This window comes from Protopterus annectens, chromosome 7.part0 (genome assembly GCF_019279795.1).
Source record: "Protopterus annectens isolate FY-2018-M chromosome 7.part0, PAN1.0, whole genome shotgun sequence".
Taxonomy (NCBI): domain Eukaryota; kingdom Metazoa; phylum Chordata; order Ceratodontiformes; family Protopteridae; genus Protopterus; species Protopterus annectens.
In genome coordinates, this window is record NC_056739.1 from 59835283 (window position 1) to 59907371 (window position 72089).

A 72089-nucleotide genomic window follows, 5' to 3' on the forward strand; every position below is an offset into this window, starting at 1 on the left:
AACAAATATATAAAATGGGTCACTGATTTGGGCATTTGCCCTTGCCCCATTATTTTCAGCTTTGTCCGGAACCCTTGAACTAAGACATTTAGAGGGATGGGACTACACAACGTTCTTATGAATTCCGCCCAGTGCATTTTCTCAGTCTTTTTTTCCCTTTTTTTTTTTCCCCTCTCCAGAGCAGCATTTTTCTTTATTTCAGTTTTTTCCTCTGTCCTTAAACCACTGAAGCTACTAAAACAATAATTTCTTCCATCTGGATGTCAGTATACTGCTGTTTGTAGCATAAGAGTCTATGAACAAGAAAACACTAGGTTCTACTACTCTTATGCTGGAACATAGGGTGCACCTGAAACACTAGCATCTGACAACAGAATGAATGAACCACTGCACAGTTAGAATGTGCAATTCATTAAAATGAGGTATTAGAATGAAAGCCTTTGTGGTTTGGACCAGTCTTAGTGAGTTCATAGGTTGAAATAAAAAAAAATCGAAAGCAGTATTCTCAAAAATAAGATGAAATCAATTCTTTATAGTATTCCCTTTCCACAAAACTGGTACATGCAGTAACCAGGTAAGAGTGTACATACTGGCTGTCACTAGACAGTTATTTAGCAACCAGTCTAATTAATATGCATGAAAAAGTAGAATGCCCTTTATAAATCAAGATTATTCTTTTCTATATTTATTATAGTTCAAGAGCTATTCTAACATTTTTACCCCTTTGCTGCATTGCAGCATTTGCTGGAGAGCGTTTTGGAATTCCATTGACCATAACTGGAATTCTTGGAATAACGGAACTGAAACTATGAACATACAGGAACACACAATAACTCAGATTGTGGAATCTTTGTGGTGTTCTCCATCCTCTTGAGGAATGGTAATCTCTGAATTCTTAAGTGGTTAGCAATGTTGTCAGAGGCACAGCCCCCAAGGCTAGGGTGCAGGGAAGTGAAGCTCCCTGCAAAAAAGTGCTTTAAAAGTGTAAAAGTGAATTTGGAAATTCATTGCATTATGAATTTTAGCTAAAGGGTTAAGACTTCCTGGATCTGGTCTCACACTTTTAACAGGGAGCTAAGCTGTGCAACTATTGACATGATAAATTCTTCCCCTTCTATTCTTAGGCTAGAACATCATTGACTTGAATGCATTTTCTCTGCTGCCCTTACCTAAGGATAGCTTTTGTTAAGCCCTTTGACACTGACAACTGATTTAGTCACCCCGCTGCCTCTCCGCAATCTGTCCCCACCAACTATACACATTATTAATGTAATTAACTTTATAATTTGGTCCTTAGTGTAGCTATTCCTATGATGCATTTCCTGTCTCTTTCCAAATCAAATACAACCGCTAACCCAGTTCATCTCTCCCAGTGCATGCAAGAGTGCACTTCACAACCCAGGTTTCCTTTTCCTCTCGTTTTCCTTGTGAAGTTATTGTCAAGAGAATTTGAATGTCTTCTCTCTGACTTTACCTCCGAGTAAAGTCAAAGAGAACACCACAATATATTTTCTGTTTTGCCACACCCTTACTTCACTGAAAGTGGCTCCATGGTCCCTTTCCTTTCTCTGCCCTTGCATCAGCACAGACATTATCAGATGTTCCGGTTCCTTCTGCCTTTATTGTGGTGCAGCTGTTACCTTACTACTTCCGTCATTCTGTCTTTAAGCCCAAAACATCCCCTGTCCCCAATACTAGGATTTTAATGTCTCTATCAGAAGGAATGATCAACATTCTGCTCTCCTGCCATCAGTAAAGCAGTATAGTTATAGATAGCTACCTCACTTCTCTTGAGGCACATAGCTATAAAATAGAAGTGTTGCACTTTATGCTTTTCCATTACATTTTATATTTTATGCCTTTTTGAATGATGTAAACTGAAATGGTTTGTACGGCATTCAGGTCACCAGTACAGAAGTAAATATTTTGACAGGATAAATGCAAGTAGTTGTTATTAATATTATCATTATCACCGCTATAGCACAGCTGCGGCTATTTGAACTTTACATAAAATGAGTTTCTGTATTCCACAGTAATTTCTTAACTACTTGTACAGCCTCTGTGTGCTCACTGAAGAGATAAGTTTATTTATGCAGCAGATGAAAGCTTTACTAGCTATAAACAGAAATGCGCTGACTGACAGTGAGGAGCTATGTACTTTGAAAGGTCAGTATTACCATGCATTCATTTATATCCTGAACACATGCACAGATAATAGTTTTACACATATTTGTCATGTCACCCCACATCAAATATAATTAATGTGAACTAACTTTATTGTAGTACTGACCTGTAAGGTTATATGAGGAACAAATATTAACTGCTCATAGAATTCAGTGTTGTAGCTATCATGTATCGTAACATAGTTTGGCTCCTCCAGGATGAAAGAGGAAACACATGACAAGCAGATCACACTTGGAGATGTTGTAGGTAGATGCTTTAATTGCAGGAAGGTGCTTCAGCATAGTTACTTTACTATCTTTTAATGAATAAGACAAAGCTATGATCTATTATAACCACCACATCTAATGCCTTCGGAAGACCTGCACATGTGACTGTTGCCAGTTTCTGTTCTCTACAGCTGGTATGTGTGGATTTACAGTCCCATATAGGACAATAGCACATGGTGCAGACAGACCCACATGTGGCCTCTAAACAAAGCAATAAGCTGTGATGGAGAAGTCCAGAAATAGGTTGGAGCTCTTATCCTTAAAGTAGTCAATGAACTCCCTCACCAATATGCATCAGCAGATTAATCCTGTTATAAAGTGGCTGAAAAGACAAGACCTCATAAGCAAGGGCACAGCATCTGGATCAAGGGATGTTATAACTCCACTGTACTCCACTGTCATCAGACCACTAATACAGGAAACTCTCCTACAGCTTTCATATTTGAGTAGTTACAGACACATGGTTTCAAAGCAATGACAGCACTCCTTTTCCTAGGTATAGTGCCTGTCATGTCTTTAGATCTAATGACAATTAAGGGAGAGCATCAGTACTGGTCAATGATATCACCATCTCAAGAGCGATTCCTTGGGAATACCACATTTAAACTCTTAGTTGTCCGACCACCATAAACAAGACCAGCTACCACTTCATAGCTAGTTGCGGAACAACCCCTACGTCTCCTTCTGAACATGATAGCTAACAATAGAGTGACTAAAATCCCCATTAAATCCAATACCTTTCTACTGGAGGATTTCAACAGTCCTTCAGTAAATGGTTTACCTACACTGCCAGTGGTCTGCATGCAAAACACTTCCCTGAGATTACAAATGCTAACTCACTTTTACTAAGAGTTAACCATACTACTAATACTAGAGTACAACTACCTTCAGTCTAGGCCTCACAAATATGGCCATTTCTTGCACATCTCGATAGGTATCAACCAGCCTTGTTAAATCAGACTGTAACTCAGTAACATTTTCCTGTCAGATAGGTGCCACCTCCCCTGTAAATGTCTCCTTTTGTGATTTCTGTAAAGCGAACCTTCTTCATACACTTAATGATCTAAATAAATTATGTTGTAATCCTCCTCCAATTGATCCCATTGTTAAAGTTGCTGATGAGTCCTCTGAATTTTACTCCTACTTAAATAGTTATATTATTTCCCTTTATACAAAGATAGGTAAATAATTCAATCATTTTTTAACTATGTCAGGAAGTTAAGAACAAATGCCCAGCAATGCTTAGAGCTGATCCACAAGAATATTGCACATTCTTGCCCAAAGAAAATATGGAATATATATTATCTCAAACCCCATTAACCTGGAAAATCTTTTAATCCTGTACCCTCATCAATTCTGCTTTTCAAAGGAAAGTCTTGCCTCTTTAATCTTATTAAGTTCTTTGAAAATGTAACTGAAGCAGTGGATAGTTATATGCAGTACATACAGCTTTTCTGTACCTGGCCAACACCTTTGACATTACTCCCCATGTAGTTATTACTGACACAGCTGCAAATTTGAACATGAATCCTTATTTTGTGAAATGGATAGCTAACTAGATGTCTGACAAAATCCATGTGGTTAGAGTTGCAGGCACCACTTCTGAAAGCAAGAAGCCAGTGGTGTGCCAAAAGGCTTAGTGTTTTGCCATCTCCTATTTGTTCATAGGTTCATAGATTAAGTACTATGCTAGCTACCCTTGTGGACCATTTTCAGCCTATCCAATTTCCCTTCTGGTTCTTGAATTAACTTATCCCATTTGATGTTAGACTGGCCTTACCCATCTCATGGTCGATAATGCTATATTACTCCTAGTGAGAATAACTGGGATCATACCAGAGATGATTGGAGTAGATCCATGCATGAGATAAAGCGGTTCCCTATTAGAAGACCGAAGACACATTCTTTCGAATGTGTCTTGGTCGAACTCAAAAGCCTGAAATGGCAAAATATCGAAATGGCTTTTAAACAAATTCTTTCCCTGGGAAAAAAATTAACTTGGCCTCTTTGTTATTTTGCCATCTTCGATACTGTAGTGCGGTCTCAGAGTTGGTATATTTATGTAGGGGGGTGTGGGGGGCAAAACCCCCACTTAATGTAATGTTTAAAGTGTTTTTTTTTTTTTTTTTTTTTTTTGGAACAGCAATTTTTTTCCCTAGGAAAAAAAATCGCTGTTCTGACAGTTTGAAATTGTAAGCTTTCACTTCCATAGGGTTGATTAATCACCATTCACTTTTTTAAGTGTTTGGTGATCTAATATAGACCCGATAAAGCACTTATAAGCTACCTCTGTCCATTAGTAGTTCAAGGGGGCAATTCTGGTATAAATTTTCTGTTTCCCATATAAATCCAAGGGATGAACATTGCTTTAGGTTGACGGGAAATCTATTCCAGAACAATGGTATCCTCTGTGAGATATACCTGTCCCTCCAAACAGTTCTTTTGATGGCACCGAAGAGGACTGTATCCCATGACCAAGTATTTCTGATGCCATTTGACTTGCTGATGTGCAGTAAATCTGCCAGTACTGGGTCAGAGGATGTCTTGCATTCCAGACAAAGATCACCTCATAGCAGTCTCTAGGGATACCGAGGACAGTGAGAGGACTTTGAGTCATACAACGTAGGACATATTGTTTAGACATTGTATCCATTTAATAAGGCATCTCTGTGGGTATTCCAGTTGTTGTATGTTTCTGGACAGGTACATACCAAAGGGGGAATTATACTCAATGACTAGCCAAATGGTGACTGAAAAAAAGAGAACAATGACATCTCTAGATCTAGACACATTCCCTTTGTTTATAAGCTGCGGAATATAGAAGGACTTTCTTACAATAATAGACACATGTTGGTCAAAAGTTAGGTCACAGTCCTCATAAGTTGCCAAATCCCACCAGAAATGGGTCTGCTCTTAGGGGCACATTGTCAGTATGATAAAGTACTTCACAAAGGATATGCTAATGCATTCTAGTTTCATTCCATGATTTTGGCACCAGTTATTTATTTGGGACTAATCTTCCTGTAGGATTGCCAAGTCATTTGTAGATTCAATGACTGCTCCTAGCTTGCAGTCATCTGCAGACATAGTCAGCTGCAGCCCTTTGGTGTTGGTTTTACTAAGGAGAACGATATGCCAAACAGGAGATGTCTCAGCACAAAACCCTGGGGGACTCCACTAGTGACTGGCCATTTTGTGGCAGTAATGTCCCCTATTTTGGTTTACTACGCCCTATCTGTGAGCCAGTTACCAATCCAGCAGAAGATGTTGGGGTATACTCCCAGTTTCTTTAGCTTTTCTACTATGCCTGACTGTGGGATTGTGGCAAAAGCATTGACCAGGTCAAAGTATGCAGTCTGCACTTTACTACCTTCATCCATTGGTTTGGCGACCTTTACAAAAATGTCCAGCAGGTTGAGAAAGCATGAATTGCCCTTGACAAATCCAAGCTGAGACAGGTCCAGAGTTTGGAGTTTCCCTATGTGCTTATTGATTAGCTCAATGATAAGTCTTTTGACAGCTTTGCATATGAGGTTGGTCAGACTTATGGATCTGTAAAACTTCCTCCCTTATGCAGGGGAATGACTGTAGCTGTTCTCCATTAGCTTGGTACAAAAACTTTGAGTGACTCATTATACAAGTATGTGGTGAAGTATCCTGATGATTAATTTTTATTTTTTGGGTTGGAAACAGTGTATTACCCCCCCCCCCCAATATGGTCTATGGGCTGATTTAATTGAATGCAGAGAAGCCTTATGGCAACTTAGGTTAAATGTCTGTGCACTACCAGGTTTAAATGAATCTGTATCCATCTCCAGCATTCTAAAGCTTATGTCTTAAAAAGTTTGAGTCAGTTCTTAAATGTTTTTAAATGTTTTAAATGTTTCATTATTTAAGTACACAATATATTAACATATTTTTTATGCATATACATTTTTTAAAATGTGTAAAAGTTTTTTAATGTTTTGTTAATTTATGGGCTAAAGTTATTGGTGGTTTAAATCATGTAATATTAGAGGGAAGGGTTATTTAAAGTGTGTTGCAAACTTTGTTTATGGATTCTGATGAAGTTTTGTAACAAACTTGATGACAGAGCTTAATCCTATAATAAAATCAGGTTGTTGTGTCAGTGCCTATTCGTGCTTCATTTGTATCAGTGTTGGGTTCTCAGTTTTGGTTTAGGTGTTACTTGGTACAAAATCTGTATAGAGGCTGAAGTTGAACCATGCTGTTGCTGGGTCGGGGGCTAAATTGTGCTTCATGCTTAGATGCATTATCAGGACCCATCAATGCAATATTTTTAGCTTTTAATATCACATTTGGTACTTGGTCTTGAGTGATAGCTGGAGGCAAGCCAGTTTTGGGTATATCTTGATGTGCAGGCAGTGTGGAGAGAAGGGTAAAGTTAGAACTCAATTTGTTAGCCAGTAGGTTTGTTATATCTTCAGCATCAGTGTGGCTAACATCATTCACAATCATCTCAGGGTATCATTACATTGTGCTTTTGGGATTATGAACATAACTAAAAAAGGCCCTGTGATTGGTTTTGGCTTGGGAAGCTATTTTAGCCTCAGACTTGGCTTTGCTGGATTAGAGATCATTTCAAATGGGATAGCACTCAGGTGTCTGAAGTACAAAAGAGATAATAGGACCTTCTGCAGGTGGAATCACCCAGCCCTTCAGCTATTCCTCCGATGTTACCTGCTTTTGTAGATGCCTTTGCCTCTGACTCCCAGGCCCACCAATTCCCAGCCTCTAGCCCCTAACAAGCTAGACCAATTTTGCAAAATCCCTGAGGACCGCAAGTTCCTATTTAAATGTCTCTCAGCAGACCCATTGGTTATTTTAGAGGCTTCAGAAAAGCCATCCAGGTTACTGCCTTCAATGTCTTTCCTTCCTTCGAATAAGGACAGCAGGATCCCGGAAAGGCTGGGCTAGGAAGTGTCCACTTCAGCCACCGTGGCATTTAGAGCCATTGATTACCAGACACACATGACCACATTTGTCCTAAAGCTTATGTCTCAACTCTCTCAAGTCATTTCTGATTTGCCTAACTCAGAGACTAAAACCTTGGCTATATCCATACTTGGAGCCTCCTCACAAGTAGCCCTCCACTTCGTCAAATGCAGCTATGATGCTGCAGAGGCTTTTTTCAGGGCAGCTGTCTCTGGCTCTGTCTTAAGGAGATTCTTCTGGTTAAGACTCCAGCCATTACCAGCGGACATTAAATCTAAAGTTATGGATGTCCCCTTAGACAACTCTGCATTGTTTGGCTCTGCAGCTGCTAATTTATTTAAATTGCTGCAGGAGAAGGGAAAGGAATTGCAGGAATTGAAAAAAGAAGTTATGTACTCACCATAACATTCCCATGTGAGTTGCTCATCTCGTCTTCATTCTTTACTGATGGGTTTGGAACCAATCCTCAGCTCTGACTCGGCCACCTGCAAAAGCTCAAGGTCTTCATCCAGCTCGAGGTCAACTCCCTATCCCATGATGCACCCCGATCTTCCCTCAGATCTTGTTTGCTGCATGACTACTTAGTAGTATAGATATGCCACTCAGAGAGTTGGATAAGAGACAAAGCACTCTATACCTCAAGTAGACTGGATGGGGGTTGGAGGGTGGGATGTAAGAATGAAGGCAAGATGAACAACTCACATAGAACGTTATGGTGAGTATATAACTTCTTTATGTGAAGTTGTTCGATCTCAACGTTCATTCTTTACTGATGGGTAGCGTCCCAAGTACCATCTTCTCGGGTGGTTCATGGGAGTATATTCCTCAGAACTGTGGAACCAAAGGAGGTCCTGTCCCTGGAGGCCTTGTCTACTTTGTAATGAGTGATAAAGGTATGAGGTGTTGACCAGGTAGCTGCTGCACAAATAGAGTCTAATGGTAACCTCACAGAAAAATCTAATGAGGTTGAAATAGCTCTAGTAGAGTGGGCCTTTACTTTTTGTTGCAAGGGGGCATTTTTTGAATTATCAATGAAGGAAATGCAATCTGATAGCCATCTTGACAAGATTACTTTTATCACTGAGGCACCCTTCTTTGACTCTGAAAAGGAAACAGAGTTGATCCATTGACCTGAACTGTTCTGTTCTGTCTAGGTAAAATCAGAGTTGTCTTTGAACACCAAGTTTGTACAGCATGTGTTCTATCCTATTTGTGCATTGGGGAAAGAAAACAGGCAACTCAACAGATTGGTTAAGATTTGCCTCTGAACAAACTTTTGGTAAAAAGGATGGATTAGTTCTGAGCGAAACACTGTCATTATGGAAAATAATAGAATCTCCATAGCCAGTTCCCAGCTAATCTCCACCCTACTCTATGCATCCCCCATACTTATCAACCTTAGACAGACCTATACAAGCTGGATGCTTGTTAGAACAAAACTGCTAAATTTGCCACTGGAGCCTCCTACTGCAGCCATCATTGTATCTCCCTTAAAGAACTAAACTGGCTAGAACTCCCACAACTCCTTCACTTTAATCAACTCACCCTCGCTCATAAACTTATTAACCACCCCCTTAACATCCCTTCCCTTCAAACCCTTCTCCAACCCTATCACCCCACTAGGCCCCTAAGATCAAGCAACAAAAATCAACTCACTGTTATCAAGCCCAAAAACTCAGCAGGAGAAGCCATATTTTCATGTACCATATCTAAACTTTGGAACAATCTTCCACCCTCTATAACTACTCTACCTTCCAGCAGCCTTTTCAAGACTGCATTCAAATTCCACTTAAATTTGCACTGGCTTTGTCCTTGTTCTATTCCAGACTAACACCTCCCCCCACCTAGACTCTTAATCCAACTATACTACCGCCACTACTAACCACAGTCAGAAATAGCTAGTTGTCTTTACATACTTTAAAATCTTGTCTGACAACTTTGTTACTAATATTATAAATGACAAGAAACTATCTTAACTTGCAACATTTACTGTATATACTGTTGATAATCAATATCTTGTTATTGTATTAAAGCCAACAACCTGTAATGTTGTTTACTATTGCTGCAACTGTGTATCTCTATTTATCATGACATAATGTGGAGTTTTCTCCCTGTGCATCTGCTGAAAAAGGACCTGTGTCCAGTCGGAATTTCCCGGTAAACAAATGTAAATAAATAAATAAATCAGATAAGGAGGTTTGATGGTTAAGGCTTGAAGCTCAGAAATCCACTGAGCAGAAGCAATTTCTATTAGAAAAATAGTCTTCCATGAAAGGAATTTCAAAGAACAGGATGAGGCTGGTTTGAAAGGAGATAGTATGATTATGGATAGAACAAAATTTAAATTTCATGGCATGACTGGAGCTCTGATTGGTGGCCTCATATGAATGGCACCTTTAAGAAAGGCTTTAGCAAGTTGATGCGACATGACATTGGAGCCTTGGAAACCAAAATGAAAGTTTGATATTGCTGCTAATTGAACTCTAATGGTAGCTGCAGCCACTCCTTCATTGAAAAGTTTAGTTAGGAATTGCAATATAGATGGGATCGGAGCTAACTAAGGATCAACATCATTCTGAGAGGTCCATAAAGAAAATCTCTTCCATTTACTAAGTTCTGGTAGATGATTTATGAGAGGATGTTATGATATGTTGGGCCTCAGTTGAGAGGTTGTAAATCCTGGCTATTGTGGGGATTGGAGCAGCCAAGCTGTCAGTTTTAGGGAATGAAGGGAAGGGAAGGGTGAAGAGCCTCTAATGAATGGGTCAACAGATCCGGAACTGGGTCCAGGAACCAGGGTTCTTCCAAAAGATGAGGCTGGAGGAAGGGAAACCAAATTTGCCAAAGCCAGTAAGGGGCTATTAGTATCATGGTCCTTCCCAGACATTTTGCTTTCTATAATACCTTGGGAATCAGAGGGACGGGGGGAAATGCATAAAGGAGACCCAGGGGCCAATTGTGCACCAGTGCATCCCTTGGGTTTTCCCCGGCTGGGGAATTAAGGCAAAGTAGCTGCTGCATTTCGTGTTTGTTAGGGTGGCAAAAATATTACAGCAAGGCTGGCCTCACCTGCAGAAAATCCTTTCCACTGCTTGTTGCTTCAGGGACCACTCATGAGGCAGTAAGATTGCCCTGCTCAGCTTGTCTGCTATCACATTGGATTTCCCCAGGATGTGCATTGATAAAAGAAAGCACCTAGAGGAGATTGCCCACTGCCATACTCTCATGGCCTCGTGACACAGGGGGTAAGATTTGGTTCCTCCTTGTTTGTTGATGTACCAGACTACTGACATGTTGCCCCTCTGAATTGCAATTGTTCCCAGAGGTAGAGAGTCTTGAAAGGACTGTAGTGCTAGAAGTACCGCTCTCATCTCCAGGACATTTATATGCAGATGGGCCTCGTGTTTCTTCCATGTGCTTTGGGCTGTTCTTCCCTGAAAATGCCCTCCCCCCACCAAATCAAGGAAGCGTCTGTAGTCACTATGGCTATGGGATTGGGTAGAATGAATGGACATCCCTGAGATACATGCTGAGACAACAGCCACCATTGAAAGTCCTTCTTGCACGCATTTGTTAAGACAATTTGATGTGACATTGGAAGTTCCTGAAAGGACCATTGAGAGAATAGCAGCCATTGTAGAATTTGCATATGCATTTTTGTGAGGGGAATGGCAATGATTGCTGCTGCCATCAATCCTAGCAATTTGAGTACCATTGAGACTGGGGCTTTTTTCCTCGGAAGCAGGTCTGATGCTTGTTCTCATTTGAGAGAAATTCTTTCTGGAGGTCACAGAAACTGTGTTTAGTTCTGCTCCTGTGAAGACAGTCTTTTGCGATGGGGATAAGGCAGATTTTTCGGAGCTGATGGAAATCCCCAATTGATTGCATAGGTGTAAGGTTGTGTCCCTCACATGAATGAGTTGATGTCTGGCAGTGGCAGTGAGGAGCCAGTCATCTAGATATGGAAACACCTGGAATCCCAACCATCTCAGGTGAGCGGTGACTACTGCCATACATTTGGTGAACACTCTGGGGGCTATAGTGAGACCAAAGGGCAGAGTGCAAAATTGATAATGGCTGGGTCCCAGCTGGAAGCGTAGATGATCCCTGGATGGTCTGTCCATCTTTATGTGGTAGTACACATCCTCAAGATCTATAGAGCATATCCAATTGTGTTTCCCCAGAAAGGGAAATATTGACTGAAGCATGACCATCCGGAACTTCCTCTTTTTCACTGACTTGTTTAGTCTGCTTAAGTCCAGAGTAGGTCTCCAGTCCCCTGTTTTCTTTGGAACTAAAAAGAACCTTGAGTAAGTTCCAGATCCTCTTTGGTCTGCTGGGACTGGCTGGAAGACTCTTTTGTCCAGCAACCTTTGGACCTCTAAGGCTGTTAGTTCCCTGTGACTTGGTGGAACATCTGGGATTTTCTTTACTAGAGGGGGAGGAGTGGCAAAGGGAATAGGGTATCCTCTGGATATTATGCTTTGTACCCAGCTGTCTTTTGTTATTTTTAGCCAGGTGTCTAGGTACAAAGATAAGCATCCCCTGAGTGCCTCCAGAGATAGACAGTTGGGCCTCCTCTCAGGAGTGCTGATAGGACTTGCCAAAGAAATGTTCTCTGTTGCCCTGGTTCTGCAGATCCCCCCTGCCATATGGGCAGCATCTTCCATTATTACCCCTTCTTCTGCCTCTAGAGGGAGTGTCACCATGAGCATTTTGGAAAGATCCTTGAGACTTATAGAACCATATCTTTCCACCTCCCCTCCCTTTGGGGTAAGGTCTGTTTGGGGTAGAAAAACGTAGACCGACAGCAGACAAGGACTTTCCATCTTTCTCACTCCTGGTAAAAGTTTCCTTAACCTTAGGTCCGAAAAGGAACAAACCATCAAAGGGGGTGTCAATGAAGGAAGACTTAAAGGGCTCTGCAAAGGAACATAAGCGTAAGAGTGGAGAGCTGGGAAGTTATTTTGTCTGAAACTCCCGCAGCTACTGAACCCTGTAGGGTGTCTCCTAGCTCATTCAGGAGATCCCTTTGAAACCTAGTAAAATGTGAGAGGTAGTTCAGTGACTGAAGAACGAAGGCCGCTGAACTGAATATATGCTTCCAGTATCTGCCCATAATCCTAGATTCCCTATTAGGGGGATGAACAGATGAAGAAGTCTCCGATAATTCCTTCTTGGTGGCTGCCACCACCACCATAGCATCAACAGGTACTCCTTTGGAAAGGTAAAGTCTGTCTTGTGGGCGAGTAATAAATTTGTTAGACCTCCTAGGGACAGGCTCTGTGGTTTCTGGGGACTCCCACACCCTTCGAGTGAGTAATTCCAGCAACTCATCGAAGGTGGAGACACCCAAGAGGTGGAGGGTTGAGATCCAAAAGCCTTCAGGAAAACTGACTCATCATCAGAAGGGTTAAGGGATTTCCAGCCACCCCCTGTTTAAGAATCTCTGAGATATCTGCAAAGGAGATATCTTCTGAGGGGGACTGTGGGGACCCTTCTGACTCATCCAAGTCAGTATCCAAAGTGACTGACTCCTGTGGGGAGTCCAAATGCTTCTTCTTCCAGTGTCCCTTCCTAGGCACTTCTTCAGTGGGGGCTTCTGGAGAGGTCTCAGAAGAACATGGCTCACCCAATGGAGCTTCCTGAGGCTCAGGATCCCTACAGTTCAAAGGAGTGTATGATGAAGAGGCAGACACCAGTGCTTTCAGGGAGGGAGCTGGTCAAACTGATGGAGTGGTTGTTGGGGCGGACAAAGCCCTCCTCATAGCTTTGAAGACCCCTCAGTCCCGATGAGAAAAATCCCTCGGATCCGAAAAACCGATGGAAATAATCTGCTCCAGTACAGAGGGCTCAGAGCCAGAGGTCAGGGCTCAGGTCACTCGAGCTGAAGCCCCAAGGGGTAAAGTCGGCACCAATAAGTCAGTCCAACTGCCTTCCCTGGACACAACCGCTGAGTGTTGGCCCCGAGATTCCTTGGTTGGTGCTGAGGGTATCAGGGCAATCAGGGCCGAAAAACCTATAGAAGCTGTCAGACCCGAAGGGTCCATGATCACCAGTTCCACACTCTCCAGCTCCGAAATATCCATGCAAGTTGGAGGAGGAAGAGAAGATGTAGGAGGAACTAAGATCAGCTCAGAAGCCCCTTGGGTCGGTGCCGATAAAATTTTTGCTAGCACCGGTATCTGTTGGAGCTTCTTCACCACATGGTCCACATCCAAATCAGACAGTCTACTTGAGGCCCATGAGGAATGTGACAAAGCCACAGATTGCAGTATATGGGACTTTAAGGTAGGAGGTACCAGCTCCACGGTCGGGGACCGGCTCCTGACCATAATGATAGTCTGTTCTGAAGGCTGTGGAACTGATGTCGATGCTTTACTGGAAGCTGACTTCGATGTAGATGGAGATTTTGCTGGCTCCATCTTTGAGTGTTTGTCTGGCTTATCCAATGATTCCTGAAATGAGGATTTAAGCAGCCCTTTGTCCATCAACTTTCCCTTCCTCTCATGCAACACTCCAGCTGAATGAGAGGCATATAGAGCACCTTTCTTGCAGGTGAACCTCACCCAAGCAGCAAAAACATTCAATATGTCCATCAGTTATGGACATCTTTTGCCCACATCTAGGGCACTTCCTGAAGCCAGACTTGGCTTTCTCTTTTTCCTGGTGTGACATCTTCCACAACAGCAAGAAACAATTCACACAACAACTATTCAAGCTTTGTAGGAGAAGGGCTTTAACAAATCTGTACACACAGAAATTATTCATACACCCTGTGAAAAAGAAGGGGTGCAATTGCACTCTAACACTCCACACGCAGTATACTAACTTTAATTGCCTAAAACACTGCCACTAACTTCAGTAAATAGGAAGTAAAGGTAAGCATACGCCCTGTAAAAAAAGAAGGGCTAAACAACACACTCTAATAGGGAAGAAACTCTGTGCCCTATGAAAATTACAGGCTAAAACTATGCTAGAATATATATTTGTATGCCCTATGAAAGAGCTAACACACACTTATAGCTAAATAGAAAAGAGAAATAAAGGGTCTAAAAAAACGCGGCCATTAATTCCTCTTAAACACACTAACTATGCTAATTCAGGAGAGATAGGGAGAATAGAAGGCCTAACCAACAAAAAAGGCCTTAAAGATTAATTATCTAATCTAAATCTAACCATAAGAACAAGCTAAACACTCTGACTACTATATTAATGCTAAATTATTAAATTTTTGCTAAAACTATAGCTATAATATTCAAAGAAGAAAAGTTATTCACTGTCCAGAGTTGGTGAATGTCCGATCAAGTTGCAGTGGCAAACAAGATCTGAGGGAATATCAGGGAGCATCATGGGATAGGGAGTTGGCCTCGAGCTGGTTGAAGACCTTGATCTTTTGCAATGGGTCGAGTTGGAGCTGAGTATTGGCTCCAAACCCATCAGTAAAGAATGAACGGCGAGATAGAACAACTTCACATCACATCTTTGCTTCCTCAGTGCCTAAATTTCAATGAAATTACCTAGCAAAAACTGTCTTTGGATGTAGGCACTCCCACCCTCCTCCATCTAAAGCAAAAAAGGATGGTAGGAGGCCTCAGCAGCCAAGGACTGTTTCTATGACTCTAGCTCAGAAGTGGCTCTTTCCTGACAAACCTGGTTCCCTCTAACTGCCCAAGCTACCTCACCCACATTCTGCTTTCCCAGTGCCTCTCTCTCTGTCTCTGCCAGTCTGGGAAAGCATAACTCAAGACTCCTGGATTCTCTCTATCATTCAGAAAGGAGACTTTCTGGTATGGGATTTCCTGCCTTCCTTTAGGGGCACCCATCAACCACCAGAAGAACAACTACCCTACATTCCAGAAACACTGACAGACCTATGGAGACAAGGGATTATTCAGGAAGTTCCTCAAGACCAAAAAGGAAGAGGTTTTTACTCCAGAATGTTCCTAGTGCCCAGAAAGGATAGTCTTTGGCGACCCATTTTGGATCTGTCTCATCTCAACACCTTCCTGAAGGTACCCACGTTCCGTATGTTAATTCTTCAAACCCTGTTTCCCCTTATTCTGCCACAAGCTTACTTGGCTTCCTTGGATATCAAAGATGCATACCTGCACATTACTATCCACCCCCAGCTACAGGAAGTTTTTTACGTTTTTCTGTGGCTTCCTGGCATTTTCAGTTCTCTGCCTTGCCCTTTGGACTTTCTACTGCACCAAGGGTATTTATTACAAAATCTCTAGCCCTTGTGATTACCCACTGCAGGCTTTGGGGTATACACATTTTCCCTTTCCCAGATGATCTCTTCGTCATGCCAACCTCCCAGAGATTTAGAGCAAAACATCCTCTTTGCCATTTCTCTTCTACAATGTCTGGAAATCACCATAAACCACAAAAAAATCCAGTCTCACCCCATCTCAGGATCATTTTTTCCTGGGGTGTAGGATATGGTCAGACCTCATGAGGGTCTCTCTTCTCTCTTAGAAGGTGCAGGACCTCACTTCTTTTTTCAAGAACCTTCTGCCTCTTCACCACATTTCAGCCAGAGAGATCCTCAGGATTTTGGACTTCATGGCATCAACCATGCCAATGCTACCACTGGCCAAACTTCCCATGAGAAAATTCAGTGGTTCCTAAAGTCAGACTGGATGCAGCATTAGCATCCTCTGCAGTTTCCATTTATTTCATCCCCTGTCTGAAGAGGGAATTACCATGGTGGATCCAACAAGTGTCACTCAACTCAGGACTACCCTTGCATCCTCTGCCAACAAGTCCAAGAGCTGTTCACAAGTGCCTCAAATGTGGGTTGGGGGGGGGCAGCTTTTGGAAACTTGAAAGCTCAAGGGGTATGGACCCCATCTCAATTAAGGGAACACATCAATGTGAGGAAGGTGAGGGTGCTGCTGCTAGTCATTCAGACCTTTCATCCTCTCTTACTCTCAGGACCTCTAAAGTTATTCACAGACAATATGACGGTCCTCTGGTATGTGAATAAACAAGAGGGACCAAGTCCTAAATAGTATGTAGGCTGGTATTCCAGGTTTGGGAGCTGACAGTCCAATACCATGTGACCCTTCAGGCAGTGTATATTCCACCCATCTAAAACTGTGTGGCAGACACCTTGAGCAGGTCCCTAACACAGAAGAGTACCTTCCAAACTAGAGGGTGCAGAACTCTGGCACAAAATTGTGGAAGTTGTCATAATGGATGAATTTATAATGGATGCTTCAAAGGGATGTGTTTCTGGATATTGTCCACTAGTGGAGTATACCTCAATCTCTTTCCCTCCCCCGTGAACAGACAACTTCCACAATTTTTTGCCAGAGTTCCACACCCTCTGGTTTGGAAGGTTGATGCCATCTCTTTCTCTTGGAAGGGGATGTTTCTGTATGCATTTCCCCCCTTCAGAACATACCAAAATCCTGATCAGAATTCTGCAGGACAACCCAAAAATCTTGCTGGTGACTCCCTTTTGGCCAAGACAGCATTGGTTCCCTCTTCTCCTGCATTTAGCCAAGGGCAGTCACCACAAGGTACTTCACAGGGTTGACCTTCTTACACAAGACAAAGGAATTCTCATCCATCCCCACTTGTCTACACTCCACTTGACTCTGTGGGTGATAGGGTTTTAATTCCTTTCAAACACCTGTTCTCTGAGAACATGCTAAGGGTCCTGCAGGAGGCTAGGAAACCCAATACCAGGAAATCTTATCTATCCAAGAGGAAGAGAATTTCACTTTGGTGTCTATCATGAAACCAAGATCCATTGTCAGTGGAAGTCCCCTTGGTTCTATCCTACTTGTGTGAATTGGTCAGTGCTGGCCTGGTCTACTCTTCAGTGAAGGCCAATGTGTCATCTATTTCTGCCTGCCCCCCCCCCAGCTAGCAGATTTGAAGCTAAATTATTTCTTAAAGGTGTCCTTCACATCAGACCTCCCAGGAAACCTATCCCTCCTCCCTGGGATCTTAATTTTGTATTCAATAAACTGACTCTCCCTCTTTTGGGCCAGCTTCATCAGCATCCCTACAACACTGCTCCTGGATAACTGTACTTCTCCTAGCTATAGCTTCAGCCAAACATGTGTCTGAGCTCCAGGCCCTAGTGACCTCTCCTCCATTTCTGTTTTTTCATATAGACAGAGTGTCCTTGTGTACCAACCCTTCCTTAATTCCCAAGGTAGTCAATGAATTGTCACTCAACCAGTTCATTCATTTACCTACCTTTTCTCCTTCTCCAAAAAATTCTAGTGGGACGTTGTTGCACACTCTGGATGTGTATAGGCAACTTAGATTTTACTTAGATAAGACCAAATCTTTTACAAAATCAGACCAGCTTTTTGTCTCTTATCATCCCAGGGCTCTGGAATTGCTTGTTTCCAAGCAGACTATTTTTACATGGATTTCTAAAGCTGTTTCATTCTGTTATGTGATGCATGGTAAGACCCTTGCTTCTTCTGTAAAGGCCCATTCTGCTAGGGCTTCATCAGGTGCCTTCTTCGAGGGATCAGATACTAGTGCTATTCTCAAAGTGGTACATGGACTTCTGTGTATACCTTCACTAAACATTACAAATTAGACAGCATTTCTAAGTCTAGGGTAGGTTTTGCCAGAACCATACTTCATGGCTTTCTGGAGAGCTCAACTGCTTCTTTTTTTACCCTCACCTCATGAGCTTTTGTACTGTTCCTCATGTAAAGAAAACTAAATGTATTTGCTCTGTGAAGGTAGAACCTTAGAAGCTTGTGAGCATCCAATGTGTGCACCAAGTGCTCTCCTCTATTCAAGTGACCAGGAAAGAAAACTGGTACATAAAATGTTTGGTTCAAGTTAGATTCTGACACTAACTTTGGTATGCGGGTTGGCTTAGCAACACCCCATCTTTTTGAAAAATCAAGTAAGGAACAGTAGAGAACAAGGCATGGAGCTCCATAATTCTTCTGGCAGAAGTAATGGCAACCGGGAGTACAGTTTTACAAGACAGGGAATTTAAGTCTGTTGAAGAAGCTGGGTCAAACCATGCTCTTGTCAAACCCTCTAGAACAAGGGTCAGATCCAATAGAGGAGTGGAGTCTTGATCCGAGGATGGACAGGAAATAGACCCTTAAGAAAGGTTTTGCATAACTTATGTCAGGCTAAAGACTGATTTTGGAAAGCATGATGATAATTGGAGTTGGATGTCAATTGTACTTTACTGGTAGAATATCTAGAGCATTCCTCATAAACTGTAGAAAGGAAGGGAAGTGCTTTGGATATAGGAGCAGAAAAAAGGCCCAGATTCTGAGTGCTACCCCAAATGGAGAATTATTGACATTTAAAAGTAGATTGCTTCTATGAAGCAGACCAGATATCAATTACTGTCTTAGAAAAGGAGTGATCCTTGGCCATTATTGGAACTGGAAATACCATGTGATAAACTTGAGAAGGTGAAGCTGCCCGAATAGCTAATAAAGAAGATCCAGTTTTGTGTCAAGGAGCCAGAGAGACTAAGTGAGGTGTGATCAGGCAGAATCAGACTTGCCTTGGCCACTGTGGAACAATGAGAATCATAATTTACTTAAGTGAAAAAATTTCTAATGGAGTTTGGAAATGAGATGGATCGGGAAAAGGCACACAGAAGACTGAGGCTCACTGAAATTCTAGCAGATCACTGAGTGACTGCTCATCTGGTGGTACTAGGTCCAAGTAGCTACTGCAGTTGGTATTGGAAGTGGAAGCAAATAGATTACAGCAAGTCCAGCCCCATTTATTGGAGATCTGCTGAACTATTGAAGGACTGAGGGGATCACTCATGAGGCATCAGGACAGACCCTGCTGAACTTGTCCACCAAGTAGTTGACTCTCCCCAGAATGTGCATTACAATTAGAAAGTGATGCAAATCCATTGCCCATTACCATACCTTCATAGCCTCTCTGAAAAAGTGGTAAGATCTGGATTCCTCCATGTTTGTTGATGTACCAAACTATTGAAATGCCTGATTGAATAGAACTCATACCTTAGAAAAGGAGATCCTGGAAACAGGCAAAGCTGGGATGATCATCCTCATCTCTAGGATACTGATTGAAGGCTGCTGTCTTTTTGTGTCCAAACTATTTGGGCCATCCTCTTTTCAAAATGCCCCACCCCCACCTCAGACTGGAGGGATCCATGGCTACTACTGCAGTTGAGGGAGACAATACAATAGGTGTGCCTTGATGAACATCAGGAAAATCCAGCTTCCAGGTTAAACAGATTCTGTATTTTGGAGTTAAGTGAATTGATACTGAGGGAAGGCCTGATAATGAGACCACTATGCCAAGAATAAGTAGTGAAGGATCCTCATGTGAAAACAAGCATAGAAAACCATTATGATAGAAGCTGCCATGAGCACCATTGTTTTGAAAATCAATGATGCCAGGGTAACATCTTGTTGCATGAGGTGTTGCACAGTTGTTCTGATAGCAAGAACTATTTCTGTATGTGGCCTTATGAAACATGTCCTTATTTCTAGTCAGCAGAAAATACATTTAATATATTGAGTAGTCTGAAGACATGACATTTCTTGATTGATGGAAATACCTGAAGATAGACAGAGCTAGAAAACGTAATCTGTGGCCGTCTGTGAGAATTCTGTCTGTGTCAGCAACGAGCCAAATTTCTAGACATGCTAAGTCACACAGTCCCTTAAGTTGCAGATAGGCTGTGACTAATGCCATGCATTTGGTAAACACCTTGGGGGGGGGGGCAGGTTCTGAACTGGTAATAGCTGGCTTTTAGCTAGAGGTGGAAGAACCTCCTGGATTCATATATAATCGTTATATGAAGGTAGGCATCTTGGATATCTATGGATCACATCCAGTTGTTTGCCATGAAACACAGCAAAATTTGTTGCACTATGACCATTCTGAAAGGGGTCTTCTTGATAAAGAAGTTTAGACCACTGAGGTCTAGAATTAATTGAAGGTCCTTGTTCTTTGGAACTAAAAAGAATCTTGAATATTTTCATAAACTTCTGTGGTCTGGTGGGACCTTCTGGATGGCTCTTTTTTGAAGAAGGAAGTAAGTATCCTTTTCAGCCACTTTGTACTGGCGGGGTGAAATGCCTCTGAATGGCTGAAGTTGAAGAGGGAGATACTGGGAAAATAGCATAGCATAACATCTGTGATGAGATAAATGCCCCTGATTCTTCCAGAGGTGGACAGTTGGACAAGCCTGCATGGTCACTGTTCTGTTTTCTGGAGAATGGAACACAAAAACAATTATTTTGCAGACCCCCACAACCTCTTGGTCAGCATCCATTAAAGGAAATGCCTCAGCCATGGCTGTCCCTATTTGAGTAGGATTCAAAGAATGGACATTGGTGTCTACTAAACAAAAGGATGGGAGCACTTCTGATTGATATTAAAGGAGTGTTTAGGGTTGTCAAACCTATCCTCTATAGCAGACAGCATCTTGCTTTCCTGTTCACACCTTGATAGTTTTTACTTCACAGTAGGCCCAAACAGAGTGGAACAACTAAAGGGGGCATTACTGATGGATGCTGTAAAGCTGTTCTCAAAATCATAGGCAGATGCAAGTGTGATATTGCATGGTATGTTAATACCCATACATGCTACCCTAGCCACTCTATCAGCTACATTATAGAACAAACACATGGAGACATTTGTGATGTTCAACACTGTACCCGGTATTATCTCTAGTTATTTCTTAGAGTCCTATATGAGTAGGTTACACAAAGTATTTATATTCAGTTTTGGTAAGATCCTTTGGAAGTGATTCATATAAGGTAGATAATTTAATGCTCTAAAAGCAAAAGTGCCGGAGGTGTATGCAAACTTCTCCATTCCTCCTACCACATTAGAGTCGCTATTATAGGAATGGGTAACAGAGGACTTGTCTGTGAGTTCTTTCTCGTTGGTTGCTGCAACAGTCAGTATTTATCAGAGGACCTTTTGTCCAGTACTGTCTATCTTTAGATGGGCACGAAATTGGATCCCAATTTTCTGCCTTAGTAGTGTCCAGTTCCTGCCATGCCCTTCTGGTGATCAAGTCAATCAGACAGCGAGCTGGAAGTCCCACCTGAAGGTAGACTGAGAAGAATAGTAAGTTTCAAATATCACTTTCTCATCCTGGGAGTCCAGTTTGGTGGGCCAGGATCCTCTCTGTCTCATTGATTGTAGACCTCACCGAATGAAGTGTCCTCAGGAGGGGATTGTGGGGAAACCTCTCTATTATCCAAGTCCATGTTCAATGTGAGGGACTCCATCAGCGCCGTCATATTTCTCCTTCTATATGCCCTCTTCCAAGGGATCTTTGAGTGGGACTGATCAGAGTTTTCAAAAGGTTCTGTGATAATCATGTTACTTTGTCACAGTGAACTATAATGAGATAAATGAGAAGCAGATAGTATCTCAGGGTGAAGCCAATGCAGAAAGAAGATCTGGTGCACATCTCAAGGGCAATGCTATAGTCTTCTCCAGAACTTGAAGACAGAACCAGGGTCTGTCAACATCAGACAATCTGACTCCAGAGCTAACCCAGCCCCTGCTCACCAAAGACAAAAGACCCACAAGAAACTGTATGGTCCTCAGACAGAGACTGGTGTCACAGCTATAAGGCTGATAACTTCCACAATGAAAATGCGCCCACACAGTTTGGCACTGGATGAGATGCTGAAGAACCATCTTGAAGCAGCTGGCCCTGGGACTCACTCAAAGTCAAGGGTTTCAGAACTGAGTGTGCCAGGTGTGAAGTGATTAGAACTGAAGAGGAGGACCTTATCAGTGCCAAACATATTGGTTCCAGTAGACAGGTCAGTTCAAAGACCTCTAATATGGAGACAAGTGTCAGGGCTGGAGCTAGAAGACATTAGCATGGACCAATCTGATAAAGAACTGAAGGAGTGGGTGATGATATGACACACAACTCAGTGGGTCTTGAGGAAGGACATCATCATGAGTTATCAATCAAGTTTCTGACATGCTTTGGAATGATCTGAAGGATTTTACTTAAGCAGCTGAGGGGAAGGGCTGAAGAAAGAAATCTGGACAGTTCCCTCTTTGAAGAATGTCAGAGCTGAGGGCTTAGGGAAAGACTTGTTTCTGTTTACAACAGTCTGTGGTGGAGGAGACCTACATAACAAAGTAGAGGTGGAAGGTAAGGTAGGGTTTTCCTTCTCCCTTCTGGGAATCTTTAGATCTGACATAAATTGGGGCTTCTCTGAATTTTCTCTTCCTCAGCTTCTTATCCCTTTCCTTCTCTTCTCATCTCTTCTCATCTCTTCTCATCTCTTCTCTTCTCTTCTCTTCCTTTTTCCAAAGTATGAGTGTTGGAAGGCAAAAGACCTTTAAGTATTAATTTACTTTTTCTATCTGACAGAAACCCTCAACCCAAATCCTTCACAGATAAAACACTCAGCATACAAATGTTCGGAACCTAAACAAATCACACACCATTTGTGTGGATCTTGAGGCAGAATTTTATCCACATTTAGATCACTTTTTGAAGCTCTCATTCATGGCAATGTGAATCCTAACTAAAACATTAGAAAGTCAAATAAAATCTAAATATATATATATATATATATATATATATATATATATATATATAGTTCCCATTCAGAAGCCTGAAATATATATATATATATATATATAGTTAGGCATGTATGCAATAGTGACAAATATTGGGGTTAGAGGTGAGTCATATATATATATATATGGTAGCTGGTTTAAGCATTGTTAGGAGTCAACACAAGAAAAAAAAATGGGAAAAAAAAAAATATCAGTATCTATGGATTCACTATGGATTTTCAATATACTGAAATGCTGAATTTCAGTATTTCGAAATTACATAGCCGAAGATACCAAACACCGAAACCTTAAAACCGCGAAATTCAAAATCCCGACGCTACACTACAGATACAGCACACACAAGCACATACACACCACTCCCCCCAACTCAAATATAATATCCTACACTACAGATAAGAAGGGGGGCAAGCCCCCCTGCACCCCCCCCATGTGGGGGGCTGCTCCCTCCACATCCTCCTACTTATATATACCTACTCCAAGATCGCACAATCAGACACACACAAACAACTCACTCCCACACATTATACACACCCTCGCACACACACATAACAGTCAAAACACACACTGACAGACACTAAAGCCCCTAACCAACAGACATATACATACATACATACCCAAACTCACATCTTACCATTCACACACCACAACACCAGAAGTGCTAATTCAAAATCTCCGGACTTCGGTATTTTGAATTTTGCGCTTCTGGTTTACCGGTATTTCAAGACTTTGGTATTTTAATAATGAAATACTGAAATTCAGGATTTCAGTATTTCAAAATTAAAAAGGGAACCCGTATGTATATACAGATAAAGATATATGTGCATGTGTGTGCAAGGAAGCACTTTACTATCTCGAAATACTGAAGACTCGAATTTCAGTATCTCGAGATGAAAATGTTGAAAGTGCAGTTGAGCGAAACTGCACTTGATTGAATTCAAAGTGTCGAATTTGCGGTTGTGGTTGTGTGGCATGTGGGATTTGCTGTGCTTGTAAGGTGTGATGTGCTGTGGGATATGGTTTGACTGCTGTTGTGTGGATATATTGTGGAGATTCAGGTAAATGCTGTTTTTTTAAGGGTTTTGGGTAGGGATTTAAGTGTATGTGAGTGTGTTTGGAAATTATAGGTGTAGGTTAGGGTAGGTAGGTAAGAATGTGAGTGTGTAAGTGTTGGGAGTAGTGGTGTTTGTACGTATGTGGTGTGCTTTTGTGCAAGGGGAATATAGAGTATGTAGTGGTGGGTTCAGTATCTTTGTCTGTTTAGTGCGACCTCGGAGTTAGTATATGTACGTAGCGGGGGTGTGGGGGGTGCAGGGGGGGGTTTCCCCCTGCTTACATGTAGGGTAGGTGTGTGTATTTGTGTTGTTGTATTTGTGTGTGTTTTGTTGGTTTGTTGTAGTGTGAGGAGGAAGGTGTATGTATGTTTGTGTGGTGGAGGGTTTATTTAAAAGTCGCGATTTTGAGGTTTCAATATTGTGAATGCTCGGCTTTATAGGCTCAAGATACTGAAATTCGAGATCTTAGTATTTTGAGATTATAAAGTGAATCTGTGTACATACATATCTATATATCTATATGAAAAATAAGAAAGCACTTAGCTGGCACAGAACTATTGAATGTTTAAAATGGTGGCAAATGAGATCTGAAGCCAGGAGAGGCTCAAGGCATTAATAGTAGTAAAACATTAAATGAGCTCAAGGCTGAGAGCACTGTCAGATGGCTGGTTCGCATCCAAAAATTGACTCCAATCCCAATAGTCAGATCAGCTGGATGACTGGATGAAATAGAATCACATATATCACATAACACACCCAAAGTGGATTAAAGGTAGATGAGCAAGTGATATTGAAATGCAGGTTTGATAATCAGATTCTCAAAATGCATCTGAACAAGCTTGGCTTTGTGGCACAGAGTGACACAGCCTTGATTATGACCCAGATGAGACCAGATGAACTGATATTCCTGGTGCTGGAGGAGCTAATTGATTGCAGAAGAAGAGTGAATGGGGCAGAGCATATTCAAGTGAGTGCGCTGCAATGGAGATCCTTGGTAGAGACTGGACAGCCAATGCAGGAATTTCCTTAAGGAGGATGGGACATCTTAGGGCTTATATTACTCACAAAGGTAAAATATATCTTGTGCAATGCCCATTGCATAACCAGCATCAGCATCATCAATGGGCATGTGCAGAGAAATGGTACAGCAAAGTAAAAATAAATAATGCAAGATGGTGGCAGCAATACTCCTTCCACACTTGTCTCTTGCTAACGCACAAGCATATTGGTCTTAATGCTGTTGCACCTCATGAAATGAACTGATCAGTAGAATGACTGATGGGGAGGCTAAAAGGTGTGAGGGGGATATTGGGGAAAGATAAGCATTTCGACATTTTTTATAGGAGCTTCTCCCATGCAAGGGGTTGTATTGATTTACCAATGCTACTACAATCCTCTCCAAGATCACTGCAACATAGGGGTGAACAGAACTCTTCCTTTCAGTGGCATATTTGGATGAATCAGGATTTTCATTAAACTCTCTGAAAGAGTCAATTCACAAAACTGGCTATCAAAAATCCACTGATTCTCATACAGATTTATCTGTTAGTGACCCTGACAGATTACTCCAAACAGGTGGCCACCTTTGCATCTCTGTCATACATCACAAGATGTTAAGTGACTTACTTACAGTGCCTAACATGTTCTGCAGTTACCAATGATTTAAGGCTTCTATGTTTCTGCAAGCTCTTCAAAAGATTTTCAGAAGATTTAGCCAGTGTTATCAAATTGATTAACAGTCTGCTCATTCTGGTACCCATTATGGCCAGCATTATTTGGAGTCTTTGGTCATTAGAGTATGACTAGTTATGTAGTATATCCCATTCTCTCTATATAAGTTACCAAATATTCCCTGATAGCACCAACATACATTTTCCTTTGTTTATGCCTCTTGTCACACACAGGGCACTATTCAGAAGGTTTATTATTACATTTCACAGTAACCATTTCCAATTCAGAGACAGCTCTACCATGGAGCTTTAGCATGAAGACATGAGGCACCATTGTGGGCTGTCTTCATAACTGTGCTAAACACTAATGAGGTATTCTAAAGGGTAGGCTGTAACATGGGCACTCCAGTCCAATGGTGTTAAAGAACACAGAGAAAAGCTCGTGTTCACCCATTGCAGCATAGATAAGCACTGGGGAGTTTACAGACAGGTAGTGTTGGACGGTGTGTCTGTGTCTGTATGTATGAGTGTATGTCTGCCTGAGGGGTCACAGTAGGGGGTGTTAGTGAGATGTTCGGTTAGGTGTGTGTGTGTGTGTGTGTGTGTGTGTGTGTGTGTGTGTGTGTGTGTGTGTGTGTGTGTGTGTGTGTGTGTGTGTGTGTATGTGTATGTAAGTGACTGGGGAGCTCTCATACTGGCACAGTGCTCCTAGACTGATAATCAAATCCTGTAACATGGGGGGGACATTAGATACTAGAAATAGCTCTTTAATATCAAGGCTTAACTGGGGGAAATACACTAGCCCCTAGACAGAACTCTTTTACATCATGTCTTAATGAAAATTAGGGTTTGGGGAACCACTACCCACTACAGGGAGAAATGGAAGTCATGTACTTAGCATAACAATAGATCTGTATTTTCTGCTTCCATCCTTCTTTAAAGGATGGGTCTTCAGATCCATCTTGGATGTGACCTTGGGCATTCAAGACTTTGGATCCAAAACTCAGGTTCAAACACTTACCCACAACTCCATGCAGACCCTGACATTACCTCAAATGGAGTTTGCCCAAGAGAAACAATAAAGAACAAAGAACTTCACTTTCACAAATCAGGAAGAAACACAAATACTAAATTCATAAGCTGATCTGAAACTCAACGTGTGGACAGTTAGCCCTAGGAGCTGTCCAGTCCTGTTCTGTCAGAAGCAAAAGAAATAACTGTAGCGCTAAGGAAGGGGGAAAGGGAGGTGGGTAGTCGAGGAAGGACAAAAGCAGACACAAATCTATTGTTAAGGGAAGCACATCACTTTTGTATCTGATGTTGTCTCTTCAATGCATTGTTCAATAGATGGGACGGGTCCACAGCTAATGAAACCTTTGGTGTTATCATGGAAGGGTATTCCAGAGGATGGCTGAACCAAAACCTGCCCTGTTTCTAGAGAACAAATCCAGTTTGTAATGGGCAATGAAGGTATGAACACTGGACCAAGTAGCTGCCGCACAAATGTCATCAGGAGAGGCCCTTGAAAAGAAAGCATTAGAGTTAGCCACAGATCTAGTCGAGTGAGCTTTGAAAGACTTTGATAGGGTCCAACACTTTTCTCTGTAAACTTGTGAACAGGCAACCACTTTGATAAAGTGATTTTAGAGACTCCTTGACTAAATTTGCATGTTGTGAAAGACACAGACTTGGTCAGATTTCCTAATGTGTTTAGTGTGATAAATATAAAAATGTAGCCAATGATGAACATCTAGCAGATACAGTATGTATTCCCATTTTTTGAAAAAATAGGGAAAGAAAACTGGTAGATGGATGGTCTGATTTAAAGTAGTCTTGTTAGATACTTTTGGAATAAAGGAAGGGTTAGTACATAAGGATACCCTGTCCTTGTGAAAAATAACGTACAGAGATTTGCAGGAAAGCGCTTGAAGCTCTGATATCCTTCTGGCAGATGTAATGGCTGCCAAAAGCATTTTCCATGTCAGAAACTTGATATCCACCCTGGTTGAAAGTTTGAAGAGAAACTTTGTTAGAGCTTGAAGTATAATAATAATATCCCAAGGGGGAGTAGGATACCTCGGGGGGAGGGTTTCTGAGAAGGAAAGTACCCCATAAAAAAGCTTTAGCTCATTTAAGAGAGCTGCTGGGGATTCATTTTCTTCAATATGGAACTTACAATAGCAGTTAACTGAACTTTGATAGTAGAATAGCTGTCTTCATTAAGAAAAAGAGAAGCCAGAAAATGCAATATCACTGGAAAAGGAGTTGAAAAGAGATCGAGATTCTGCTGACAGGCCCAAATAGAAAACCTTTTCCACTTGCTTTTGTAAATATTCCTGGTAGAAGCTCACTGAGATGATATAAGAAAGTGGATTACTTTGGAGCATGGACTGACTGGCCATTATTGGAAATGGAGAAACCAAGCCGTTAATCTGAGGGCTTGAATGTCTGGGGGAGCCATTCTGGATGGATGAGAAAGGAGATCCAGGCTGGACTCGTCCACACAAGGGGGCTGTATCAGATGAGAACAGAAGGGGAATGATACTTGTCAGGGCCAGAAGGGGGCAATTTGGATCGCCATGGCCTTTCTCTCTAATGCTTTCTCTGGAGATTTTGGTATGAGAGGAGTCAGACGGAAGGATTATAGGAGACCAGGGGTCCAGATGTGGATCAAAGTATCCCTCTGTGACTCCCATCCCCAAGGAATTAAGGCAAAGTACCTGAGGCATACATATTACAGCATGGTTTGCCCCATTGACAGAAAATCTGCTCTGCCACCTTTGGGTTGAGGAACCATTCATGAGGGAAGAGGGCAGATCTGAAAAACCTGTCTACCAGATCACTGGATTTCCCTGGAATGCACATTGCTATTAGAAAGTGGTTGTAATATATTACCCATTGCCAAACCCACATCTCTTCTTGATATAATGTGTACGAGGGAGATCCCCCTCCTTGTTGATGTACCAGACTACCAGAAAATTGTCTGTCTGGATAGATATCTCTCCTTGAAACAGGCTTGCAACACTAGAACTGACCACATCTCTAGGATGTTAATTGGCCTTGGAGTGGGACCACATGCTTTGGACTGTCTTTTCCACATTGTGCCCCTCATCCCAGCTGGGAAGGGTCTGTGGTCACTGTGGCCTTTGATGCAGGAAGTTTTAATGGGTGACCTGTGCTATCACCGGGAAGTTGAGCCACTAATAGATATGTGTGCTCTGCATATATTTGTTAGGAGTATCTGGAAACTCATTGATTGATGTTTGATGGACCACTGCATTGCAAAGGTCCACTGAAGCACTTTCATATGAAACAAAGGTCATCAATGTAGCCATTGGGCCTATCCATTTAAGAACTAGTTTTGTAGGTAGTTTCTGGTAGGAGAGAAACTCTAATGTGTGTTGTGAAAGGCTGATAATATGTTCTGAGGGAGTCTTACTATCTGACAAGTTGTGTCCAAGTGTGCGCCTATAAATTCTATTGCTTAGATATGAAAAATCTTGTACTTGTTAGAATTCACAGTGATGTCCAGCCATGAACAATGATGGAACAAGGAGGTTCTGGCATGGGTGAGTATATCCCTTGTAGGGGAATAAATGAGGCTGTTGCCTAGATAATGGAGCACCCAGAATCCTTGAATCCTGAGATAGTCTGTGAAAACTGACATAACTTTGATGAACACTGGGGGGGGGGGGGTTTCTGGTGAAATCACAGGGCAGTGCAGACCTCTAAATTAGAACTTTCTGGCTCCCGGCAAGAAATGGAGGAACCTTCTGTATTGCCTGTCTATCTTGAGGTGGTAATATGCATCGTGAAGGTCTATGGAGCACATCTAACTGTTCACTCTGAAAAGTGGGAGAATGGACTGAACCAAGACCATCCAGAACTTTGTCTGTTTGACATACAGACTGCGACGATCGAGATGGCTGAGGTCTAAAATATGCCTGGTGTCCCCTTTTTTTTTGGTACTAGAAAGAATCTTCAATAAGTTCCATGTTGGTCTTGTGGGACATTTTGGATGATCCCCTTATTCAGCAGCTTTTCTATTTCTATAATTTCTGCTTGCCTTTGAGAGGGTGAAACATTTAATAACTTTTTTGATGGTGAAGGATGAAACAAAATGGGAATGAATTAGCCTCAGATTATAATCCTCTGTACCCACTTATCTTTTGTGATGGATATCCTGGCTTTGAGGTACAGTGATAAGCATCTCCCAGCTGTCTCCAGAGTATGACAGTCGGGCAACTATTCAGGATGTTAAGACCTCTCAGAGAAGAGTCTCCTGAAGCCTTGGTCTTGTAGCCCATCTCTGCTGTAAGGGTGATGTCCGATAGTTGAGTTCTCCACCCTCTACTGTGGGGGATAAGGGATGGTCATTCTCCATAAGTTTTAGGAGAAAACCTTTGGGATTTCCAGAACTTTAGTTTCTTACTTCCTTTCTAGTTCCTAGAAAAAGATCTCTGAGGGTGGGGTACAGAACTGTATTCCTATGGCAGAAAGGGTCTTTTTATTTTGTTAGCTTCTGGAAACTGTGTACTTGACTTTGGGCCCAAAGTGAGTATAGGCGCTGGAAGCTGTTGAAGACTGGGGAGGGGGGCAGAGGGTGAGAGGGGCACTTCATGATCTCAAAAGGGCAATTATTTAAAACTATTTACGACCACAACATAGGTTCACTTAAAGGACATTTTAAGCTTAGCCAACTTCCCTTTTGGGCTTAAATTAACATTTCCTGATTGGTCTTACCTATTCCATGACTAATAATTGTACATTAGCCCAAGTGAGAATAACTGTGATCATACCATAGATAATTTGAGGGGACTAGTGTAAGGGATGCAGCATTTAGGAAATGTCTCTATCCATTAGTGGCATGAGGGGCAATCATAGAGTACATTTTCTGTTACCAATCCTTAGATTCAAGTTGCCTTTGAATATGGACAGGGATGAGCTTTCTTTTACTTGAATGGATAGCCTGTAACACCCTGCCATTCCAGCAGCAGCCCCCTCCCCAGCCACTCCAGTGTTCCATTACTTGGCTATTTCTCCTCAGTTACCATAAACACTGTCCAAACCTGTCAGCATGCATACTGTTTTCTTATTTACTTCTGCAATGATTACAGAAACTGAAATAAAATAGCACAAACACTGAGCCATTTGCTAAACAAACAATACAGTCTTGTAATGAAAACAGACTTAGCATGAGCAGTAAACTTATCTGCCTTTGAAACTCACATTCATTGATAGGGCATGAAAAGCCACATTTATTTTCCATTCTGCCAGTGGAGGACTAAGCTTACTTCTGGACTGTTTTAAATTTGTAGTTTTGAATAGTCTCCTAGTAAGCAATGAAACAGCATGTATGAACCAATGATGACAAAACTACCAATTTCAGAAAATCTCTACCATAAAAGGCCACTCAAACTTCTGTCATTACAATCCGCCGATATCAGTAAATATGCAAAATCTCTGCAGAAGTAAAGTCATCTAAATAATTCCACATTAAATGGATATATAACTAATGAAGTTTCATGTACAAATAAAGTGCCTGTTGCCCTTGAAGAATAAATTGCCTATGTTACATTAAACCAGTGATCATCAGGTCTGCCTCTCAGCATAGGCATGGAAGTCACCTTACGTGACCTGAAAGGATTGGTGGTGGCCTGTGTGGCCACATCCTAGCAGGAGACCAGGATCTTATTCTGAAAGTAGCCTAAAGGCATGTCCCATCATCTCCCGATGTCAGTTATAGAGGCTGGTGTTATCTGATGTCCATCAACAAACATCTTTCCCCTTTCCAGCACTGTGAAAGGCACAAATTACCAAGTCACAGAAGTGTCAGGTCCTGAGCATCAGGCCACCAAAGGTTCAGCCTGACCATGGTGTCAATCATGGAAGTGATTGATGGCTGGGTTTTGTCTTTTGGACTGGTCTGACATTTGACAATGACCACCTGCCCTATTCCATTCAGGTCCTCTATTTTCCTTATTGTGCTATTCCTCATGCCTTGTGCATTGTCCTACTGTCCCCATGTTCAGCTGCCTACCCCCTGCCAGTCTGTGTCACTCCACTGTCATTCATATCTTTTGTGTACATGCCACCATGTCTATTTTCTGTGCTTGTGGTTTATCTGGGTTGGTCTTGCTCCTCTACATGCTGCTTCAGTCTGTGTCACTCCACTGTCATTCATATCTTTTGTGTACATGCCACCATGTCTATTTCTGAGCTTGTGGTTTATATAGGTTAGTCTTGCTCCTCTACATGCTGCTCCAGTCTGTGCCACTCCACTGTCATTCATATATTTTGTGTACATGCCACCATGTCTATTTCTGAGCTCGTGGTTTATCTGGGTTAGTCTTGCTCCTCTACATGCTGCTCCAGTCTGTGTCACTCCACTGTCATTCATATCTTTTGTGTACATGCCACCATGTCTATTTCTGAGCTTGTGGTTTATCTGGGTTAGTCTTGCTCTTCTACATGCTGCTCCAGTCTGTGTCACTGCACTGTCATTCATATCTTTTGTGTACATGCCACCATGTCTATTTCTGAGCTTGTGGTTTATCTGGGTTAGTCTTGCTCCTCTACATGCTGCTCCAGTCTGTGTCACTGCACTGTCATTCCTATCTTTTGTGTACATGCCACCATGTCTATTTCTGAGCTCGTGGTTTATCTGGGTTAGTCTTGCTCTGCTACATGCTGCTCTCCCTCTTTGCCAAACATTCTTCTTGAGCCACCCCACCACACCTTCTTCTTTATATGTTGAAAATGGACACCTCTACTCAACAAAAAATAGCCCTCCCTTCCAGTGACATATCAAGTTAGAACATAATGGCATACATTTATGTTTCAGACTTTCCACCCTTCCAAAACTTTCTGCTAATGCAAAACCTGTTATTCTATCAACTTACTAATTTTTAAGCGCAATATTTAAAAATTGTCCCTTTTTTGGCCTTTGTCCCAGTTTTATTTATGGCTTTGTCCAGATTTTCTCCTGTAAGAGATTGAGAGGTATGATAATACCACAGTCTGCACCACAAACAAGAGTTGAAAACAGTTTCATCACACAAATGAGTAAACCATCTGAGTAAACAAGCTGTGTACACACATCTCATGAGTCTTAAAATTGTTCCTCTGATTTAAAGTTTCTGTCACCACTAAACTATGAACTGTCCATACAGTCCTAGGAAAGGATGAACCTTCCCCCACTGACCTTGGTCCCCAGGCCCCATGACCTCAGGGTCTAACTTTATTCTTTTTACAGTGAATGCTACATACAGATTATGGAGAGTTTACATTTTTGTATAGGCTGTCAGAAAATTTATGAAGAGTTGGTATCCCTACCATGGAATAAAACAATAAGGCATCTGACTCCCAAATATAAAAGTAGTCAAAGACCCTGCTGCTAAGGATGACGTACCTGTCCTACAACAGAATACTGGTTCCTTTAATCGCATAAATAAGTAGAACTGTGTTTTTACCGTATACCTGCCATTACTTTTAATCTAAAGCTCTTGCCATCACTAACTGTGCACTATCCATTTTTGTGGTCTGATGTTATTTGTCAGTGTTTATTACTATATGAAATTCTTTGATGTCATTTTTACACACACACACACACACACACACACACACACACACACACACACACACACACACACACACTCTCTCTCTTCTGCTTTAATTCATACACACGCACACACACACACACACACACACACACACACACACACACTCTCTTCTGCTTTAATGCACACACACACACACACACACACACACACACACACACACACACAACACACACACACACACACACACACACACACACACACACACACACACACACACTCTCTCTCTTCTGCTTTAATGCACACATTCACACACACACACACACACACACACACACACACACACACACACACACACACACACACGCTTCTGCTTTAATGCACACATTCACACACACACACACACACACACACACACACACACACACACACACACACACACACACACACACACACACACACCTTTTATTTCATTGCTTAGCGAGTGTAAGATAACATCTCAATCGTTCTGTCACAATACACGCATACTCTCTCACACATGCACTCATTTTTTTTAATTTTAATTTTTTTTTTATTTCACACTCGCTAAACAGCAAAAGTGCTGCTTAGTGAGTGGAAAATAATGGAGGACATTACTTTTTTCTTTCAGTGCAAGCTGTTTCAAGGACCAGCAGGGTAATCTCTCTTAGCTCTGCAGCAAAGGCTAGTTAGGAAAACTATGATATAACAGTGAAAGAAGCTGCACACCTAAGCACATCCTTGTTCCACAGCTTTAATAGTGTCTGCTATTCCTGTATTATTATTATATTATTTTCTAACTTCAGTCTTTAATGATTTCACACTAATTTGTCAGTCAGTATACCATAATTTTATAAAAAAAAAGGATCAAAAATAAGAGCCAGAAATGTGGTCATTCTGTGAAAATGGTACAGTTCAGAGGGGTGTGGTCTGATGTTACTTGCTGTTAAATCAAGTCAGCTTGTATGTGTGCATGTATTTCCTGAAAGCAGATCTAAATCCATAATGTACAACTAATGATCACAAAGCAGCTTAAACCAAAAATGAAAGACTCCAAATGGGTGAAAGGTTGCCTAAAGAAGACTGCCAACAGAATATAAATACTGTAATCAGTCCTTTCTTTTGGACAGTCTTCTTTAGGCAACTGCTCACCCATTTGTAAAATAAATTTTCTGTATTTCAGAAACATCCAACCACTTAGCAATGCATCAATGACTTTTGTAAGGGAATAAGCCACTTGCAATCCCCACACTGAAGGCTACACTCTCATTTCCCGCTTAATTAAATTTTGACTTTGGCTAACCACAGCCCACAAAGAAGAGTTGCAAAAAGTTAATTATCGGATTTACCGGAATTGTTTGGGTGCAAATGTAAAGAATAATGAATGTAAGGACAAGACCGCAAGACCTCTAAAAATAAAGGTACCGTTTACCTTTTTTGCAAAGAGAAGAGCAAAAGCAAGCATGTGAACGTCCAACAATGAGAAACACACTGCAGGCAACACTAGCATACAAAAGCTGTTCCACACTGCAAGGAGAGGCATGGGAAGGACATATGAGCACTGATGACATCCCAAAATGGGAGTGTCTGTCCATTTTTTCTTTAGAGTGCAAACAGAGCAGTGCAATGTCAGTTTGGGAGGAGGGAACACCAAGCCAAGTACAAATAGTTTACTGTAGTCCTGACATCAGCATTTTGGAGACTACAGCAAGCATTTGCACAGTATGGGTAAGGCTCAGCACTTTCCCTGTAAAACATTTTTATTAACAACAGTTTCAAAATGTTGCATTGTTAGTTGATTTTAACAGGATCGGAAAACGGGGACAAAAAGTGCAGAAATGTTGAGCATTTCTGAAGAGAATCCCATTGTTGTCCTTTAGAAACAACAACATCGTAGAGTTTCATTTTATTTTTGTTCGGACCACGGGGGCTAAGCAAGACGGTCCTGTAAAAGTGGGGGAGCACTCCCTCCCACTCGCTCTATGGTTCCAGCGCCCATGAAAGTGAGTTGAGCTATCATAAGGGGCATTCACAAAGGACATCTTGAAGTGCTCCACAAAGTCACACAAGTGCATTCAGGCATGCTTCCTTACTGTGATGCCAGTACATGTGGATCTCGAAATGCGCTCTGTCACATTCGATATTAGATGCATCAACACACTGGAAAGAGACTGTAGGGAGGCCAACTGAGAGTCCATGGTCTTCTTGTCCTCTGCAGACATGGACCTGGAAAGGGATTTGGAACATTCCTTAGTCAAATCCCTCTGGAATCTTGTGACATGTGCCAAGTAATCCAGTGTCCTCAAAGCAAGGGTAGCTGAAAAGTACAAGTAGATGAAAATTGCCAGCATCAAGTTCAGTGTAAAGCATCAAAAAAAATCCAAAGGCTGATGTATAAAGTATATAAACTTTTAATAATAAACACCCAGACTGGTTTCAGCCAGCAGGCTTTCCTCAGTGGGATAAAAAAGCATCCCACTTCTTTAACCTGTACAATGCCCAGTCCACCCTGTTGAGTGACTGGACAGAACAGCTGTCTTCCTCAAGCTCTTTCTCCATGGCAGGCACTACTACCATGGAATCAGTGACCAGACCCTTACTGCATTGCTGAAAGTCCTTTGGGGATACTAAATACTTGCAGGGAATCAGTTCAGCCACATTTGTCTCCTACCATGCTCACTTTGAGATGAGATCCAATATCTCACAGGCCAGTTGAGCAACCCAAGATGTAGGTGGGCTGGATTAAAAAGCCTCAAGAAACACTGACTTGGTAGGGGACTTTAGTTGACCACCCACATTTCTGTCTCAAAAGTTTGAGGATCTCTCTGAATGAGGCATTCTCAAGGGGGGCTCGGGGGAGATCTCCCCTTCACTGAAGTCAGTGTCTTCAGTTAATCACGCCTAGGAAAAGACAATGTTTTTCCTTTTACATATATGCTTCCAAGGATCCTACATGGTGGGATGTTCCAGAGCAACTCAAAAGAGATCTGAGAGTTCCCAATACAGACTGTCTTCAGGCACGGTGGACCAGCTTGTCCTGATGGGACTGAATGAGTAGGTCCAAGACCAAAGGGTATTCTATGGGGGATGGGTGGAACCAAGTGAGTGAGGGAAGTCCATTCATCCAATAAGGAGAGTGTGCTCTCAACAGCCTCAAATGCCAAAGCCAAAGTAAAACCTGAAATTTTTCCAGACAAAGCGAAAACTACTGCTCCAGAAAAACATTGACTTTCTGCTTGACTAGGTTCCAAAACAGACTTCAGAATTGAGCTGTCCAGCACCAAGGCTCTAACAGGAAGAGACAGCTCAGAAAGCTTTGGAATCCACCCTGCTTCCCCAGATCCCATGCCAATGTGTCTGCCATGAGACCCTTCCAGATCTGGGGCAGCTGGAGATCAGACATTGAACCAGAGTGGAAGAAAGCCAAGTCTTCAGATCCAAAGTGGGCAAATATTCAGATCCGTAATCCCCAAACCTGAAAAATGGACTTGGTTAGGAGCTATAACACAAAGAGGGGAAGAACCTAAGCTCCCAGATCCTACAGTGGTAGGAGCTTGGAGGGCCACCAATTGAATTTTGGACCTGAGAAATTTCCACATTACCTTGTCTTCGTCTGTTTCAGAAAGTCTCTTGGTCGACCAGAATGACTACAAGGAAGAGATAGTAGAAGGTAACCTGAAGGACCTTCTATTTTCGAATACTTTATTTATTTGCAGCTGCAAATGGATTCCTTAAATGAGTGTGTCATTAATGATTTGCTAAAGCACAGGTATCCTGAACAGTCTTCTAGGAATTATTTATATTTAAAGGTAACTAACACTAGTGATCTGTGTTCCTCATGTCAAAAGTTGGATGATTTGCTTATCATTATTAATAGTAAATCTAGACTTCCTGATGATGATTTCACTTGGGAACTGTTGTTAAATATATTAATGGCTGGACTGATGAGATAAATAATGTTAGGGAAACAGCAAATGGAACACATTTAGGAAAGGAGTGAGTATTGTTAGCAAAGATCCTTCAACCCCCTACTGAATAAGATAAGACCACCGACAACTTTGGAATTCTGGATACAAACATTCAGTAATCTGAGGATTCGGATCGTATAGAAGAGAATAAAAAAAAGAAAAGAAGAATCTCATAACAAAGAAAAGGAAAAAAAAGAAACTGATAAATGTCTGTAAAGTAAAGAGAAAACGTAATAAAAAGGACACTGCTTTGTTATGTAACACAGATTACAGGGAGTGATATTTTCGACTAGAAAACCTTTGCAACTGGGAGTGTGTCAGTATGGTTTGTGATGTAAAATGCTTGACACTAGGATTGTTTTGGTGAGGGTTATTTTCATTTATGTAAATGTATGATTGATTATGCTGTAAGTGATGGTTTAGTAAAGATGTTTCTTGTTTAAAAAAGGGGGCAGTAATTGAATAATTCATGTAATGTTGCTTAGGTTATATGATATATAGCAATATATGTGAAGCATAATATTTGTTAATTTTAACTTGTTAATACAGTTTGATTACTTTTACATAAATGCAAATGTACCTATGTTGCAAGTGATAATTCAGTAAAGGTGTTTAAAAAAAAGAAAATCTTCAGTCTACAGAAAAAGGCAACATTTTTTCCAAAAGGAAAAGTAGAAAAAAGAGGCATGGGGCATACAAAAGGAAGAAATCAAAACTGAACATGGTAAGAGTGAAGAACATTAGTGTAAGAAAAAAAGATGAGAAATGCAGACGTTGAACACATGGCTTAAGCTCTGGGGGTACAACACCAGCTGGATGAGAACAGCATGCTTGCAAATGTAATAAGCAATGAAAACTGTTGGATTAATAAGACTAATGGTGATGAAGATTGTTCCTTTCTAATAAATAATATAGCAGATATTACTGAATTAAAAGCTGAAGATTCTACAGATCTAGTCAGAAAAGATATCCTTATAATTGAAGATTCAATTATTAGAGGAGCTGAGACTTAGATTTGCAGAAAAGATGCTAAAAAACAAAGTGTTATGCTTGCCAGGAGCAAAAATACAGGATGTGAGAAATGCCTTAGAATGCCTTAATGAAAAGAAGTATGAATCTGTTTTAATTCATGTTGGTACAAATGATCTCATCCACAAGGGCTCTCTTACTATCAATAGGAAACGTACAGCCCACTTAGGTCTAAATCAGAAGATCAAAGTTTCAAAACTTTGAATCTGATATGATCGACACCGTATGATCGAAGTCTTGAAACTTCAAATCTTTTAATGGAGATCTCTGTACAGCACAGAAAGGGAAGATTTCCCTTTTCTGCACTGTAGTGCATATAAATAGTTTCATAGGTGCAAAGCTTAGTACTAGGCTAACTGCCCTTGTGAGCCATTGTAAGCCTAGCCAATTATCCCTTGTGAGACTCAAACCCTGCACCTTGTGTTTGTAATGCAAAGACCTTAACCATTAGGCCACCACGTGCGAGCTTGGAATTGGTATATTTAAGTAGCGGGGGGGGGGTGCAGCAGGGCTTGCCCCATGCTTAGAGCATTTAAATAGTTTGTTTTTGTAGGTTGTTGTGCTTTATTACATTTTCAGTGTTTCAAGACTTAGATTATACAGTGTCAACCAAATCAGATTCAAAGTTTTGAAACTTCGATAATGTAATATAGACCCTCTTAGATGACATACCTGGTACAGGTATTAAGACATATTTTTCACAAATCACATGTACAAAGGAGTCAGGTCACATGAATGAAATGATTTTTGGGGTAAACACCTACATGAAAACATGTCCTATTTTAAAAAATAAAAATGTGTAGAGTATCTGAACTTAATTTTGTGTACACATGTGTTTAGACAGGATGGTGTGCACTAGTCAAGATAAGGGACAAGAATTTTTGCAGCAGATATTTTGCAATATTTGACAAACACAGGACAGGATTTTTGCCAGGTCAAAAATCTAACATTTCATAGATAGTAACATTTCATATATCTCTGATGGTTGTTAATGCTAAGACCTTTAATGATATTTTTTATTGGAAAATTTGCTACATTCTCATACAACTGATGTTGCTACTGTTTGTGAAACATGGTTAAATAGCAATGATTGGAAACCAGTTCTGTCAAGGCATAAATGTTTTTACTGTAATAGATTTTCTAACAAACAATTAGGTAGAGGTGTTATGATAGGGATTAAAGATTGTTATGTGGCCTGTGATTATTACATGTTCAGGGATAAAATCAATACTGTAGATTATGTGACTGTGACAATAAAGACAAACCCTGGAATATATAGCAATTGTCATAGTGTATAAACCACCAGTGTCAAGTGCTGAAGATCTAGAGGAATGCATCCATTTCTTGCATGAACCACAGGAGGGAAGATTAATAGTGGCTGGGGACTTAAATTTACCAGAAACAGATCGGAATAGTATTGATTCAAAAACATTATAGGTTCATAGGTGTTTTCTAGGCTAATGACCCTGAGGGCATTTTTAAGCCTAGCCATCCATCCCAAATCTATGACAAGTTCTGGTACTCTTGATAAGTGCAAGCAGGGGCTTAGGAGATGAAACATTTAGAAGCAGGGACTTAGGAGATGAAACATTTGCATGCTGCCTGTGTTCATTTCAGACATAAGTGCCAAACCAGTAAGAAACAGTAGTAAGAAAATTATTTAAAATGTATGTTCAGCAACAGCAATTGCTTCAAATTGTAAAAAATCCTACCATGGAATGGCACATATTAGACATTGTGTTCCTGAAGAAATTACTGTTACTTCATGTCAGGTTTTGCTACCACCAATGAAACGCTGTTACCAGTATTGAAAAACCAAAACCACAAAAAATACTGGCCCCATGGCACTAATAGCAGCACTTAAAACGCAATGAAAAATCAAACAAATACTTTAGCGTACAACTTTTATTTAACCGCTTTCATCCTTGGACTTCTTCACAACGTACAAACACATTACATCAAACAGTTGCATTTTATACTCTTTTAACTGCACTTAATTAATCCAATTACCCCATCAATCAATTAAACAATCAAATCTAAGACAACAAAAAATCAGATGATATAAAATCATTCTTAATTTAAACACAATCTCCTATTCCTTAAAAAACATTTAATGTTTATAATTTCATTCAAGCCAGGCTTTTTGTCAGCTGCTAACACTATTTGCCAAAATGTTTGCCTTTGTTCTAAGCAATTCTTATAATCCCCACCTCTCAAATCCAAAGCATCCTGTTCAACAATAGAAAAAAATATTTTTTTTATAGGTTACAGATGTTGTAGAATATTTATATAAAGCATTATCATCACACTTTTTTATAGAATACTGATGTTCTTTAATCCTTTCTTGAAGTGTTCTAGTAGTCATAGCTATATAGAATGCAGTACACCTACTGCAAATACTAACATAAACTACCCTTCTGGTTTTATAAGTAAAATAACCAAGAACTCTAATGGTTCTTGGAAAAGAATGTACAAATATAAAGGGCCCTGCCAAAATGAATCTACATCATTTACAAGTACCACTTTTGAACATATCATCATTTTTATAAGCACCTAAAGTACTAGGTGTGTACTTACTACTTTCTCTGTGAAAGAGATGTTTTAAACTATACTTGTTTTGATATACAAAGTTAGGCTTATCACCTACTATTTTATATAACTCACTATTACACTCTAAAATTTTCCAATTATTATTTTGAATCACATTTTTGATGACATTACTATCCATAGTCATTTCTAAATTACAAACCAGTTTATTCTTTATCCCACTTGTAGTATTGTTGCTTTTAAATGGATAATTAAGAATTGGGGGGTATAACTCACTTCTCTTATGCATGATGTCATTTGCCAAATCATTAAAAAATTCTCTATTATACGCTCTGTTGATAAACACATCAATAATAAAATCAAACTCTTGCTTTAAAATGTCATCCCTACTTGTCATTCTGCTTGCGCGAATGAACTTAGTAAACAATGGACAATTACTTTTATTGTGCAAATAACTATTAGTGAAAGTGTTTTTCCTGTGAATTTTATTCTCAAACCTGCTAGTAATCATGTTCCACTTTAAATGAACATCTACAAAGTTAACTTCAAAAACATATTCTCGTAATACAAACTTTAAAAAGTCTGACTTGAAATTAAGAACATTTACAAAATGTTTAACTGTTTCATTATTGCCCTCAATAAAAAAAGTAACAAATCATCAACAAACCTTTTATAATGACAAATTTGAAATTCAGATTTCAATTTTTGTAAGACTACAAATTCCAGCCATCCCATAAATGCATTAACAAATGATGGTACTGCAGGGGATCCCATCACTACACCCTTGAGCTGTTGATAATAATTACCGTTGAACATTATTATCTAACAGTATATCCATCATATCATAATAAAAATGTATTTGCTGATTATATAATTCTGAATATTTATGTAAAAATTCTCTAACATTCTCAATACTGTGTATATGAGGAATAGACATATAAAGAGAAACAACATAAACTGTAAAGAGAATGTGCTTAGTAGAATCAAACTTAAACCCATTTAAAAATTCCCTCATTTTATCTAAAAAGTCTCATGAATCCCTTGTGTAAGAATCAAGCTTTGAACCAAAAGGATTCAAAACAGAGAAATATCTCATTTGAGTAAGAAATGAAAAATTCATTTGATTAAAAAAAAATAGAGAAATACCTTCAGTTATGCAATTGGGTGAAGAAACCATCAACCTAAAAGATGGATTAGTTTGATCCTTATGGACTTTTGGTATACTGAATATTACACCAGTCCTCTGTTTATCCACCACACAAAAGCTGATGTTTCAAAATCAATGCTTTCATTCATTAAACTGTCATATAAAGAGGGATATACTCCCTTGTACCCGTTATGTATGTCACCCATAATCACGTCTTTATAATCATTCACATTACCTAATAATGTAAAAATCATGTTGTTATAATGATCAACATTCATCAAAACTACAGCCCTACCTTTGTCACTTTTCATAATTCTTATATCCTTGTTATTTTTCAATTCTAACAAAGCATTTCTCTCACATACTTTTAAATTAAAAATGTGTTTATAATCAATATTATTGCTTAATGCATTCCTTATCTCATTTTCACAGTTTTTTTCAAACACCTTCAAAGTGTTTAATATCAAAGGATTATAAGTGGAAGGTTTAACATACTTATGATTTCATAATGGTACATCCTTTAAAATAAAATTCATATTTAACTTGCAAATGTATTTCTTTAAATCTAAAACAGTATTAACAACATTCACCCTCCTAGTGGGCACAAAATTAAAACCCAAACTCAATACACTTTTGTACTGTATTTAACACAAAATCTGACAGATTAATAATTTTAAATAGTTCATTTGCATGTCCATTTAATTGTCGGTCGATGAGCCAGATATTGTTTTGGCTCTCATCCTCATTGGTTTTGTTTTTAACAACTTTGTGTCCCTTTTTTGAAAAAAGTCTTGGATCTCTCCCCGGCATAACCAGCATCTTTATTAACTCCATTGCTGCCTGTGACTTGATCTCCATCAACAGTGTCGTAATCGGAAGTTCCGATACCTATATTTATAATGTCGTTACTATCTCCTCCCCGATGATCACTCTCTCTGGAACTGAAACACTCTGATTGGTTAATAGATCCATTAATCTTTCTATTAATCTGGTTGCGATTAGAGTCAATTCTATTCTTATTTATACTGTCATTGTTGTTGGACATAAAATTCAAATAAGCACTACCATCTTCGTAAGCGGCAATATCTCTACACAACTTATTGTGCTTACAAACTGTAATAACATTTTCATGTCGTTCAACCTCCTTTAAAGATGCTGCATAATAGGAACTGTCTCGGAACTAGTTACTGATTTCTTGTTCCAAGACCAAAATCTTATCTTTCAAAACAACCATTTGACTGTAATTATTGTCAGTTAACAGCTGCAACAATTTGAAACCAGCATCATTAAAGAATTGTAATAAAGTTTTAAAAAATACATAATTTGTATTGACGCCATTGAGACACTTGAAAAACCTAAGCCCCTTCAGGATTATAAGCATTTCAGTGCACCTTTCAAGATATCTGTTTTCCAAGTTCAAGCTTCTGTATTTTTTCAGCAACTTAATTTATCACAAGATCCTTTATATTCTTCTGATCTCAATGATGTTATATTAAAGTCAGACTACTAAAAGGATCATGCTTATTACTTAAAACAGAATTGACGTCAGTGTAGTGACTAGTAAAGTTCTGTTTATGCTTACTGGTATTTGCTCCACTGTTGTTGCTGGCAGTATTGTGACACTAACAGAAACTCTGTCATCATCTGAGCTTGCAGTATGGTCATCTCCAATATTTTTTCCAGGTACCAATTGTTGTAAAGTTTTTTGTATGTCCATCATGGTGTTTCATACCAACTGCAATAGTCCTGTGTCACTCAGTCCTGAAGAAGGATGCAAACTTAACTCAATAAGTGGATTAGGAGCTGCCTCAGCCGTCAAGGATAAAGCAGTAAAACCACAACCAACAAAACGCTGTTACCAGTATTGAAAAAACAAAATCACAAAGAAATACTGGCCCCATGGCACTAACAGCAGCACTTAAAAGGCAATGAAAACCGAACAAATACTTGAGCGTACAACTTTTATTTAACCACTTTCGTCCTTGGACTTCTTCAGAACATAGAAACACATTACATCAAACAGTTGCATTTTATACTCTTTCAGCTTTACTTAATAAATCCAATTATCCTGTCAATCAATCAGACAAACACATCTAAGACAATAAAAAATCAGATAATATAAAATCATTCTTAATTTAAACACAATCTCCTATTTCTTAAAAAAACATTTAATGTTTACAACTTCATTCAGTAAAGTGCACATTTTTAAACCTGCCTTTAAGGGAAAGGGAAGTATGACAAACCCAGAGTCATACAGGCTCATAAGTTTACTTTCATGTTATGCTAAAATAATGGAGAAGGTTATACTGGATACATTATTGTCAAAATTGGAAAGGTCGGGACTTGAAACCATGTATCAGAATGCATATGTTGAAAATAGATCTATTACTACCTGTAACATGATGTTCTATAACAATATAATAACAGCTATGAATGCAAAATTATGCTCTGATGTAATTTATACAGATTTAACTTCAGAATTTGACAGAGTCATACACAAAACACTGATCAATAAATTAGAACAACTAGATATTGATGTGCTCTTGATAAGGTGGATAGCTGCATGGCTAACAAATAGGACATGGCAAGTACCATACAGCAACTGGACAGGTGAAATCCTTGGTTACAGTCAAGGTGTCCCACTGGGCTCTTTCCTAGCCCCGTGCATGTTTAGATTGTATCTTTCAGATCTAACTTTTTCATCTGAGGTGGTTTAAAGTCTGTATGCAGATGACTTCAAAATGGGTAAACTGATTACATGTGTTATAGATAAGGCATGTCTGCAAAACAATTTGACTAAATTGACCATTTGGGTACAGGAGAATAATATGCTCATAAATATACACCAAAAACTAAAAATATGAGATTTAGGAGACATATATTGAAAGGTGAATATTTAATAAGCATAGAGTGATTGGAACTGTAGATTCATGTAAGGACCTGGGATATGGGTAGATCCAGCTTTGTGTTTTTCTAATCAAATTAACCAATTGGTTAATGATAGTTATAGAACTATAGGTTGTATAAAAAGATGTATAATGTGTAATAAATCAGAAATGCTGAAAAAGTTGTTTGTTAGTTATATTACAAATAAACTTGAGTACTGAATAACAATATAGAAATCTTATAAGAAAACAACCACGAGTAAACTGAAAATATACCAAAGGCATCTGTGGATATGAACATTTTAGTTATTATGAAATACTAAAATATCTGAATTTGTACAATGTATCATATAGAAGATATTTAAGAGGAGACCATATTCAGGTATATAGGGCATTTAGAGGCAACTTCCTACAATAATATTGCCAGATTCGCTACTGGCAATCCCTTCAGAACTCATCACTGTTCTAATCTTAGGCAACTAGACTGGCTGGAATTCCAAAACCATCTGATAATCCCCCAACTCACAATTGCCCACAAAATATTTTACCAACCCAGTAATACCCCTATACTCTCAAAACTCTTAATCCCATATAATAATCTGAACTCCTTACGCTCTTCTAGCAAACTCCTTGCAAGCTTAACTAAGTCTAATAATACAGCTGGTGACTCTCTGTTTACTAACACAGCAGGAAAAAACTGGAACCCGCTACCCAATGAACTAACACTAATTACATCCTTGCCACTCTTTAAACAAACACTAAAAAAATACCTCCAAAGGCACTGGCTATGCCCTTGTAGTAACCCTAACAACTGCCTTTTACCCCTGTTTCTTCCTCTTCTAACCATACTTCCAAACATTTAAATACTTAGTCTTGTAATTAAGACTGACACTATTTAAACTCTAATAAACTTATTGCTTAAATCCTTTAACCTGATGTGAACTATTGTACATAATTACTATATTATATCTGTTTTAGCTTTCTTAAGCTATATTATGTTCACTGTACTTTTCTTAAGTGTTTTTGAACTCTGATATGTTATAACTACCTGTTTTATTTGGTTTATTAATTCTAATTAACATGTAACAATATCTTTACATATTTGTATATCTGTGTGGAGCTTTTCTCCCCGGGCCTCTACTGAAAATGGATATATATCCAGCTAGACTAGCCCTGTTAACAAATGTAAAATAAAATAAAATAAAATAAAATAAACTACTTCTGGGAATGTTTGGACTTATCAAAAAGTAGTAAAGCATCATCTGACATCCGATATAGATGACATAACTTCTTTCTGAATATGGAGAGCAAGGGAAAGAACAGGGAACTGTGGAAACTCTGGAACAGTCAATGTTGAGGAGTGATATGCCAGTAGGTTCCCATATGACAGAGCAATAAATGGCACAGGATGAAATTGAAAAGAATGTCCCACAGGAAGATGCTATAGAACTTTCTACAGAATGCCTGCAGGAAATGGAAAATAAAAAATGTGCCTGCAGTTTAGAAGAAAATGAGCTAAGAGAAGAGCTGCTTGATGTAATAGACATAGATAGACATATTAAGATCAGTGAAAGAAATAGACTGCAGAAAGTCAATAAAACCCCAAAATTCAGAAATCTGATACAATAAATGAACACAGTAATTAGGACTGTACATAGAGATCCATGTGATATAACAGAAATAAACAGCATATATTACTTGTGCAGCTAAATTAATTACTGATTAATTCCTACTGCAAGAACACAGGGTAGTGAGGGAAAGGAAGGGGAAAAATCGAATACCAATATGGAAGTATCGAATAGGGAAAACTATAAAGCAATTAAGACAAGAAGTGTCACTGTTTTAGAAGAATATAGGAGAGGAGACACAGCAACAAAAATAGTAAGAAAGATGGACGAAATAAAAGCAATGAGAAGTATTAAAACAGACCAGGATCTATCATGTACTATCACAAATAAGCTAAAAATCTCAGCACAGGTGGAACAACTTAGAAGATACACAGATAAATATAAAGGAAAAGTATAAAATAAGCAGTTTATTGATGACCCAAAAAAGTTTTATAGAGAGTCAAGAAACAAGGTAAAAGGAATTGAAAGACCACAAAAAAAAGAAGAAATAGATACATTTTGAATAAGTATTTATGAAGATCCTGTGGATCATAACAAAGATGCTAAATGCATGGAAGAAGTAAAAGAAAGAATAAGAAGTTTAAAGGTACAGGATATGAAATGGGATGAAGTAACAGCTAGAGAGATTAAAACAAAGTTAAGAAAACCCTCCAGTTGGAAACCCCCAGGCTCAGATGCAGTACCTAACTTCTGGTTAAAGTATTAACATCTTTACATGAAGATTTAGCTATGAGTAAGAACTATTTATATGCGCACCCTGAACAGATATCAACTTGACTAACAACAGGAAAAACAATGCTCCTTACTTAAGAGTGAACCTGCAAACTACCCTAAAAACTATAGACCAATAACTTGCCTTCTGACGACGTATAAAGTATACACTGGAATTTATGCCGACAGAGTTTATAATAATTTAGAAGAAAACTCAATTATGGCAGTAGAACAATAGGGCAATAAAAGAAGGTCATATGGAACAAAGGATCATTTGTTGTTAAAGTCATAGTGGAGAACTGTAAAAAGGGGAAGAATCTAAGTATACCATAGCTTGACTACAAAAAAGCATTTCATAATATACCACATTCATGGATAAAAGAGTGCTTAAAAATGTATAAGATACACCCTACGCAGACTGACTACATTGCAACAACCATGAGAGAGTGGCAGACCACTTTGCAATTAAGCCATGATAAAGGACAAATTATTATTCCAGGGATAATAATTCAAAGGGTGATATTCCAGGGTGAATATCTGTCACAGCTGTTATTCTGTCTTGCCCTTAACCCATTAAGCTGTCTACTTAACAGCTTAGGCCATGACTTCTCATCTTCTCTTTGTCAATTATTTAAAACTGTATAGCTCATCAGATGAGGAACTGAAAGCACAACTGCAAGTTGCCAAAACTTTTTCAGATGATATAACAATGTTATTTGGTCTTGATAAATGTACAAAAGCAACCTTTAAAGCAGGAAAACTGCAACATCATGAAAACATCACTTTGGGATAAGAATGGAATATAAAAGCACTTGAGCAAGAGGGAGTGTATGAATATTTGGGAAATGATGAAGGATCAACAACAAAACACGAACAAATGTGAATAATACTTAGTAAGGAATACTTTAAAAGACTTACATTAATCCTGAAAATAGCTTTGATATCTAGGAACAAAGTCCAAGCTATAAACCAATTTCCACTTCCTGTACTAACTTACAGTTTTGGAGTGATTGACTGGCTCCAAAATGTGAGGGATAAATTAGATAGGAAAGGAAGAAGGATGCTTCATGCTCACCAAATGGTTTATAAAAATCAGTGCATACCAAGATTATATATTCCCTGTTGCAAAGGAGGGATGGGCCTCCTTGAAATTGATTACATGTATAGATCTGCAATCTTAGGACTCCACCATATCTACTGACCTCACAAGACCCAAACATAGTGAAAGTTTTGAAACATGAGGATAGTACATCTAAGATGACTTTTCTGCTTAATCTGGCAGAAGCATATCGGCATCAAGCAGGAATGGAAATCAAACCAGAAGTAGATAAAAAACAGGCAGCAACTGAATGTGACAAAAACAAAAGAAAGAATATGAGGTGAAGGACCAGATGAGAAGGCAAGAAATGTGGAAAATGCAGAAATATAGTTGCAAGTATACAAAACTTCTGGAAGAACCTCATGTTGATCAGGAATGAATGCAGGAATGGTTAATGAGAGGAGTATTCAAACCAAGAGATGAAAGGCTAATATTGAAGGCCCAAGATCGTGAGCTATGTACACATTGGTTTACAAAGTCCATTTAACATGTGGGAGAAACAGACAAATATAGGTTTCGTAAAACCAAATTGGAAACAGCTGTACACCTTGTTGCTGGTTGTGACACACTAATGGCAGAAGAACTGTATACTGAAAGGCATAATAATGTGGCAAGACTGTTGCACTGGGGATTGTGCAAACATTGTGGTATTGAAGTGGCTGAAAAATACTGGAAACATCAGACACAAAGTATCATAGAAAATGATGAAGTCTACATTACATGGGATCACCCATTACTAACAGTTTAAAAGACAGATGCTAGAAAACTGGATATAGTAGTCCATAAAAAGAAGACAAAAGTAGCATTGATCATTGAAATCGCAACACCCAGTAACTACAGTGTCTTGCATACAGACAGACAGAAAGCCATAAAATATCAGGATTTGCAAGCAGAAACGAGAGCAATGTGGAAGAAAGATAGCCATACAGTTCCAGTAGTAGTAGAAGCAATGGGTCTTATAAAAATGAATCTACAATTGTATTTAGAAATGTTAACAATACATGTAACCCCTTACGAATTGCAGAAAGAGTCATTACTGGGCACACTGCCGGTGCTGCACAGTGCACTTCTGGCTGATATCAAAGATTAAAATAATACTAATTTCATGAACTTTGGTCGTACTTTGACTTAGGAATGGGGTCCATTCCTGTCATGGTATTACAAACCAAAAAAGACTTGGAGAAATTAAAAAAAAAAAAAAAAAAAAGATGCTATAGGAATGAGAAGTGTGATAATTGGTTGCCTGAGAGAGTAGCTGATACATGGAATAGACTACCAAATTACATTAAATAAAGCGCTAATTTAGATATTTTTATGAACAGCCTGGACTCTTATCAAAGGAACAACTGTTTTGGTATAGTGCCAGGCTAGAAGGGCATCATTGTCCACGCTTGAAACATGTGTATGCATGTATGTATGTATTCACGCGTGGGTGTGCCTGGTTTAAGTGTGTGTACAAGTGACTGTAGCATAGTGCTGAGGTGGTGGTGCTGCGGTAGCGTTGTTGCCTCACAGTTAGACGTTGCCCGTTCTATTCTCATTTAGAGCGTCTTCTGTATGGCAACATGCATGAATGGGCGTTCCTTCGTTGAAGGTTGTGTGTTAGGCCTGGCAAGCCAGCACATCAAAATCTACTGCCAATCATTAGCGGACCATAGTTCTGCTGTGGCAACCCCTAACCAGGAAAAGCTACAAGAAACAAGTGACTGTAGCATGCGTGCATGCACATGTTTGAGTATATGTGCATGTATGTTTGCTGTGTGGAATGAATAGGAGGGTGTCTGTGCCCACACAATACACGGGCCTCCAGTGTTAGCTACTGCAGGAAAGTGTTGATTTGCACAAGCTGTAGTTAATAGTGCTTCTGAAACATGCAAATTAGCTAATATTGAGTTTTTCCTCATTGCAGCTGATGTGTATCTGAATCTTATTTTCCTGCATAGTGCAAACAGCGCTTTTATATTACAACTCATACACCAAACACTAGGGTTCCTTCTGAATCCTCAGGGCACAGTGCAAACAACGCTTTTATATTACAACTCATACACCAAACACTAGGGTTCCTTCTGAATCCTCAGGGCACAGTACAAACAGCGCTTTTATATTACAACTCATACACCAAACACTAGGGTTCCTTCTGAATCCTCAGGGCACAGTGCAAACAGCGCTTTTATATTACAACTCATACACCAAACACTAGGGTTCCTTCTGAATCCTCAGGGCACAGTGCAAACAGTGCTTTTATATTACAACTCATACACCAAACACTAGGGTTCCTTCTGAATCCTCAGGGCACAGTGCAAACAGAGCTTTTATATTACAACGCATACAGCAAACACTAGGGTTCCTTCTGAATCCTCAGGGCACAGTGCAAACAGCGCTTTTGTATTACAACTCATACACCACACACTAGGGTTCCTTCTGAATCCTCAGGGCACAGTGCAAACAGTGCTTTTATATTACAACTCATACACCAAACACTAGGGTTCCTTCTGAATCCTCAGGGCACAGTGCAAACAGCGCTTTTATATTACAACTCATACACCGAACACTAGGGTTCCTTCTGAATCCTCAGGGCACAGTGCAAACAGCACTTTTATATTACAACTCATACACCGAACACTAGGGTTCCTTCTGAATCCTCAGGGCACAGTGCAAACAGCGCTTTTGTATTACAACTCATACACCAAACACTAGGGTTCCTTCTGAATCCTCAAGGCACAGTGCAAACAGCGCTTTTGTATTACAACTCATACACCAAACACTAGGGTTCCTTCTGAATCCTCAGGGCACAGTGCAAACAGTGCTTTTATATTACAACTCATACAGCAAACACTAGGGTTCCTTCTGAATCCTCAGGGCACAGTGCAAACAGCGCTTTTGTATTACAACTCATACACCACACACTAGGGTTCCTTCTGAATCCTCAGGGCACAGTGCAAACAGTGCTTTTATATTACAACTCATACACCAAACACTAGGGTTCCTTCTGAATCCTCAGGGCACAGTGCAAACAGCGCTTTTATATTACAACTCATACACCGAACACTAGGGTTCCTTCTGAATCCTCAGGGCACAGTGCAAACAGCGCTTTTATATTACAACTCATACACCGAACACTAGGGTTCCTTCTGAATCCTCAGGGCACAGTGCAAACAGCGCTTTTGTATTACAACTCATACACCAAACACTAGGGTTCCTTCTGAATCCTCAGGGCACAGTGCAAACAGCGCTTTTGTATTACAACTCATACACCATACACTAGGGTTCCTTCTGAATCCTAAGGGCACAGTGCAAACAGCGGTTTTGTATTACAACTCATGCAGCAAACACTAGGGTTCCTTCTGAATCCTCAGGGCACAGTGCAAACAGAGCTTTTATATTACAACTCATACAGCAAACACTAGGGTTCCTTCTGAATCCTCAGGGCACAGTGCAAACAGCGCTTTTATATTACAACTCATGCAGCAAACACTAGCGTTCCTTCTGAATCCTCAGGGCACAGTGCAAACAGTGCTTTTATATTACAACTCATACACCAAACACTAGGGTTCCTTCTGAATCCTCAGGGCACAGTGCAAACAGCGCTTTTATATTACAACTCATACACCAAACACTAGGGTTCCTTCTGAATCCTCAGGGCACAGTGCAAACAGTGCTTTTATATTACAACTCATACAGCAAACACTAGGGTTCCTTCTGAATCCTCAGGGCACAGTGCAAACAGTGCTTTTATATTACAACTCATACAGCAAACACTAGGGTTCCTTCTGAATCCTCAGGGCACAGTGCAAACAGCACTTTTATATTACAACTCATACAGCAAACACTAGGGTTCCTTCTGAATCCTCAGGGCACAGTGCAAACAGCACTTTTATATTACAACTCATACAGCAAACACTAGGGTTCCTTCTGAATCCTCAGGGCACAGTGCAAACAGCGTTTTTGTATTACAACTCATACAGCAAACTCTAGGGTTCCTTCTGAATCCTCACAACAAACCAGCATGCAAGTTCATTTGCCATAAAATGGCAAAATAATCACTGCTTTTGCACCAACATGTAGATACTTACTGCTATGTTTGTAACCCAGGCTTTTCCTGCAATCTCGTGTTTGATTAGTGCTTTACCCAGTAAACAAAAAAATAAAATATAACTTTTCATCAAAACACTTACTGCCCATTCTGGTATGTTTAAGGACACACAAATCATTTAAAATACTTCCACAAGAATTCAATGTTATAAAAATTGCTTCATTTTGTTTTGACACAATCTACTAGTTTACAAAATTTACTCTGTGTATATTTCAGTATCTAATCTTTGTTTTACCACATTTTAATACAGAACATTATTAAATAGTGTCACTACCTTCATCATTTGTATTCATACAAAAGTCATTAAATATACCCCCTCAAAAGAGGTTTTGAAATCTCATGGCTGCGATACATTGTCCCAGAACCTTATTAATTACTTAGTGCAATGCAAGATGAACGCACTGACAAGAAGTATACTGATATCTCACATTTGTCCACGGGCACAAGCCCCTGCAGTTCCCCCTGTTGAGGAACAACTGCAGTACTTTTAATATGTTAGCTCCAAAGATGCATAGTCGTAAAGAGGAATGTGAAACTAGTTATATCAGTCTTTGTATTGCCCATGGCTCTGAGATTGTGCTAATCTGGAATACTAAAGCTTTGGGCATATGTGGTTTGTGGGGGGGGGGATCCTCCTGCATAATATACATATGCATAAAGAGCAGTCATAGTATCTGCTACGTTACCAATATCCATTTCAGTTCCACATTTCTTATACTTTTCTGTATCCCATACTTGATATTCCACCATAATGGCTAAAGTGTTTACCTCACAGACACAAGGCACTGGGTTTGATTCTCACTAGGGGTAGAGGTTGACATAATGGTTAAGATGTTTATCCCACAAACACAGGGTACAGGGTTGATTTTCTTCTTTAAAGGGAAAATTGTATAGGCTTAAAATGGCCTGCAGGAGCAGCTAGCCTAGTACTTACCTATATACCTATGAACAATGATATTTTGGAACAGTGCATTTCAGCTGTGAGATTACAAACATCAGTGCTGTACACAGCAATCTGATGGGCGAACTTCTCTGAAATAATAGTGCCATATGAGACATGTTTCATATCTGTTCACAATACTTGACCATTAATACTTCACTTTGATAGGTAAATATTGCAACTGTTGACCCTGAGCTGTGTAGTCACAATGTCAACAGAAAAATCGTATTAGATTATCTTTGAAGTAAATTTGTGCCTATAAACCATACTACACAAGTCATTTTATAATGCAATTGCTTTCACAATTTTCCTTAGTTATGCCATATCACTTAAAGCTCATTCTCTTGATGTAATTTGCTCATGGAGTTACTTGTCTGCCACATTATAGATTCATAGGTTTATAGATATGTACTAGGCTAGTTGCCCTTGAAGGCCTTTTTAAGCTTAGCCAATTTCTCTTTAATTGCTTGAAGTAAACTGTCCCATTTGGTGTTAGATTGTCCTTATTCATCTACTGACTGATAATTATATGTTACCCCTAGTGGCAATAACTGGAATCATATCATAGATAATCTGAAGACATCCATGCATGGGGTAAAGCATTTACGAACTGCAGCTGTACATTAGTAGTACAAGGAGCAGTCCTTGGGTAAATTTTCTATTACCTATCCTGGACATCAATAGATCTAAGTTTGTCATACAGACAGGAAAGGCCTTTTATTTACATGGATGGGAAGTCTGTTCTAGAGCTGTGGTATCCTTTTGTGAGAGATACCTGTCCCCCCAAACCATTCTGTTGATGTTCAAGAAGAGGTTTGGATCCCTGTACAAGTATTTCTTATGACATCTGACTTGCTGATACAGATCCATCAACACTGCATCTGAGGATGCACTATATATCAAGAACAAATCTAAAAACAAATGAAACAGAGTCCAAACTGGCCGTAATCTTTTATTATAAAACGTAAGCGCTTTCAGGTTAAAAAAACCTTCATCAGATAAACTTCACATAATCATGACAGTCTTTAAATAGTAAAACATTTCTAAAAGCAACCAACTACTTTCTATACATGACCCACCTTTTCTTTAAGGCTGGTTTTAAAGGTACAGAACTATTGAACCCAGGTGGGTTGTCAGCAGCCAGCTGTATGATCCATCTTTAACTCTGCATACTCTGTATCATTGGCAATCACCCCCCCCCCTTTTTTTTTCATCTGTGCAACATGCAGGAACGTAAAAACAAAAGTATGATCTGGAAAGCTAGAAACATGCTGGTACAATGCATTATGTTAATCCTTCTGTCTAATAGATGACAAATGATGCAATATTCTTGTTTTCAACTTACAATTAGTTTTTCCAACATAAAAACTCAGACATGACTTGTAGCATGCCAAGTAAACCACATTCTCTGTGTGGCAATCTGCATAAAACCCAAATGTGTATTTTTTGTTTGTAACAGGATGTATAAAATAATTTAAACCATTCACATTTGAACATGCTTTGCAATGCCTACAGGGAAAGGTCCCTGTTCTCATGTGTGCAGAGGAAACACTGTTAGGCTTCTTCTTATTTTTTAAACCAGGTTCTATGCATAACATGTCTTTTATGTTACTATTTCTCTTGAAGGTAAATCTAGGTTTCTCATCTAAAATATCCTTCAAGTGATTGTCACTTCTTAGTATCTTCCAGTTTTGCTTAATATTATCACATATCCCATACACATTGTTACTATAACGTACCATTACCTTGGGGGTTTTATATCATATTTATCACATGATTTCAACTTATCACCCTGCTGTACTTTATTATCAGAAAATGACCCTGGCTTCCCTGTTAGGTATTATACTGTTCTTAGTTTTTTCTTTTTCCTTTGAGAACCCCTTTTCCTTAAGATGTTCATTTAACACATCAATTTGTGAAACTCATTATTGTCTCTGCACAGCCAAGAAACTCTGTATCCTTGCCCTTGTATAATATTATGAAAAGTATGCCTAGGATGCATACTACGTGCATTCAAATAATGAATTCTCCTGCATTGTATCCTATGCAAGGTGGTGCTTATCTTACCAGGTCCCTTTGAGAAAGGCTTTGGATAACTTGTATGACGTAATATTCAAACCTTCAAATCCCAGATGAAAGTTAGAAATGGCAGCCAGTTGAACACGGACTGTTGCTGCTGCAGCTTCTTTACTGAATGTCATGGTTACGAATTGTAGAATAGAGGGCACAGGGACTTGGTAAGGATCGATATTGTTTTTAGAAGCCCATATAGAAAATTTTCTCCATTTGCTGAGGTACAACTTCCTCATAGAAGATTTATGAGAGCAGAGGAGAATTTGCTTCATTTCATTAGAAAGGTTATGGAACCTGGCTATGATGGGAATTGGAGCAGCCAGCCTGTCAGCTTCAAAGACTGCAGAGAGGGATGAAGTTCCCCCAACGAGTGTGTCAGAAGGTCTGGAACTGGGTCCAGAATCCAGGGCTCCCCCAAAAGATGAAGTCGAAGGAAGGGGAACCAAATCTGATGAGGCCAGTAGGGAGCTAATAGGATGATGGTCCTTCCCAGGGCTTTGGCTTTCTATAATAACTTGGGTATAAACAGGATTGGAGGGAATGCATAGAGGAGACCTGGGGGCCAATCATGAATGAGTGTGTCCCTTGGGGCTTCTCCCAGAGGGGGAAACAGGGCGAAGTAGCTTTTGCATGTGGTGTTCATGTGACTGGCAAAAAGGTCACAGCAAGGCTGACCCTACCTGTGGAATATTCTGTCTGCTATTTCCATCTTGAGGGACCACTCATGGGGTAACAAAATTGCTCTGCTCAACTTGTCTGCTATCACGTTGGATTTACCTGGGTTGTGCGTTGCTAACAGAAAGTGCTGGGTGGAAACAGCCCACTGCCAAACTCTGAGAGCCTTGTGACAAAGGGGGTAAGACGTGGTTCCTCCTTGTTTGTTCAAATTCCAGACCACCGACATTGTCTGTCTGACTCGCAATCGTACCAGAGGAAGAGAGTCCTGCAAGTACTGCAACACCAAAAGTACTGCTCTCATCTCCAGGACATTGATATGCAGATATGTTTCTTGATCGGTCCATGTGTCTTAGGCTGTCTTTCCCTGAAAATGCCCCCCCCCACCCTATCAGGAAAGTGTCCGTGGTCCCTGTGGCCGCTGGAGGGGTAGCAGAAATGGGCGTCCTATCATGACATAAAGTGAGGTCAACCACCACTGAAGATCCTTTTTGCAGGAATTCTTGATCATTATCAAGTGAGACATAGGGAGTTCTTGGTAAGACCATTGAGTGAACAACAGCCATTGTAGTATCCGCATGTGCATACAACCTAGTGGTATGGCTAGAACTGCTGCTGCCATCAGGCCTAACAATTTAAGAACTTCTGATGCTGGTGCTTTGTCTTTGGATTTCAGAAAGCTGACATGCTGACGAAGAAGAAAGACTCTTTCTAGTGAAAGTTTTAGTGTGGTGGTGGTGGTGTCCAGTTCTGCTCTGATAAAGATGATATGCTGCGATGATGACAAGGCAGATTTTTCTGAGTTTATTGTAATGCCCAGCTGATTGCAGAATGACAGAGTGGACTCTCTGCCTGAATGAGTTGATGCCTGGTGGTGACGGTAAGGAGCCAATCATCTAGGTACGGAAACACCTGGAATCCTAAATGCCTCAGGAGACAACTGCCATGCATTTGGTGAACACTCTGGTGGCTGTAGTGAGGCCAAAGGGTAAGGCTCGAAACTGGTAATGACTGGCTCCCAGCCTGAAGCGCAGATGAACCCTGGATGGCCTGGCCACTTTTATGTGGTAGTACGCATCCTGGAGATCTATCGAACACATCCAATTGTCTTTCCCTAAGAAGGGAAATATAGATTGAAACATGACCATCCGGAGCTTCTCATTCTTTACAGATTTGTTCAGTCTGCTGAGGTCTAATATGGGTCTCCAGTCCCCTGTCTTTTTTGGAACTAAAAAAAATCTTGAGTAAGTTCCGGATCCTGTCTGGTCTGATGGGATTGGTTGGATGACTCTTTTTCTTAGCAAAGTTTGGACCTCTATTGTTGCTTGTTTCCTGTAACTGGGTGGAACATCTAGGATTCTTGTTATGGGTGGAGGGGGTGTGGTGAATGGGATGAAGTATCCTCTGGAAATGATACTTTGTACCCAGCTGTCTTCTGTTATTTTGAGCCAGGCATCTGGGTAGAAAGATAAGCGACCCCCGAATACCTCCAGAGCAAGACAGTCAGCCTCTTTTCAAGAGCACTGGTACGGCTTCCCAAAGAAGTGATCTCAGTCACCCTGGTGTTGTGGACCCCTCTACCACAAGGGCAGCGTCTTCCATTATTTCCCCCTCCTCTGCCTCTGGAGGGGGGATCACCATGTGTGTTCACAAAGCCTCCTTGGGCTTTTCTGAACCACAATTTTCCTCCCCTTTGACCCTTGGGGTAGTCTGGTAGGGGTGGAAAAATGGACCCCGATGGCAGACAGAGTCTTTCCATCCTGCTCCCACCTGGTTAAGGTTTCATTGACTTTAGGCCCAAAAAGAAATGAGCCATCAAAGGGGGCATTCACGAAGGATGACTTGAAGGGCTCCAGGAAGGAGCACAAGTGCATCCAGGAGTGTCTCCTAAGAGCAACTCCTGTACCCGCTGCCCTACTCGTTCCATCAGCTACATGTGAAATGAGGTGCATGGATGAGTTCACTATAGAACTGAGGGTAGAAAGCTGGGTAGCAACTTTGTCTGTATCTCCTGCAACTACTGTATCCTGAAGGGCATCTCCCAGCTCTTTAAGGAGATCTCTTTGTAGTCTGGTAAAATGGGTTAAATAGTTGAGCAAATGAAGAGCAAAAGTCGCTGAACTAAACATGTGCTTCCCATATCTATCCATGATCCTGGAGTCTCTGTTAGGAGGATGGATAGACGAGGAAGCTTCAGACATTTCCTTTTTGGTGGCTCTCACCACCACCATGGCATCAACTGGCACACCTTTTGTCAATTAAGATTTTTCAAGGGGGGCAGAAATGAACTTATTAGGCCTCCTAGGGACAGGCTCCATAGTATCCAGAGACTCCCACACCCTTTGTGAGACCAGCTGCATCAGCTCATTGAATGGCAGAGACACCTAAGAGGTGAAGGGCTGAGACCCAAAAGACTTCAGGAGAACTGACTCATCCTCAGTAGGGTTTTTGGACTGCCAGTCACCCCTCTGCCTTAGGATGTCAAGTATCTCAGCGAATTAAATATCTTCAGAGGGGGACCGTGGGGACCCTTCTGACTCATCCAAGTCAGTATCAGATGTTAGAGACTCCTGAGGAGAGTCTAGATGTTTCCACTTACAAACCCTCTTCCTGGGAACCTCATCAGTGAGAGCTTCTGGAGAGGTCTCGGAAGAGCAAGGGCCACCCAACAGGGCTTCCTGAGGCTCTGGGTCTCTACGCTTGGTCAGGATCTGTGAGGCAGAAGCAGACACAGGTGCTTTAGGGGAGGAGGAAGCCAGACCTGAGGTCGAGGATGTCTTAGGAGACATAACTCTCCTCATGGCATCGAAATCACCTCTGCTCCTATGCGAGGGAATCGACGGATTCAAGGAAACCGTCAACACCCCCAACACCTGTACAGTGGCCTCTGAACCAGAGGTAGGAGCCAAGCTCATCTGAGCCAAAGCCCAAGAGGCAGAGTCGGAACCAACAAGTCAGTCCAACTATCTTTCCCGGACCCAACCAGAGAGTGTCAGCTCCTAGAGTCCTCGATCGGTGCCGAGGATATCAGAGTGAATGAAGTCGAAGACACTGGAGCAGGCGTCGGCTCTGAGGTTTCACAATCAACAAGTCTGACTCCTCTGGCTCTGAAGGATCAGCATGGCTCGGAGGAGGAAGAGTTATAGCTGGTGTAAGGGTCTTCAGCTCCAAAGCCATTTGGGTTGGAGCCGATAACATTTTTGCAAAGGCTGGTGCCTGTAACAGCTTTTACACCAGACGATCCAGATCTGAAAGGCTGATAGAGGACCGAGATTAATGGACTGAAGGTGGTACTGAATGTAATAATGGACTCTTAGGAATTTCGGATACGATTCCAAGACTGGGGACTGGCTCCGAAAAGAAATGACTGTCAGCTTCGCTGTCTGTGGAGCCGAAGTCGAAGATTTTTTTGATTTTTTTGATTCAGAAGACTTGGAGGACTTGCTGGATCCATTTTAGTCACTCAGAGCTTCTTGGAAGGAGGGTTTCAACAAACCGCTGTGTATTCACTTCCTTTTTCTTTACTGTAGGACCCTGGAGGGGAAGGAATGGCTTATGGAGCAGCCATCCTGTAAATGCAGGGCTCCTAGACAGTACACACAACTAACATGGCTATCTGTTACAGACATCTTTTGGCCACATTAAGGGCACTTTTTCAAACCTGACTTGGGGTGCTTCTCTTGGTCAGCCATTATAATCTCAGACAGAAAATCACTGTCTATTACAAAAGAAAATTCTTAACAGTAATTATCAACAAAGGCCCTATATAAATTCAGGCTGAGTCACACACACACACAAAGTAATAATATTAAAGTGACAGAAAAAAGTCTGTCTAAAGCACACAATATTAACTATAAACAGACTATGCAATGAAAAAGAGGATAGCTGCTATAAAGACACACTAAGCCTTATCTAAGATATTAAATATACTCTAAACAATAACAATATCAGACAAAAATTACTGTCACCTGCAAAAATCTTCAACAGTAATTATCAAATTCAAGCCTTTTAGAAAATCAAGGCTAATCACACCACACAGCAAATAACTATACACTTATCTATTTTGTATAAGTTGTGACAAAAGGTCACTGACTAAACACATTCTAGTAATCAGAAACTGTTTTTAACTAGGCCTAAAATAAGAGGCCAACTAGAAATTTAAAGCACACTAAGGGAAGGGATACAATATAGATAAACACACCAAAAAGCTATAAGAGCTTTATAAAAACTATCTAAGCTACCTAAAACTGCCTAAATATCAATATATGTAAGAAAAATATGAAAAAAAACAGTTTTACTGGCCCAAGCTAATGCAGAACCTCTGATCTGTTGCAGCGGTAAACTAGATCTGGGGTAACTCTAGATGCATCATGGGATAGGGACTTAGCCTCGAGCTATCTGTAGACCACGAGCTTTGCAACTGGCCAACTCAGAGCCGAGGGATCAGCTCCTAACCCATTAGTAAAGAATGAACGGTGAGATAGAACAACTTCACATCACGTATTTCTTATGACTGACTACTTTGGTTTACAATCTAATCAGGCATCACTCACTCAGTCTCTGGGCAAGCAGCAGTTGTTACAACATCCAATCCTGAGATATGATTTAGCTGTTGTCCTCATGTTACTTCCAATGTTTCTTTGAGGATAAGCTGCAATCCTCTTGTTCAATGTTTATGCCTTGCATTTAGGCAATACTTCCAGTCCTGACATGATGTTCTATGTCATCTGGAAAGCTCAGTACTAAAACAGCCTCCATTTCTGAGCTAGGCCCTTCTATTTAAGCTTTCTTACTGTCTTGGATAATGCCTTAATGTTAGCATCTGTAACTTTCTTTGTAAATGTATTAACGTTTTTAAAGAATAACAAAAAGTCTGGTTGTGACAATGCCTAATGTGGAAAAACATGTTATAACTTTGTCTAGAATTCATTGGAATGGCTCCAGCTCAAGAAACATTGACGGTATGTTGGTAGTTCCTCCTTATATGCCTGCTTGTCCCATCCACTTCTAGTACAGCATTGCACTATCAACACCCAGCATATATTTTTTATTTAATTTATTAATTTGATAATCGGGCAAATGAACTCGTGTACCTTAGATTGTTTAAGCCATGCCTTGAATCACAAAGGCAAGGGCAAGGTCAAATGCATTACACACACACACACACACACACACACACACACACACACACACACACATGTATATCTATCTATCTATATATATATATATATATATATATATGGGTTACATTCACAATTTTGAAATACCAAAATCTCGAGTTTCAAAATCTCGAGTTCAGAATCTCGAGATCTTGGACTCTTGAAATTGTGAACCCCCCCCCCCGAAACACCACCCAGCACATGACAAACATGTGAATGCAGGGGGACAAGCCCCTCTGCACCCCCCATACCCCCCGCAACTTAAATATACCAACTCTGAGATTGCACTACAGCGAGGACAAGGGAAATTTCCCAGTCCACGCTGTATGCCGATCTCCATTCAGGATTTCAAAGTTTTAAAACTTCGAACATATGAGCTTCGATCATATGAGATTCGAAGTTTTAAGCTTTGAAATTGTGACTGGGACCCATATATATATATATATATATATATATATATATATATATATATACATATATATATATATATATACATATATATATATATATGTATAATTTTCAACTAGCATGTTTTGGGGAGGTGGGAGGAAACAGAAGTTCCTGGAGAAAATACATTCAAACACGAGAACAAAATGGAAATCCCACACAGACAGTGATCAGTGGTCAAAACTGAAACCTAGAACATGGATCTACGATGCAGAGATCTTAAACAGTTAGCCTATGGAAAAAAGACAGCAAAAAGTGCTTATGGGAATATAATGCATACCTTATACCAGGTTTTGTGGTACAATGTTTTGGGTTTGGATTAGAAACATAGTTTACAAAAGTTAAACAGAGATTGCCCATTGCTGCTATATGATATGGCAAGTAACTAGCATCCTTTCTATGTATGTTCTGATAATAGTAGCTTTTCAAACTGCCTTGTCATACAAAGTTAACCACTGCTTTTTCTGTTATTCCTCGTCTTGACCAACTGCCAGAATGTGTCATTGAACTTTTTGTCCCTCCCCCCTCCCCACAATTACTTTTTAATCTTCATTCTGGCTGTCAATGCAGGCAAACTTTTCAATTAAACTCTGAAATGTGGCTGTACTGAGGCTATTTACTTGGCTATAATATCAGTAATGCTGAGCCAGCAGCTGCTACAAGAATACTGCTTTTAAATGAAGAAGATGGCCTTTGGTCAGCAAAATCTTTATCACTTAGACTGTCACAGGCCATCAGGTTCAGACAACAGAAAATAGTGAAAGAAAAAGCAAAACTGGAGGTGAAGTTGGTGCCAACATTTATGCTTGCAGACATAAAGACTGAAAGTATATTTTTGCAAAATATGTTCTGATCACGAATGCAATTCAGTAAACAAGTCAGATACCAGTATTATGCCTCACAGAAAGAAAGCTGAAGCTAATCAGAACCTAGAGGAATGCACCTTTCTCTAGGGTACATGTTGAAAAACTTACCAAAAGCTGTACAGTTTCATTTCAGGCTACTTTTAACTTCTTTCAAGCCAACAGTGGTGTGTCAGCCGAGAGTAAATGCCCATAAATTCTGAGTGTGAACCAGTAAATATCTCAGTGGCAATTTTAGGCAGACCACAATGATTTTTATTTATTGTTTTCATGCACTCTTTTTATAAGGTATTGAGCAAGGCCCCAGAGCCATAACAAATAAGTATAAGAACATGTAGGCGAAACATGCCAGTGAAAAATGAAGACTCTAAATATATAGATATGAAAACAAAGATACACTTGAAACAGTCCACATTATCCCAGTTTAAGAAGCATAGTTTCTGCAACCAGAAACACTTTCTGAAAGAATAAACATTTGAACATATTGTTAAGAGAGAGAGAGAGAGAGAGAGAGAGGAAATCACATTTTATCATTACAGTCTGAATGGGATATGACGCAATCTGTACCCAGGCTGAACCTAGTAACTGCTGACCTAAGAAAGCGTCTGTAGAGTATACTCTGACATTTTCAAGAACTGATAATTTGCAACAAACTATTGAAGTTCAAGAAAAAAATATATGATTACAGCAGCCACCCTGAGTACCAGCTGAACTATAATATTTTCTGGTAATGTCAAAACATGTAATACACTAAAACAGTGGTGCTGGATCAAGCAATCACCATAACTCCAAAACTTTGAGTGAGAAAGTTTTATACCAATAAATAAAATAAACTAACCTCTACTTACCAGTGTCATTGTATAGCTAAAGCCCTACCTGGTCTGAGAAATGCATGCCTTCAGCAACTCTATCTTCAGAGTTAGTTGGCACGTTGGTATGTCTCCCATACAAAAGTAGCACTTCCCAATGTCATTTCCATCTCATTAAGCAGACATTTGCAACATATGGTAACAATACAGTGCAATGACTAATAAATGTATCATAGTAATCACATCAGAACACTATGCTGATGACTGCCAGAAAAACTTTGGGAGAGGGCCTGATACATCTCAAGTTATGGTTGAGTGTTGAGTACACATGAAGACAAAATGAGTAGCAATGTAAAGAAATTTTGCTCTAATGTAATAAAATGTGGAATGGTGAGAGGGGTTCTTAATGCCACACCACTCTCTCCTTTGAAGATCTGATAAGCGGCTCTTGTGCATTTTAATGTGGTGGCAATTATTACTTTATTTGACTATCATATCACCTGTCATCCTAACATCTCATACACTTCTCATGCTAAATACATTTTTTACTATATCATTATTATTCTTGCATTTGTAACAAAGTTAATCAACAATACCATTTGACATTGACATTTTCACTAATAATTTTCATTCTGCATTTTATTACAATAGAGCAACATTTCTTTACATTCCTACTCATTTTGTCCTCGTGTGTAATCAATGCTCCAACAGTATTACAACCCTCGCAAGTATGGTAATCAATACTCCAACAGTATTACAACCCCTGTAAGTACGGCAGGTACACAGGCCAAAAAAAAACAAACTGCAATCAGAAAAGAGGCCAGCACGCAAAAGTGTGGAAATTCAATGCAGAATTTATTGTAGCAACACCATAAGGGTAGATTGAAAACACAATACTCCACAAACAAATCAGACTACCTCAGAAAATCAGATTACTTGCAGACATGTATCTGCAGAAAACCAGCTCATAGACAGATGTATCTGCACAGAAGTAATCATCCATGCAACATAAAGAAGTCATTTATTTACAATCAGGCACTGCAATATCACAGCATTTCATTTAATGAGACAGAAAGTGACACACAGCTGACACAACTGAAATAAACCATGGAGTTTGGCAGGGCAGTAGACAGAGCAATACAGGTACCATAGTAAATGCTACTCCATATAAACATAGGAACCTTTTTGAAATAGTTCCACTAGTGAAACATATCATCCAGAAGATTTAAAAAAAAAAAAAAAACATGCTATAAAGTTCTAAGGGACCTCAAGGCAATATTCAGTGAGGATGACAAGTTGAGAAATCTTTTTCAAGTACTCCTAGTACCGTCATTTAAACAACCACTAAATCTCAAGAATCTTGTGAGAAGCACTCTTGGACCAGAAGATTACACATCACAAATGGCAAAGAATTCTGCATCCATCCAAGGTGCACAAAATGTCAGAGGATTTCTATTGCCTCCAACAAAACTACTTCACAGAACAGAAGTTTTAAAGTACAGGGTTTCTTTACAAACACTTCTAAAATGTGCTTTATCTAATCAAATGTTGGAACTGTACACACATAGTTTATATAAAAGAGAAAGGCCAGTGAGTCAGAAACAGGATGAATGCAAAATGACTTGACAGGCCAGGAGAAACACATTTTCCCAGACTGATCATTGTTTATCAGATGTGCTAGTTACTGGTCTTCAAGAATATTTCTGTTCATCTTTGGGTGGAAGAACAATGGAGGTTTGTCTGCTTCAGCTGTCCAATCTGACAGTTGTCTGAACCTGGATATTGGCTTTATTACACACTATAAACTTAATAACTTTTTGTTTGAGCAACTAATAATGAACACAAATAAGGTGCACTGAAGAGCAACAAATGTTTCTTAGTCTGTTAATATATGACTTTAAGATGAATTTACCCTGAATCTAAACTGCTATTACATAAAGTTGACAGCAACAATATGATTACTGGGGTTTGTATTTTGGCATCAACTTTTAGTCATAATAAGACAATAGTTATTTTTACACATATTAACGTTTAGTCAAATTTCTAGTTACCATAAACTTAGGAACTTAGACTGACAGTTTTTCCTTCTCCCCCCTCTCTCTCTCTCCTTCTTTCATTTAGCAAACCACAGCTTATATAGTGTACTAACTGCACACACCGCATCTGTACATCCTAACCTAATGTATTATCCTGTTTGCAGTCACTACCTTTTTCATAATACATCAGTTTACTGTGAACTGGACATTATTGCAAATTCACATTTTCCTTTAAAGACATCTGTCTCATGGAGGTGGCTTGCTTAGACGAGCGCACAAATGATAACTTGTTTCATCTCTGGATTTTACTAATCTCCATTCATATCTCTTGTACTGTGATTTATTTTATCATTAAGTTTCAAAGTAGTCTCTGTAGCTGTTATCTTCTTTGCTAAATCAACACTACCTCTACTGTAACATAGGGAGAACCTTTACTTTTATGGCAGGCCATGACTTGGTCTTCTAACGTTTCAGGCTCTCTCACACACACACACACACACACACACACACACATACACACACACACACACACACACACACACACACACACACACACACACACACACACACACACACACACACACACACACACACAGTGTCTGTCACTGAGATGTACTTGTCACACTAAGTATCCAAGATGCACATTTTCTTTCAATAATAATGTTACGTATAAACACACACAGACACACACACACATACATTATGTCTGTCTCTTGAGATGTAGTTGTCATACTAACTATCCAGACTACACATTCACTCTCTACACTGACATTACACACACACACACACACACATACACACACACACACACACACACTGTGTCTGTAATTGTCATACTAAGTATCCAAGCTGTACATTTGGTTGGCCAACATTAGGAAATGTTCCCTTTACCCCAGTTTAGTGTGACCTTGAAGCTGATATATAAAAGTAGGGGGGTGTGGGGATGGAGGGCATAGCCGCTCACCTGGCTGGATTTGATATACTGCAGTGTGTGTTTCGATATGCATGTTGGTCCACTGTCTCTTTTCCTTGGGTAAAATATTAGATGATTGGATGTTCGCTGAATTGAATGTACAATGCTTTACATGTGATGAAAAGAGGTTCAATGCATTTCTTATTCGAAGACTGAACATATACCCTTCTGGCATTGCGCACACACACACACAAACACACACACACACACACACACACACACACACACACACACACACACACACACACACACACTGTCTCTGTCTCTGAGATGTAGTTGTCATACTAAGTATCTAAGCTGCACATTTTCTTTATATACTAGTGTTTTCAGATGCCAATTAAATGATACATTCCCCTTTCTATACACAAGTAGGTATTTAAGCACTGTAGCTTACATAAGCAACTTAACTTCTTTTTTTTTTTGATGAAATAAATTTATTGAAAAAACTGTTCTTTAACAACAACAAAAAAAGCAGTAACTTAACTTCTGATGAAGAGTTCACACAATCTTGAAAGGAAATACAATTTTACATTCTCCCTCTCCTGACTCAACCAACAAAGAAACCACTGAATTACTGGCAATTACTTCAAAACTCTAGTTTTAACTGTACCAACTCTTCTCCTTCCAGACTCCTTAAAGTCTTGCTCACAATCTATGGAACAATTCCAGTTCAAAGAAGTCAGAATTTTTAGAGCTAGAAAAATCCTCACGGAAACTGAAATCTCTGGATCCACCAGAGCTGAAAACCATCTCCCAAAAATCACTGAATGGCTTCTTCATCTTCCTTACACTTCTTATAAGTAGAAGCATAAGAGAAAGTGGAATCCCAGGAATATGGAAACTGGCCAACATCACCCCTTTTTACAACGACCATACCTCAGACAACCCGATAGTTTTAAGCTCAACTTTAAGCTAAGAAACTGAACATTCCAGCTAAATGTATGGTATGAACTGATTTTTCTAAAGGTTTTTCAATAAATACAGCACTCCTGACAGTGAGTGAGTGAATCAGGGAAAACATGAATAATAAAGTTGTGTCTGGAGTTTTCATTTCTATTTCTTTTTTTCATTCAACACCCTTATTAAATTATTACTGTAGACTAGGCATGTATACATTAATGGAAAAAACTATTTTTTTATTTACATAATATTACATATTTTTTTAACATTACATAAATTACTAATTTCCTGCCTTCCCTTAAACCTCACTCCTGAACATTATTCTGCATGTATTATTCTCACAAATTCCATTTATTTCTATTTAATTTGCTCATTCCCTTTTGTAAAGATCCCACTTCCAGTTCTTTTATCTCTTTTACAGTGTTCAATACTTAAAATACACCTGGCTCAGATTATGATTTCCATTTTCTAGTAATAGCTTTTTTGGCAATCAAGAGAACTAAACTTAATAAGGCCTTACTATGTCTAGGAAATTCAGATCCCAAATCAAAACAATCATTTATTTACTTACAGACATTTACCTATTTCTGAGAGAGTACTCTGTACATAATTTTTAAAACCATGTATTAGAACAGATTTTTGTTAGTTCCGTTTCTCCATCTTTTGAAATTTAACCTTTGTCTCTTAATATGACATCCTTCTTTCAAATCTGGCCTTTTCAAATAGTGGAGAAATGCAGTGGCGGCTGGTGACTTCAAATCAAAGGGGGGCTGCAGGAGACAGCTAAATGGGTGGAGCCAATGGGAAGGGGCATGGCTAACTAGAAAGAGGCAGAGCTATGCTCAAAACTGCAAAAAACTGGAACTTTGATTAAATATGCTGCCCTGGGTTCCAAACTGTCGTTATGAGAGTTCAATCAAGACAAAATGAAGTGGAGAAGAAAAAAAATATTTCAATGCATTGGCTACTTGACAGCTTAACAAAAAAAAAATCAAACTCGTGGAGGAAATAAGGCTCTTTCAAAAATCTTCACAAACGCTTTAATCCACACAGATAGGTTCGAAGCAACACCAGGAAAACACCATAGATCCAAACACATAAACGCTGAATATCCACACTGCGTTTTCGTTTACAACACTTCCTCAGATAAGGCAGAATAAATTCACTGTCTAACCTACACCCTTAAATACTCATCCTAACAGTCTTAATTAATTGATAAACCATTAAACAATTAATTAAATACATACATTGCTTTAAAAACCATCTTGCAAACTAGAACATTACCAAAAATCTCCCTTTACACTAATACTACATTTTGATAGTATTACATAAATACACATCTACTACTTCTAAACCTTATGAAAAAAGACCCTTATGGAATTAGTATTAAGTAATAATTTTTTGCATTATGAAGGAGAGTTTTTTAAGCAAATAAAGGGAGTAGCAATGGGGGCAAGATGTGCCCCCATTTATGCTAATATTATTCTTTCAGCATGGGAAAACAAATATATTTTAAACTCCCCTTTTGCAAAGTGTTGGAAGCTATATAAACGCTTCCTGGATGACATGTGTTTCCTATGGGTGGGGACGGATGATGATTTTGTAGCTTTTTTTGAGTATATAGGCCATTCAACGAATTTTTTGAAATTCACTTATGTGAAGGACAAAACTCATTTAAAATATATGGATATTTATATTGGTAAAGGTGAAGAGAATTTTTTCTCTAAAGTGTATAGAAAAGAGAGTTATGCAAATTCATATCTGGCCTATAATAGTGCACACCCCATCACCAAAAGAAGGGCATTATCAAAGGACAGTTTGTAAGAGGTTGCCGTATGACGTCAAGAGACATTGATTTTTGGGATGAATGTGAGAAATTAAGGGGAATGTTCCTGGCTAGGGGTTACCCGCAAAAACTTATTGATGAAGTAGAAGAGGAGGTAAGAAAGGGAAGACCCAGTAAATTCAAGCCCATTCTAGGTGTAATAAATTGGCAAGACCATGAAATGAAATATGAAAAATATGAAGGTAAAAATAATCTTGTAATGGATTTTAGTGGCGAAGCCTTGAAAATTAAAAATATGATAGAAAATGATTGGATAAAATTTGGGGAATTTTCTGATTTGGAGTGTTTGTTCTCTACTCCTCTGAAGTGCACTTATAGGAAGGGGAAAAGTCTTAAAAATTTCTTTGAAAGTAAACATCAAAAGAACAAAATGAAAGAGGGGAGAGTTGGGACATATAGATGTGGAAGATGCAACCAATGTGGTTTTGTTTTTTCCAAGGATACCCTATATATCAAGAGTAGGGATAGTCTGATTCAAAGTACACAGTATGCAAATTGCCAGACAAGTGGGATTATATATTTAGCTTTCTGCAAAATATGTGATGCATTTTATATAGGAAAATCTGAGAGAAAATTAAGGAATAGAATATATGAACACTACTATGACATCAAGAATAAGTGTATTAATAATGCACTATATAGACATAAGGTGAACTGCGAGCAAGCCTCTTTCACTTTTTTTGTGCTGGAAGTTGTAATTAAAGATATAAGAGGTGGTCCTTGGGAAACCTCTATAGAGTATAGGGAACTTTTATGGCAATTGCATTTAGAGGCTAACAAACCACCTGGGTTGAATGACACTATATCTATAGCCCCTGTATTAAAATTGAGAGCGGCTAAGCTATGAAGGATTTTAAAGAAGATTTTAGCCTCTTTTCATCAGTAGATGGCGATGTTTCTTAAAAGTTTTTAAACTTTCAAACTTTTATTAAAATGTTAATGCTTTTAATGTTTATATAAAAATGCGTTCTTAATAGGTATGAAAATTTTTTAAAAATGTTTAGAAGTAGTAGATGTGTATTTATGTAATACTATCAAAATGTAGTATTAGTGTAAAGGGAGATTTTTGGTAATGTTCTAGTTTGCAAGATGGTTTTTAAAGCAATGTATGTATTTAATTAATTGTTTAATGGTTTATCAATTAATTAAGACTGTTAGGATGAGTATTTAAGGGTGTAGGTTAGACAGTGAATTTATTCTGCCTTATCTGAGGAAGTGCTGTAAACGAAAATGCAGTGTGGATATTCAGCATTTATGTGTTTGGATCTATGGTGTTTTCCTGGTGTTGCTTCGAACCTGTCTGTGTGGATTAAAGCGTTTGTGAAGATTTTTGAAAGAGCCTTATTTCCTCCACGAGTTTGATTTTTTTTGTTGAGGTTTGTTTTCGCTACTTGTCTCCATTAATTTGGGTTACTTGACAGCTTACTTAATATCTAGATGGATACAAAAAGGTTGTGAGGCATGAAAAAATAAATTACTTTTTAAATACATTACTGGAATGCCAGTCAAAATCAGGTATAAAAAAACAAGCAGCACTCATCTCAAACCACTTCTCCTTGCAATACAGTTCTAATTATAATTTATATTCAGCTTTATTAAAGTACCAAGTAACATGCTGAAAGTAGGAATATCTGAGATAACCTACTTGTAAAAATGTTTCTTATCCACAAAAGATCTGCTGCCTGACAACAACTATCTCCTTGTTTATGGGGAAAACATGATCAAAATAAAAAATGAACAGCAAACAAGGTCAAGATAAATTGCTTAAAGGATTACTGCACAGGTTATGGACCACCCATGATAGATTAGCATTCTGTTTTGTTTACGAGTAAAGCCTACAAAGATGACTGCAAGTCTTCAACAAACATAATGAGCTTCTAAAAATACTGTAATCCTGTCCTTTATTACAAATACTGTCATATGCATCTCAGTACCTATGGCTTATACGTTATCTAGTTATATAAATATTTTCTGCATTGCAACAACAAAAAAGACTTTCAATGCTGAAAATTCCTTAACAGTATGCTTATTAAAGCTGACTTGTATCTTACAATCTCAGAGAAGCTTACCAGATGGTCATTAAAGCATTGCTACTTAAACACAGAATAATAAGAAGCTTAAATCAACAGTATAAAAATATGACAGAAAACCAGAACATTCTGCAAAATCAAGGAGAGATAAAAAGCCACTGTAGTACTTGTGTCTACCTTGGATGGAATGATACTCTGCAGACTTACACTGCATAACTGCTCCTAGCCTTGCTTGGACACATCCAGAGTCACTACATGGGGGAGTGGGGTACAAGTATGTCACAATTTGAAATGTCTCTGGCTGACAGTGATGGCCATGACATTTTTGTCATACCTCTCAACTTCAGAGCAAGAAATCTGTAAAAAGCCATTAACAGAAATGGGACAAAGGTCCAAAAATAAGGATGATTTTTAAATATTGCTCTTATAAACTTAGAAAGTTAATAGAGTAGTAGGTCTTGCATTAGTAGGAATTTTCTGAAGGGCATGAAATCTGAAACTCAAATGTCTGTCATTATTTTCTAACTTCAGTCTTTCATGATTTAATTCAACTTTAAAACTACTTCTTACTCCTTATGTGACACTATCCTCCGCTTGGCTTTCTTTTTCTCTTCCTTCTTCATCTTCCTAATGCTTCTTTGCCTGTTAACTGTCTTAACTTGTTCTCTTTTCCAAAACTAATCCCTTATTAACTTCCCTTATTCCTAGTACTCTACTTTGTCTTCTTTTTCTTACCTCCTATCCTTGTTATCTTTCTCAGACAAGTATTTTATCTTTGTGTAATACTATTTTGAACTGTTACTGTGTTTGGCAGTATTTAATTCATGTAGCAATAATTTTAAATTGTAGAGTTTGTTAGTTTTTTACTAATTTTTTACTAATTTTTATTTTTACTTATGCTGGTTTTCTTTCAAGTATTTACTTCTGTGGAGCTTTTCTCCCCGGGCCTCTACTGAAAATGG